The sequence below is a fragment of the Tachysurus vachellii genome, chromosome 20 (assembly GCF_030014155.1).
Source record: "Tachysurus vachellii isolate PV-2020 chromosome 20, HZAU_Pvac_v1, whole genome shotgun sequence".
NCBI lineage: Eukaryota > Metazoa > Chordata > Actinopteri > Siluriformes > Bagridae > Tachysurus > Tachysurus vachellii.
Window position 1 is genome coordinate 13872559 of NC_083479.1, and position 72089 is coordinate 13944647.

At 38.2% G+C, this 72089-nt stretch overlaps 2 protein-coding genes across 11 annotated transcripts; one reads left to right on the forward strand and one right to left on the reverse strand.

The window, feature by feature from the left end:
• The first annotated feature begins 1623 nt into the window (after window positions 1–1623).
• On the forward strand, window positions 1624–40827 carry nrg1 (neuregulin 1). 10 transcript variants are annotated; one of them, XM_060895845.1, is made up of 11 exons: window positions 1624–1801; window positions 6502–6667; window positions 7447–7568; window positions 30948–31086; window positions 33303–33361; window positions 35914–35937; window positions 37407–37509; window positions 37631–37763; window positions 37986–38116; window positions 38506–38685; window positions 38823–40827. In XM_060895845.1, the coding sequence occupies exons 1-11, from the start codon at window positions 1720–1722 to the stop codon at window positions 39484–39486; spliced, it is 1803 nt and encodes a 600-aa protein (XP_060751828.1). In that variant the 5' UTR covers window positions 1624–1719; the 3' UTR covers window positions 39487–40827. The 10 variants fall into 10 exon arrangements, with proteins under 10 accessions (XP_060751828.1, XP_060751830.1, XP_060751823.1 ...); XM_060895847.1 differs by lacking the exon at window positions 35914–35937; XM_060895840.1 differs by lacking the exons at window positions 1624–1801; window positions 6502–6667; window positions 7447–7568 and adding an exon at window positions 16386–17902 and having other exon boundaries at window positions 37989–38116.
• A 12309-nt stretch (window positions 40828–53136) lies between these two features.
• Window positions 53137–64452, reverse strand: fut10 (fucosyltransferase 10). The gene is made up of 4 exons (XM_060896440.1): window positions 64184–64452; window positions 61581–61857; window positions 56397–57232; window positions 53137–54781 (listed from the first exon to the last, which is right to left on the reverse strand). Exons 1-4 carry the CDS (start codon window positions 64262–64264, stop codon window positions 54542–54544), a joined length of 1434 nt encoding a protein of 477 aa, XP_060752423.1. The 5' UTR covers window positions 64265–64452; the 3' UTR covers window positions 53137–54541.
• Window positions 64453–72089: the final 7637 nt, after the last annotated feature.

Sequence of the window (72089 nt, forward strand, 5' to 3'; positions counted from 1 at the left end):
TTTTGAAAAGGATGACGTGATCTCTTGCATGTTGTAGTTATTTCCATGCAGGACATTAAATATAGTTTAATGATTTACAATAAAATTGATTGGTACAGTACAGTCATGGCCCCTAAAATATTAGATAATGTGATCATTTGTTATAATAAACTTGTGTACTCTTTGATAAGTAGTTTTTTTTTCTTTTAATAAAAAACACAACATCTTCCTTGCATATTTGCATCATTGGCTTAAACGATGACTGTTGTTTGTACAAAGAAAGTGAACCTCTTGAAAGAGAATAGTTGAAGTCAGGTAGTCTGGTCAATTCAGGTCTGGATTTCAAATAAGCAGCCACACATTTTTAGATCTGGAGCTGTAGAAACTATAAAAATGGGTTTCCAAAGAATTGGGTTTCTGTCAGTATACACTCTTGAATATTTATACAAAAGGATGAAAATCGCCACTGTTGCTCCGAATGTCCATTAGTGAGCATTGATGGGAACCAGTAATGTCCTTTAAAAAATGTCTTCAGAGCTGAAAATCAAGGTGAACCTGAAATTTGGTCCAAAAAGTCTGGACTTGCTTTAATGTTTTTACTTGTATCTATTTCATCTATTTATTTAAATTAAAAGTAACTTTATTTGGTATAGAATCAAACAAAATATGACCGAGTTCATTCACTCATATATCTTGTTTGTTGAATCCACAGCCTTTCCCAGAAACAATAAGAATGAGGCGGCTATATAAACCCTGGATGGGTTGCCAATCCGTTCCATGACACCACACCCATATGCACACAATCATTCTAAAGCTAATTTAGCATAGTCAGTCTACCTATGGCACGTTGTTTGGGAAGTGAGAGCAATCCAGATGAAAACTACGCAAACATGGGGAAGAAATGCAAATATATACAGTCAGATTTGACTCTAAGCTCTACAGCTACTGTTATAAATGTTATCGCTTCTGCCTTTTCAACCTCACATTGTACCCATGAACCAGCTCTCTGTGGATGTGGAATTACAAGCTCCAGAATATGGGATTGTTCAAGTTTGAATAAAATTAGTTATATGTTTGAAACCTAGCACAATATATCTAGTTTAGTGGAAAGAATCGGGAATAAAATGCTGTAGGTTCCAAACACCTTTTCCTACTGTCGTGGTTGGTGTCATGCTATGCTAACTTTAATATGTCTTTATATAAGTGGTCCTCAAGATCCAATTAAGTACCTTAAATGTATTTTTTTTTTATAAATGTACATGGGTATATAATAAAGTAAACAATGTAAATAAAACAGTGCGCTTTGGAAATTATTCAAGAAAAATCCCCAAAAGAATATATTTCATTTACAGCTTTTAGCAGACGCCCTTATCCAGAGCGACTTACATTTTTATACAACTGAGCAATCGAGGGTTAAGGGCCTTGCTCAGGGGCCCAGCATTGGCAGCTTAGTGTACGTAGGAATCGGTGTTGTTACTCTAATGAACAAATGTTTTCATTATGTCTAATATGTGATTGATTGCTTTTTAATTGATGAGAAATTTGAGCTGTAAGGTTTAGTCAAAGTTGAGGCCCCGCCCACTTTACAACCTCGCGAGCTGTAAAACACGTGCGCGCGGAGGAGGCGGCGGCCAGTCAACAGTAGGCTGTAGAGTAGCGCGCGCACAGACTGCGAGGAACAAAACACTTCTAACTCTGTTAAAGTCCTGAAGCACTGAAGCAACGAGTTCACGGTTCAGCATGTCTGGAAAAGGTGAAAAGGGCAAGAAAAGAGAAAAGGGAGACAAGCGCGGGCGAAAGGAGGAAAAGAGCGACCAAGCAGGTGCGTAAAATGACTGAACCCCGGTAAAGTGTATGGGATTAGTGCTGGTGACCCCAGTCACAACAGAGCGCGTGCGACATTTAATTACTTAAAGTCCTGATGTCTTATCTGAGATCTCTAAGTTCTTGTTCCTTTTTTTTTCTTTTTTATTGTTTTGCAGACTGTGTTTCTCAGCACAGGTTGCATTTGTGGAATGAACTGAGTTTCATTTTAGCCAGACATTAATGATAGATAAATCATATGCAGTTTGATTATCTGGAAATAACTACCTAAGAGGTTTTTTAAGGAACTGAGATGTCATGTCTCTTTAAAACCTTAAACAGGTCACATTTCAGTCTCAAACCTGCAGTCATAGAAGATCAGTCACTAAAATACCAGTCTGAGAAATGCAGCTATAACTGAATACACTTACTGTATACAACCTTCTGTTCTCTTAAACCACAATAATCTTTGCTATGACACAAGATGTTCACGGAGGATTTTTCTTTTTTTATATCTCTTGACACCGTCATGAACCTTTCTAAAATCCAATATCCTGTTTTACATCCCACTTCCACACTGCACCTAACTTTTTCTCTCTCGTAGACGGTCATGTCGAAACAGGCAGGTTTATGCTCTGAAAATCTCAGATGTTGAAATAACTCAGGTTATACTGTGATCATATTAATTCGTGAGACGGCATGCACTGGTGTAAGCGTACCTCTGTTTGGCATTTGTTTCCTAATGGACTTTGTGAAGCTCTGACAGGTGTCCGTTACTATCAGTTAGTCTGTTAGTCAGAAGAATGGCAGAGGGTTAAATGGACATTTCTAAAAGAAAGGGATCAAATCTGAGAGCTGTGTAAGATTTCAGATCTTAGTGTGTCGTTTAGTGCACGCTGTGTTTATGCTAAGCCAACTACACATGGTTTGTTTATGAAATTAATTTTTTAATCTAGGTTTATTACTAATTAACTTTTTTGTTGTTGTTGTTTTTTAGTATAAGGTCAAGCCACACTTGTATTTTTCCTTGTCACTTGGGGTGGTGCCACCAAATGAACATGTTTTGTACCCTTAGTATTAAAATGTTATTAGAATTGCTTGTAGAGATCGGTAAGGTTTATTATGTACTCTAAATTAGTTTTCCAGCAAAAATATACATACAAAACATGTCTTGTCATGTCAGCACGTTGATAACTAACCAAGCAAGAAAAGTACAGTTTGGTGACTGGTCAATCACAAATGTTCATTCATTCAAATGTAATTGATAAAAAAATCTCAGTATGGAGATTAATTTCATAAATAAGTCATTTACATAAATACTTAAATAAATAGTCAATTCAACGTTATTCGTCATTTCCTAATCCTAAACATGTGAAGTGTAAATAAATTGCTGACTACATTGGAGGATCGATGGCTCTCTGCTTTAGGAGAGGAATGTCTTTAAACTCCCACAGCCTCCAACCAATTACGGCATTAAGGCAAGTCTTTGAGCAGACGTTAAAAGAGTTATAGCTATGTACTATTTTCCAGACAAGTCCCTATAGTCCATAGACTAAAGTCAGAATATGGCTGGACCCTGATGTGTGTATCTGGACTAAGTATTAGATCATGGAATTCCTTGTCCAGCAGACCAATGATGGCTGGAATGCAAACCCTGGTCCGTGAAAATTTTGTGGCCTAAAGAACAGTGTAGGAGTTTCCCTGAAGGGGACTCCTCCATGACACACAGAAACAGCTGGAGAAGCAGCTTGTATCCACCAAAAAAAAACACCAAAAACATACAGAAAGACAAGCTGTAAATGGAGCTATCTGTCATATGTAGAACTGTTTTTATGGTTGTGACAAATGACTCGTTTTACAGTGATGTAGATGAAATGATTGGACCACCCACTCTGCAATACTCATCTTTGGCAGGAAGAAATCAGTCAATTCTGGCAGCATTGTTAAGTCTTAAGGCAGACATCTGTATACTGCCTGTGACACTGGCCAGTATTGAAGCATTATTGCTCAACAGTTCAGCTATAAACGTCAGACTGATTAAGTTGAGTGTTTCTATGGTATTGATTGCTTGTGTTGTTTAAGTATTACTCGGATGTTGTGCCTACTATCTTTTTTTGCGCTGTTACATATTGTATTTTTACTTCCTGGAGCATGTACTGTATATATGCTTCACTAAAGATTAGTACAGCAAAGAAATATATCTGCGTTCACTATATTGCCTATACACATACACACAAACACCAAGACACATGAAAATATGTGCACCATTTCACAGAATTCTCAGTGATGTCAGCTTAAATGAGTGAATAGCACTTCAGAAAGAATTTCAGGATAGTACAAGTTCATTGTTTTCAAATAGTTTTAACCTTACACCTTACTTAGATATGGAATTCACTCTTATCAGTAGGGCTTTTTTTTCTGAATGAGAGTGATTGTTTGGGTTGGGCTCCTTTGGGAGGTAATTGGGAATAAAAGTAACAACTGTCATGAACCTGTTTTTTTTTTTTGTAAATGTAAAACCGGTATGATGATATCTAGGGGGAAACCTGCAATATTCCCTTTCACTTTTGTCTATTCAGGTCTTGTGAGTTCTGCCTTGCACAATGCTTTGTGTAATTACAGACCTGCCCAAAGATGATGGACTAATTGATGACAGGCTGTAGGTCTGGGAGCATGCCTGGGATATATGACCAAAAAAATATATCAACATTTTTTTACATTACTGAAGGCAGCTGTGGCCTTTAGGGAGGCACAAGTTGCTGACTTATTCTTATTATTACCTTATTATCTTATTTGAAGTATTTGTTCACATTTCAGTTGTTTTTAATCACTACCAGAACAATGATATAAAAATAAGATCAATACTGGTTGATAACTGAAAATAAATGCTCAATGCTAGAGACGCATTGTTTTGTTAACATTCACGTGGTCGTCGAAAGAAAAATAATTTTTAAAAATAAGCCAACTTGGTCAATTTCAGCTTGTGTATAGTTCATGTTTGCTAATATCAACAAAAACACTTTAAGCTTCTTGATTCTCAAACTGTGAATACATGTGAGCCTGATGATAATATTAGTGGTCATCGTGCCACTACATCAAGTAGGAAATTGTTCATATCATATCAATGCTTTCGTATATTTTTTATATAAAGGATAAATATCAACGATGAAGGTATTACACAAATAGCATATAGCGTATTATATAATAAAATATTGGTACATCAAAAAATAAGGCATTATAATAATACAACACAATGTACAACTTCATGAGCAGTAAATAGCCACAATTAACAATATAGTAATTAGAGTTTAGAGTAGCATTACTGTCCAAACTCATGTTCAGTGCCTTAAAGTTATTTTGCATTGTATTTTCTTTTAGGAGCTTAAATTTCACCTACATTAATTGATATTGTTAGTGATATTGAGTGTTGCTAAGTAATTGTTGTTAGGTAAGATCCATAAATAAACATAAATATCTTCTACTCACTATAGTAACAAAATACAATAAGTTATCTGGAACAATGCTTTGTGTTGGATTCGGCATTAGAATTGACTAATTTTGTCATGAATCTAATGGGCTAAAGGATTCACAATAACCTTTATATATTTTTAGAAGTTTTTTGTTTTTCTCTTTTAAAGTAATTATTGGATTTATTGTAACAGAATGTTCTCGGTATCAATTCAACAAGGGGATGTTTATTTCACTTTCACCTTAAAGACTTAAGAAATGTTGTAATGGATATAAAAGTGTGCTGCATCTGTCCAGTTATTTACAGTGATTTTCCACTGGATGTCCAACAATGACTGGACATCCAGACAAGCTCAGAGGAGTAAACATCACCACAGCCCAGATTGTTGCGTGATCAGATTTTTCTCCTTGAGTTTGAAATTCTTATGACCGACAAACAGGTTATATATCAGCAGATGGTGTAAGCAGCTTGAAATACTTTGCATATTATTCATGGAATGTCAGAAGATTTTGTTGATTCCAAGCCTACAAAGATCCATTGGGGAAATCTGAAGCCTTTGAAGCTGAGTTTATTAGTGGATAATGCCTTCTATATCCTCCAACAACCTTTACAAAGGTGCTCTATAAGCTTCTTCTGCTTCAAGAGGTTGAAGAGTTGATGGCCTACTCTTAGTTAGCTGTTTGCTCATCATTTGCATAATGAACTTTCCCCCAAACACATCTCTTAAAGCCTGGACTTCACATTTAACTACAGTTTCATGGCAACCCTGTGGGTCGTTTAAGATGTGAAAGGAGGCTGATTATTCTTTTGTGTTTGTCTGTAACTGGAGGTGCGGGTGTCTCGAAAATGTGCAGACCCACCGTGGAGCTGTTTGGAAAGGAGCAAAAGCCTCTGTTGGTTCTCATGGGATTGTGGAATGGCTTGGATTTGCTGAAAAGATTGTCAGGCATAATGAATATTAACAGATGGAGTAATGCAAAAACACTCCAGGTCTGTTGGCACACAATGAACACATGTCCATGTCTCCCTCTATCTAAGATAATTGGTCATGGCTGGTTTTTCTTCAAAAAGGGGTTTGGCACTTAAAATGAGGTGGGTTTTTTTTCTGAGGTTTTTACGCTAAACACTCTTAAATGGGTTGAATAGTTCTGGATGGAGAAAAACAGTCATGAAAGGACATATTGTGCAGCCCCTACTTTTGTTCAGGTTATGTCACTGATTAACCAGCTGATTTTTTGTCTGTGTTTCAGCCACGCCCAAGTTAAAGAAGCTGACTAACATGCAAGTGAAGGAAGGTCAGAAGCTGACGCTGAGGTGCGAGCTTTTAGCCGGCGGCAGACAGACCAAGATCCAGTGGTATCAAAACGGCAACAAGATTGTCAAAAATGACACCAGAAAAATCAAGCTGAAGAAAAAGTGAGCACCTGTATTCCTGTTACATATTACTTTTCTTTCTGTTTTGTGGAGCAGGTGAGGCCTGCCTCAAGAAACGGTTAGGTCACGAGTTAATACATTACACAGCAGGCTGAAGTATTGGGAAAAAAATATTGTTCTGATGTTGCTCACTGCCTGTTACATATACCTGGGCATGCTTCACACACACTAACCGTTTGTCCAAGTTATAGGTTTTAGTATATGATTTTTCAACAACATTTGCAATCCAGGAATAATAATTTTTTTTTGGTTATTATATTTGTAATTAATGTGTAGTAATCTGAACAGATTTTTTTTGTGTGTGTATTTAGAGCTCAAATTATTTATTAGTTAAGTCATTTAAAACATTTAAAACTTTTACCCCTGTCTAATAATATCACCCAGGAGGTTTTGTAAACCAGAATTAATTAAGAACTAAATATGTATTTGGTTTCCTCCCTTCCTTTTAATATCAGAATTCCAGGAAGACATTCAACCAGAAATGTTTATGGTCTGACTAATAAACCTAAAATGTGTAGCCTTGAGCAATGAGCAGGTTAGTTATATATGAGAGTCTTATCAAAAAAATAAATGTCATACATTTTTAAATCCGTCTCATTTTCCCGATAAATTGGTACATGACCGATTTACACCCTTCAGCCAGCTCCCCATCACAGATGCCTCAAGGTCTATGATTTTTTTTCTGAAAAGCAGTGTGTGATATAATTGAGAAATAGAATTCATTTTCTAACAAATAATACGGTTTTATGTTTGTCAAACAGAGGAGCGTTATCAGAACTGCAGTTAACAAAAGTTACAGATTCTGATGTTGGAACATATACATGCACAGCTGTGAATGAACGTGGTGAAGATTCCCAGAATGCCATTGTGCAGGTCATCAAAGGTAAGAAGAGAGACCTGCTTGTAATCAACATTGCCTAATAACCACCGCATCGCATTATTGTTGTGTGTATTATTGTCTAGTCGAGGTTATAACAGTCGATCATTCGAAGCTTTTTAAAATAGACAGTTGACAATGTTTTCAGTATGAACCTATACAAAAAAATAAATTGTTTTATGCTTAGAAATACAGTAGGCTCGAAAAGCTGGCAGGTATGCTCTGTACATACTTCTGAATTATTGTGGGTTTTTCCACTTTGGTTTAATGACCATACATTTTTATTTTATTTCTGGAATTATTGTGCTATCAAATGACAATCCTTGTGGTAAGTTAAGCCTTCCTGAATATCTAATTTGATGAAGTCTGTCTTTTCTTACTTTAGTTACTTGTCCTCAGTCACCCCATTTAGCTTAGCATACTGATTAGCATACTGGTTAGAACTGATAAAAATTGGCTCTGAGATCTGAAAACGTTGTGTGGCATTGATATTACCATGTTTCCTATTGTCCAGTGTTTATCCTCTCAGCGCATCCTTGAGCAGGTAATCAGTATGCAGCACCATGTGCTTTAATCTGACACTTGATCACTTTTTTCAATTAGCCAGTAGTACTTCCTTGAATCCATGCCCAGGCAGAAAAAAACTGTTTCATCCACATGTCTGCCCAGATATTATTAGCCCAACAAGGACAAGCTGAATCTGTAACCTCCTCAACAGTGACACCTCACAGATGATAAAGAACCTCAAGAGCTTAACCTGTCATTTGTTCAGTTGAGATTTTCTCTTTGTGTTCACAGCCTAAAATGATGTTAAAGGATTATTGGTACTATATGTATTCCTGTCGGCTGATTCTGTGCCAGGATTGGCTTTGTTGTGTAGAAATCAATTATATTTGAAGAGAAGCATTTTTTTTCTAACATTCAGGAGTCTACTGGGCTGTATATGGTATTATAAGGGATAATGTTGAAACTATGTGAATAGTTTCATTTTTATTGTACATAACTGGTCATGTCAACAACATTTATTTCCTTATTTAAAGGCAGGGTGCACGATGTTTCAAAAATGCTTCAGAAAACTGAGTCGGGCCGACTAACAAAACAAACGTGTAGCCAATTAGCAGAAAGGGGTGTGTCTTCTCCATATGCGGCAGAGAGAGTGTTCAGTGCGCATGTCTGATATTAGCCGCTACCGTTACCTCTGCCTCGGGTTCTAGGTGTTGAACGTCGTCTTCCGCGTGAAACGGAGCTAAATCTTTAACGGTACAACACACAATACTACAAAAACACATTTGACCTGTATTACCATAGTATTACTCATTGAGTTCATTTATTATAATAATAATAGTTGCCTGGGTTGCGTATGTATGTGTGGGACGGAGCTATCAAAACGGGGTGACACCCATTTGGGTTAGGGGCGTGTTTATTTATGTGATTTCAAATGTCAACATTGGCTTTCAGAGATCGTGCACCCCGCCTTTAAATGTCTAATTGTCATAATGTTTATCGTCTATAAACTCAAGAAGCACACAACCATTAGATACTACGATATATTAATAAAATATATGAAGAAAGCAGTTATATATCCTAAAATATATGTAGGAAGTAAATATATATCCTAACTCTATATAGGAATGTTTATTACCCCACTGTGGCAACATAAACCGGTCCTCATGAAAACTAACCAAAACTAACCATTAACCTACAAAAGATCAGGAGATCAACAGTGCCACAGTTATCTAGAGCAAGGTGACTGAGAGGGCATATTTGGCCGTCCTCTAATGATTGATGATGTCATTCCTCTCTTTGCTCTCAATGCAGTGTTCACCTGAGTACAATACCTGTAATGAGTTAGCACTGTCAGCTAAGCATGTTGAGCTGTGCTGTGATGTTGCAATGATTAATAGAGGCTGTGAACTGGACATTGGCTAAATTGGGAGAGAATCAAATCAAATCAAATTTTATTTGTCACATACACATACATTCAAAGTATGACATGCAGTCTGGCCGGTATTGATGGAATTAAGGATAAAAATATTGGACGAAGAAACCTATTGGATTTGTTTTCTTTATTTCTCTATTCCTTTCCATTTATGTGATGAGGCTTTTACTTTATTATCGTTGTGTCGATCAGAATCCTTGTCGTACACGACACTCTAGTGACGCTGGTTTCTGGGGCTGCTGTGGGGAAGAAAACACATTTGTCACAGTCAGTAATGATCTCTGTGCTGTGTAGTGCTGTAATGGAAATGCCTTCTGCTGCGATGGTGGTCAGTAGCCAAATTTCCACAGATAGCGATCATGACTGGATAACCTTGATATGTTTTATAGGGATAGAGAGAGGGCTGGGATTTTAAAGGTTTTTTAAAAATTTTTTACACTACACAATGTAGTTGTTCTTCAATACTAGTCATGTGACCGGATGCATCTCCATTCCCGAGATTTCTAATGAACACATAAGTTAGAATTCAACACCCCATTGATTTGCGGTATTTTGTCTAAGTAGTTTCCCCTCAAGGTTTACCATATAAGTAGCATTTTCATGCAACTTGAGACCACAAGCCATCATTATCTCCGCTATAAGACTTCCCCCATATTCATCAGTGTCTTATTTGACTCATTTAAGGGAAGTCGTTTTTTCCCTATTACACCGCTGTAATGATCTGCACTATCCAGTCGTATCACATGGTCAGGTGTTCATTTACATTTTTTTCCATTGTATGCTCAATAGATAAAACAGCCTTAATTCAAATAACTTGTAATGCATTTTTGTAGACTGATATAATTTATTATGAATCAGTGGTCAATTATTATAGAGTTTTCTTTGATTTCTTTGGAATTGGTGAGAATAACAGTGGTAGCAATCAGCTACTGGTTGTTAACTCCATAACTCTAACAACCAAAGTATCTCGAAAATTGGTATGGATTCTATATGAGGATTCAGATAAATGAAGAGCTTTGTGATAATAAATTAAAGTAAAGGAGGTGTGCATTCATAAAAAGTGGAGAGCTGGTGAATAAATGGCCTATAGGTGAAGCTTTTTTAAGATTTATTACTGTCTGCTTAAATACCATGTGCAATGTTTTATTTATCATTTTATTTACCACGGGACATTTATTTTTGTAGACTGACTGTATAATATCAGACATATTAACCTCTGTATAGCACACAGATGGATTCCAACCTGTTTGAAAATAATATCTGAGACGAGGACTGATACTGTTTTCAATTAAAAAACTTTCAATTTTCCCACTTGGCTGTTACTGCCGACTCTACTTTGGTGTGTGATTTATGTAGAGCATAACCAAATTGGACAATTCTATTAGTTTGTAATGTCTCCTACAGAATACCAGCTGAAGTCATGAGCTCATTGAACAGATATGTCTCATGAGGTGATTAGTACAGGGGCCACTGGTCAGCACTCCAGACAGAAGGTAATGGCTCTGGACTCTCAAGTGTAGACTGCTCTTGTACAGTACCTTAAGTCAGTAAAATGTTCAGCTGTACACAGGGATAATATGTCAGTGTGATCACTGCTGTCTGCAAGGCAGAGGCAAGATGTAATATGTGTGGTATTTAAACCTAATGCCATTAATTAAATTGTGTGCAAATGTCAAAATGTTTTTGTGGCCTGTTATCTCAATAGGTCATATTTCAAATGGAGAACATGAATAAATGTCTAGACTAGTGTAAAGTCTCTCAGGGAATATGATGTGAAGGTGGTAGAAAAGGTTTCTTTAGATGAAGTTCATGAGAAACGTTGAATCAGGTCTGGTATCATCTCAAAGGGCAAAGTTCAGACTGTTTGGGAAAGAGATTAGAGACTAAATCTACTAAATATTTGCTCTCTGAGTTAATAATGACTGCAGGTTATTGCTACAGTTAAAGATATTTTGTCTCTGCTTTCTTAAAAAAACACAAAACTTCAGTAAGCAGACTAAATAAATATTATAAAAAAAAGCCATACCTTTCCAAATATTGCTTGTTTGTATATAAAGTGTTATAGTCATATTAGACTCATGCAGTATGGCAGTATATAAAGCTTTATAGTTAAAAGCTGCATTAAAAGCAAGTTTAGACTCAGTCTCAGAAAATCTGATCATGGGTGGATAACGGTGGATCTGTAGCCTCTCCCTGGCACACCAGATGCAAAGCAGGATAGACCCAGGATTAAGGACAATGGAAATTAAAAATGGAAAATTTTAAAAATTTCCCCCACCTGCCTATAGATAAGGAAAGAATTGCCTTCTTGAGTAAGGAAAGAAATGTCAGCTATTTTATTTATTAAAATACTCGAGACTGTGGTGAAAATATTCTTTCTTCAGAAACATTCATTATACACATTTTTCTCCTTCAGACTTTCACAGCTGCAGGTTATGATTAAATGTTTAGTGGATCAGTTGTGCGTGAGCTCAGTGTATTCTTAGTCACGCTACTCTGTTCTATATCTGAGCCTTTTGGGGAAAGACTCGAGCCGGAGAACACACTATACTCCTGCCAGAGTGTTAATAATTACCGCCCCTTTTTGTTTCGGTACTTTTCTGACATATTATATTTCAAGACTTTTTTTTTTTTGTATTGAACTTTTTTACTGCATCTTCTTCCAGGATTACTTAGCAGAGGATGTAATGCATCACATTAGGGGCAGAAAACGTCTTTTTTTGAGACATAAAATAGTGTAGGTAATTTCTATAGCCTGCCTTTGTACAGTTAAGTCCTCACATCTTATTTACAGTATTTAATAAATACTATGGATTATTAAGTGTTAAATTATTAATCTACAATAATAAAAGTGTAGTTTTAACTGATGTGATTTGTTTGGGTTTCACTTTATTACTTACAATGAACTAGCTGACATAATATAAATGGAAGACTCCACCTGACTCGGACTTTGGCCTTACGTACATGACCTTAATGTGCTAAATATTTCCTTCTTGAGTACTGAGTGCTTTGACATGGACAGTATGGCCTGCTGTGGATGAGGAGGGGACACTCACAGTATTGCACAAGGCTGGATCAATTACTGTAGTCAACTAGAGCAATTCCCACTAGTCACGTGATCTAACATTTAATTTGACTGCTGCACATGCACATTTGGCAAAGTAAGCTCGTTCTACTACATACAGATTTGCGTCCATTTTTCTAATTTAATGTTAAATACACAGTTCACTGGACATTTTGTTCATTTTATCAGTACATTATAGATAGATAGATAGATAGATAGATACATACATACATACATACATACATACATACATACATACATACATACATACATACATGCATACATACATACTGTACATACATACATACCTTTTTGATCCTGGAGGAAATTCAGAAAATTCAACAATGTTCCTGTTTGCATTTAAACATATGTTAAAATGCATTGTAATCAATATTAGATGATGGTTTTAGTTAACAATATAATTAGAATGTTTATTTTCTACTTTTTTTTTTTTTTTGCTTTACTTTGGACTGAGTCATGTAATTATGTAATTTATTAAATTTTTCTGTCTTAGTTTGCGATATTACCTTCTTCACTCCTGGAGTACCTGAGCTGTGCAGCTTACTATGTCCTACATATTATGTACATTGCTAACTGTTTACAGACTTAACAGTAATCAGCACCGATCAGTAAGTGAATATTTTATTGAATATAATCTGATCTAATCCAGCTGGAACAGCATTTCATTTGTAAACATGTATTTGAATCTGATGGGTGTTGCTTTGGTAAATATTGTACTATATACTAATACTATATCTCTGTGTAAAAACTTATTCAATGAGCCACTGAAAAATGGTATTACATTGTGTGACATGAATTCATTTGGGAATATTAGTGGTGAATGAGACAGGAGCTGTCCAGTAGAGCAGTGCTGAACACACACACACACACACACACAAACACACACACACACACACATACACACACACATACACACACACTCCTCCATTTCTTGTGCTTTAAAACAACCTTGAAGGGAGCATGTAAATAATGAGCTAGTGTGCATCCAGCCTTAATGTTAATGGGGTTGTCTTTATAAACCTCACTTGAGTCTCAGTCAAGTGACTTACTTCCTGCCTGGGCTCCATTACATACACATCTGGGCACTGGTCGCTATGTGTGTGTGTCTGTGCCAGACAGAGCAGAGAGGGTCACTGTGGGAGACGGATGAGCCTGTGGTGCAGGCACCAGCCAGGCGGGCAGGCAGAGGTGAGGGCCTTTATACACACATACACACAAGTCTGGCCTTTTAATTATTTCTTCTATGAGAAAAAGTCACAGTTTTTGTAAAGTCATAGTTATCAGGAGGAAAGACACCAAACACATCACCCCCTCCTTGTTGCTAGCAGTGGGAAAGTGGACTTTACTCACAAATGCTGTCTGGTCCTGACAGTGATCTTGTCCTTTAGATGGATGACAGGCACTCTTCTATTTGTCTAAAAGCCTCTCAGCAGAGAATGTGTATCAGCAGAGAATGGCAGGTTTAATGAATTCACGCTAGCCTCATCACTTGTTTGGTAAAACCTACCATTCTGTCTTTTGGCAAGAAAAGGCCCTTCATCTTTTAATACACCAATAGCCTTGTCTGCCAGTACATAGACTTCTCTCATCACTGAGCATGCAGATTTTTCTGGGTCAGGTTCTTCAGATTTACTTTTTCCCCATTACTCTCTCTCTCTCTCTCTCTCTCTCTCTCTCTCTCTCTCTCTCTCTCTCTCTCTCTCTCACTGCACTATAAATCATTCCCATGACTTCCTGTAAATGGCACAACAAGGAAATGAATTTCTTATTTTATTAGTCAAATAATTATTCCTGACATGTCTTTCTTCTATGTTTTTTTGATGTTCATCACACCTTCCTATTGTTACCATGTTTGGTCTTTCCTGTAGTAAGAGGTATTGAACCATTTCCTGAGTATGAGAACATGATATATAACACTGTTTGTCTCCAGAGAGCTGGAGGTAAAGAAGTGGGTTCAGCGTTTGCTTCAAAAAATGTATTTTTTCTCATGTTGCAGATGCTGTTTTGAAGTGAGATAGAAAAGAGCCAAAATAAAAATTCTCACGAGATTTTCTGAAATTCTTGGTACTGCTGATGTTTTATGTTGATAAATGCAAACATCTGTAAATGGTCAAGACCATTTACAACACAGCAGAATTACATTTAATGACTCAAAAAAATCCATAAAAAGCTAACAGAGAGTTAAAAACAAAAACTTACTTAAAAAAATAAACCTAAGATCAGTTTGCTCTAAATCATTTAATGATGCCAATTCAGCCATCATAGCGCATCAGCTACCAGACACAGCATCATTCTTACTCCTATTATGGGCACCATTTATTTTTTCCTAATTGAATGGCTAGTATTATTTGTCTAAATGAATTCATTGCAGTCATTTCTTAAATATGAAATAATTGAGATTCATACAATCTGAAGTTGTATTGTTGGTTATGTATTGTGTCTTAGCCTGTTACACCTAGGAACTAGCAGAGCTTAACACCTGTTTTCTGTCTCACTCGTCGCATGTGAGCAAGGGATTACGAGGCTGACAATCCCAGACAATATGTAGTAGCATATTGTCATACTGTGACAGGCTTGGAAAACGCAATGGGGATTTGTGTTTGTATATAACTGGAATTATGCTACAGAACTGTGTGCGTGTCTGTAGCCTTTAGGTAGCTTGTAGAGATTTATCAAGGAATCGAGAGAGATAATGTCTTCTAAAAGGATATGAATAAGAAACAGACTAATTGTTCGGTGTCTAGTAACTGCATGGTCATAGTACAAGGGTTTAATTTAGCCTGTTAGGTTGTATATAATTTGGAAAATATGACCAGCTATTTTTTTGTTTTTCTTTTTCTAGAAAATTAGCAACTTTGGCAAATTTGGCACTCCGTGAAATTAACATCAATGATTAAATGATGTATATTAATTAAACATCTTAATAGTTTCATGCTATGTAGTCATATAACATGATAAAACAGGAGGCATAAGAGACAGCACCAATGAAAAACATCTTTGTTTCTTTGTTGCCTGTGAACTAATTAATTATTATATTTAATTATAATAAATTACTTTGGTCTTTAATTAAAGTCTGCTGCTTGAACTGGCAGTTGTGGCTAAGAAAAAGCTATTGATTACACACTAACGAACTCAGGAGTGGCTGAAAGTCTGTTCTGTACCCTGTATTTTACCTACGTCACTGTACCCACCCCCAGTCCCCTGAGTCAACAATGTAGGTAAGATACACGTGATTACAGAGTGAAAAAGGAGAGAACTCCAGGTGAAGGGAAAGGAAATACAAGCAGATGTGGTAGTTCATTTGTACAAATCTACGGATTTCATGTTTAAGTAGGTTAATGAAATGTTTTCACTTGTTCTTCACATCTTTTCTCGTTCTCTTGAATATTTGCCAGTAAAAGGAAGTATTCAGAAAAACAATAGCTGCAGTCCCATGAGTAATATCACATGTCTCGGTCACTGGAAGAGCTTTTTCCGCTCATAAAAATGCTCCTTTCATATTAGCATAATCAATGGTCTACAAAGAGGAGGAGGAGGAGGAGGATGAGGAGAAGGAAGTGTGTGTGTGTGATAGAGAGAGAGAGAGAGAGAGAGAGAGAGAGCGCAGCAAAGAGAGAGCTAGAGGGAGCTGGGCTGGGACCATCTGACTTGCTTGTCTTTGATTCGTTGCATTCTCTGTAATTGGATCAAGTGCAGACTTGCCTAGCACGGCTGTACATGTTATATTCTGAGTGCAGTGTGGGAGCGGCTGGAGAGGGGATATACCATAGAGAGAGAGGGAGAGACGGCATGAGACAGACATAAAGGAGGTAAGAGGAAGAAAGAATGCCCATGTGTGCATGAGGGAGAGAAGAAGTAGAGAGAAAGAAGAGGAGGAGCAAGAGAGAAAAGAGGCGTGCGCAGTCCTCACTTGTCCATCCTTCTATATTGCGTAGTGAGGTGTGCGCTGCGCTAACAATCAGTTCCTGCTCTTATCCCCAGTGCCAGCACATGGAGAGGATGGGCATCTGCAGTTTCTGGATGATTCAACACCTCTCTGTACCTACTGCCAGAGCATGATAAGGAAGCTCCCCTGTTGGCTGAGCTCCAGCACAACCACTGCACTCCTTTTCTGCTCTCAGGTGCTTGCTGTCCTCCTATTCGCGCTTTCTAAGCCACGCTGCACTAGAGACCCGAGAGAGGGATCCACCCCAGGCTGCCTGGTGCATCTACCTCCTGAGACCACCATTATTTATAGACTTTGTTCTGTTTGCTTTTTACCACAAGTTGCCAAGTAGGAGGATGAAATGAGAGTGAAGCCAGGAAAGAAAGGAGTCCATTCTACAACGGAAGTCGGAGCCACTTCCCGGATGCTAACAAGGTTATTCTGTTGCCACTGAAGAGCATCTCTGCTCGCTAACTCCCTTCCCCCTCCTGCATGATCCGATAATGGACAACACACTTTATGAGCCACAATGTGCGATGCTGAAAGCACCACCACTAATCCTCAAGTGTAAGACTCTAAGCTAGGAGACAGGTTTTTGGGGAGTGACCTTTAAATGAGACGAGGAGAAGAACGGGGCAAGAACGAAAAAAGAGAATAACTAATAGCGATGGAGGCTGCAGGAATAGAGGATTCCTCTGACAGACTCGATGCACCTGAGAACTCCACGTCTGCTGTGGATCCCTCCACTGAAAACCTTTCTGAAGCATGTCCTGAAGAGGCTCTTGAAGAAGTGAAGCTGGAGGAGGAGAAGCTTGAAGAGGAGGAAGAGGTAGTTGTTGAGGAGAATGGCGAGGACCACAGGCTGCTGGGATGCCTAGGGCTGACTGCTGCTTCCTGCTGTGTATGTATGGAGCTGGAACAAGTGCGTAACTGTGTACGCTCAGAGAAGATCTGCATTCTGCCCATTTTGGCATGTTTGCTGAGCTTAGCACTTTGCACTGCTGGCCTAAAGTGGGTCTTTGTGGACAAAATCTTTGAGTATGAACCCCCAACTCATCTGGATCCCAAACCTATTGGTCAGGACCCTATCATTATTGATGCAGATCCCACAATGGGACTACCTGTGTCATTTTCACGCCCCACCTCATCTCAAGTCCCTATCCCAGCTGCTACTTCTAAAATCCCTGCACGCCCTGAGGTGTTTGTAGAAGGTGATTCCACAGCAGGTCCTTTTGCACCTGCCTCGCCCAAGGTGACCCGCTTTTTGCCCACCTCTAAAGTGTCCACCCGCTTAAACCCAGCCTCTCAGCCCACCCCCAGTACTACAGCAGAACCTGGCAGGAACAACACACCAAGCCGTCATGAATCTAACAACATAGTTACTAAAAAATGTAAGTACACATGGTGTTTGCTTAGTGCGTCACTGAAATTAAAAGTTTTCATCCTGTGAGTCATCAGTCTGCTGTTATGGAAAGGATGGAAATCGTTCGTGTTAATGTCTGTGTTTGTAGTGATTTTCTGCCTTGTTAATTATGCTACATACAGAACAGTGAGCTTTAACAGGCTAAAAAATTTCAACTGCTTAGTTTCATGCGAAAATTTCTGCTTCTTCCTTAAATAACTGGATTTCAGTATTTGACATGGACAGTAATTTTACAGCTCATTGGCTGAAAATGCCTAGTGTATTTTCTGCTGTCCTCTAGAACCAGCTCTCAGGTGATTTCATTCATTTGTATTTGTTTGCTTTTACAAAACCAGTTGTATAAGGGAAACCGAACTGAGAGGAAATGCCTGTTGCATGCATGAATCTACCTAAGAGTAGGCATGTTATGTCTTGTCAGGTATGATACAAACAGCTGTGACAAAGTCTCAAAAGAATGAGCAACTTTACGTAGGATCGGTTGTAATATACTGTACACTCCTCATTTTATCCACAGCTGACTGTTTCCATTCTTTATCCTAAACAAGATGACCTGCTGTTCTACCACATGAATTACTTTGTTTGTAACAGCAGCTATGAAACATGCAACTAACATCCTTTTAGTGAGAGTGAAAAGCTTACAGCTTGGCTGATTCATTTGCAGCTCTTTAACAGGCATAGGCAATGCTGTTTCCTCTAATTCATATGCTGTGGTGTGAGGAGACTTCCTCCTTTGGGTGCTCTGGTCCATTTGAAGGTCAGTCTGCAGAGGATCTAATCGATTCCCATCCATCGCTCAGCCACACAGAAAGACTATCCTCAGTAATGCTATCTTCCTGCCTAACTACTCTCCACTATGACTTTGAAAGCTGTAAGAATTATAACTGTTGGAGGGTAGCCAGCTTCTCACCTTCTTAACTATGTCCAGTAGTTTTTCCTTATCTATATGTGCAGTGTAGGGTGGTATTAGTTTTGACCCACTGTCCTGACATAGAAACAGAGGGAGAAGAAGATGAGAAATAAGGTATTGATGACATCCTGAAAAACAAAATGACCTTAGGGCAAGGTTTTGATATGAAGCGGACGTATTATTCATTCCAGACTAGGCACAGTGAGAAGATCAAATTTGTATATCCTAGCATTGTAACGCCACTGGGGGTCAAAAAATCACTTAATTTTCCATTATGTAAGTAACCCTAGTAGCATGTATGTTTCTACTGTATTGAACCGGGGCTCAGTCTATGACAGTGAATTTAAAACTGCATTCAATTACACTTATCTGTTGGTATTTGTCTCTGTGTTTAGCTGGATATAGCATAGATCATGACCAGTAGAACATTAAATGCCCTTCCCTTTTTGAGCAAGATGATCAATTGTACAGGACTAAAATGGAAATGCATTTTTGTTGGTAATCTCAGTCTAAATCAATAAACGCAGAGAGCAGGTCAGCTGCTCCAGCAGGAAGCTTAATGAAAGCGATAGGGATTGTGACCCTACCGGACACCCACAGACTATTCCACCGAGATGAAAGACCAGAACGGAAACATCATGCAAAAGAAAATATATCAATATACAATCAATACTATCAATAACTTCTCTGTATATTTATGTAAGCAACACATGAATAGATGAGCACTATTGAAATGTACGTATTAACATACTCTTCGTCATCCAAAATTATTATGCATTTTAAATTATTTCTATCCATAAAATCCTGTATTCGTCCATACGCAATGATGTATTAACAGCTTGTCTGTGCTACATTTGTCTGTTTCAAACATGAAATAATATTAACTTGTAGATTAGAATCAAGCCCAGTTTAACCTAATAAGTCAGATACTTTTTCAGCCTCCTGTACCTGTACTTTAGCTGTCTTCAGGCAACACCTGTCCTAACACTTATCTCAAAATATACATCTCTTACTGAGCATATTGCAGTCCTTCTCCAACCATGAGGCCGTATCACACTCATTTCACTGTGACATGGATACAAATTTGTAATACTGTTTTTTCTCTTCTCAATGGCCAATTTTTAGCAAGGGAATTACATCTGGCTTCCCCAGCAAACAAAGCATGAACACAACAGTTGCCTTTTCCTGTGCGTCATTACAGTAATTATAGCGTGAGGCCATAATTTGCAGTTGAAGGCGTGTAAGATTACTGTTATGTCATAAGTGTGGCTTTGCTCCTTTGTAGTTCAAGTGGCAGCATTGGTTAGTAATTTTCTGTCTGTTGTGTTATGATGTCAGAATAATGTACAGTTTTAGAAATCCAAAAAGGTTATGCCCAGAGAGATGTTAGTACTTTTGTGTGTGTGTGTGTGTGTGTGTGTGTGTGTGTGTGTGTGTGTGTATATATATATATATATATATATATATATATATATAGTGTTATCAGATTTTCTCTTTCAGTACTATATAATTTAAGTTTATCATCCACTCTCTGGAAATGGATGAAGGAGAATCACATTTAAAATATTTATTACAGAACTGAAAGTACTTCACTGCCTGTAACAGCAATCATATAGGTTCCTATCTCACAGCATAGATATTTATTTAACTGTAAGGGTCTATGCTCTTATTTAATAATGTATACATGACTGCTGTGCAAAAGAAATTATTGATTACTCGAGTCTGTCTCACCATCTACTCTCGTCAATTATTATTTTGTATCTTGCATGCTTATTGCATTTATTTATTTATTTATTTATTTATTTTTATTATTTTTTTTTTCTTCAAATGTTCCTTGTGATGTAAAAGATATATTTACTCGGGACCCACCTCCTCATATTCCCTTTTGTCAACCCCTTGTTCTGGGATAATAAGGTTCAGGAGGAGGTCATGTCTCACACTTAGCAAATGAGTATTGGTGGTTCACAGCCACCGTTTTTCAATTTTAGAAGAATAAGCACATTTCGTGGCTTTTTATGGTTTAAATTGTTTTTAAGGTTGTGTTATGAAACAGTGTTTAATTTGGTAAGTTGCTTTTCAATTTTATTTTATATTTATATTTAAAATTTATAAATACATTTTTATTTTATATTTATATTTTGCATTTTATATTCAGTTATTTGCCAAACGTGATCCAATTATGCTGGACTTTAGTCATACAGGAAGACTGGAATTGTTATATTGTTATATTTGTGAGAGGAGTATTAATTAATAAAGTATAAATGCAGAGTAGGAGAGCAAGTGCACAGTAGCATCTAATTTCAAGGCTAGTGAAATATTTGAGCAGCCAAGAAATCCAAAAAATGTTTGTGTGTGTATAGATGTTGGTGCACAAAGGACCAGCAGTCACATGTGTCGTTGATGTACATCATCTCTCTCTCTCTCTCTCTCTCTCTCTCTCTCTATCTCTCTCTCTCTCAACATGCACCACATGCGTTTAAACAGAGAAGCAGTTGCCGTAGTTTCTGTTTCTTTGACCAAACACAGTATATACATTGTCACTCTTTTATTACTTTCGACAAGGTTCCATTAAAAAAGTGTGGATGTCACTGGGTAAGGTATGTTGGCGAAGAAGCCCTAGACAAGGACCGGAGGCTTCAGTGGATTCATCACGCTTATGTGAAAAGGCTAAAAGTAGATGCCGTTAGATCTGTGCCATTCAGAAAGGATTACGCTAATGGCTCCTCGCATTTGATCTTCCGTTCTGCTCCAGTGACTCAGCATGCAGACGGTCACGTCTCTGAATCCTTCCCTAATGAAAACCCCACCACTTTGACCGTGAAGCTGAGGTGAGCAGGATACGTTTAAGTTGATGATGAACGAGCATCCTCGCTATCCGTCAGAGAAAGTCCATTACCTAATGATGTGCTGTGCTCCCATCTGTCTCACGTTAGACACAGAGCTCCACTTGCCTTTTTAGCTGCGAGATTTAGAATCCCTTTATCCTCCTGTGGCCACAGCAGAACGGGTATGAATCATTAAAAATGCAGTGTTATGCTCACTATAAATAATCGACAGAGAGATAGAGAGATAGAATCAGCAATATCCACTGAGAAAGCTTTGTTCAACCTCAGAATGGCAGCGATTGAAAGTTGTCACATTATTGTAGGATTATAAAGAAGATTATATAAATAATACGTCCTTTTAACCTTGCTTAAAGGGAAATCCAACTACTTTAACAGGACACTGGTATATGATTGATTATATGATACTATTCCAGAAAACCAGTTCCCCTCGGAGCCAATGCACCACAAGAATATTGTCTGAATGCACGTCGGGCTTATGTTACAGTGCAAGGTCATCAGAGACGAGCTTTACTGCCTCAGCACGTTTCCTCTGTGTTAGTCCTCTCTTAATATTGTAATGCAACTGCAGCAACCGCTTAAACCCAATCCAGCATTTTATTATTATTAGCTTCTTACAGTGTAGAGCTACAGAGAATGTCTACCATTTATTCATTCATTCATTCATTCATACAGTGTTGTACTCTGATTGGATCTAGCCTCCGTGTCTAGTAAATGGAACGAGTTAGTAAATGGAATGAATGAGGTGACGTGTACTAGCACTGTGCAAGTGTGATTGGGTGTGACGCTGTGTAGAGCATGTGGCTGTCTGCCATCTCCAGACTAGATCGTTAAATGTCTTGTAACAGGTTGTATTGAATGCTGCAGCATGTGGCACAACGGTTAAGACCCACCTTGAAACAGGTCCACGCCTTTTAACGCTTCCTTTTGTTCCCCTTCTCAGTTCAAGTTGCAACTATAAGGATTGTGGTTTGTTTCTTTTATTATGACACCTAACAACAATAGCTGCTATTTCTTTTTAATGATATGATATAAAAATATTTCAGACTCTAGCCAGCGCTGTAATATCAGTGATTTTGCTTCAATCTCTCACTAAGAAAAAAAGTGTGTTAGTTTTGGTCCCCACCTTATCGCCATGCCTTCTGGCACATCACGGAGCATCCAGCCTCTGCAGTGTGGAAAACCTCTGGAGGCTAGAAAAAAGTACATCCTGTGAAAGGAGATGATCAAATATCAATGAGAAGGGATGTGCTGCATCATTCACCATAAAGGAGGACGTTTAAATGGCAATAAGTATGCAGAGGCACAGTCAGCCTGCAGAGGAACACTAACAGGGATTGCAGTGCTGCAGTGGAAGATTACAGAAACTGCTTCAATGCAGTCTTTCTCACTCACCCTCTGAATTTCACTCTTCTCCCTTCTTTTCATTCTCTGGCCCTTTGCCTTTTGCAGTTTTGGTGCATTTTCTGGTTTGCTCATTCACTTCCCATTTAGTGTTTCTCCTTCTGTCGTTCTTGTTTAAACACCCCAGCTCTTGTCTTTTTCTCCCCACGCCTCTCCGTGTGCCACACCTTGCGGGGTCTGTCATTCTTTTGTGCACCACATCCCCCTCTTCTCCCGCAGCACACAGCAGTGTAGTAACATGCCACACTAACTGTCACCTCAGTGGTCCTCTGATATGTCCTACACATCCGACTCATTCATCCTGTCCATCAGGACGGGCACGTGGTTTCTACAGGATACTTTTCTCTGTAGTGGGTGACTGCAGCAGAGCAGCAATGAGTAGCATGTTTACTGTCATTGTGTTACAGGACATTAGGTGAAGGTTAATTCAGGATATGCAGCACAGTCCACCCACTCTCCCTGTCTGTCCATGATTCATGCACATGCTATCTTCCATAAGAAGACCAGTTCAATATGCAAAGCATTAGAAGATACATTAGAAGTGAATAAGCCCAAAATGTGGCTTATCTGATTCCTCCTTGTCTTATTCTATCCCTTATCTTTATGTCCTCATTTCCTCCTCTGTTTTACTTGAGAAGGTTAGAAGGTAAATCAAAGATTTTAATGGCTTCATACAGAGCTAGCTTTATCATATGTCAGCTCTATAGCTCTGTTCTCCATTTAACAACTGGATTTAATCATTGATATAGTTTAATTGCTCTCAATAATGAATTAATTATGATGGGGTGCGGTGCCACCTGACACAAAGAGCCAATTACTGTTACCGCCCTGAAGTTGAATTTTTTCCTAATAACAACGTCACAAAACATTTTATTTGTTTGTTAAAGCATCCGTTTACTACTGATTACATTTTTTATTAATCAAAGAATAGTTAGGTTTAATGTTCTGGTCGTTCCAATTGAGCAGTAATAACACCTCAGCTTGTCATGTTACAGAAAACCTGTAAAGCCATCCATCTTTAAGACTTTCCCATATCAAGAAAAGTTATAGCTCTTCCTCTTATTGCGCTGACACCTGAGGCTCTTTTCAACAATGCTGCTATTGTAAAAAAATTTCTGAGGTGTCATTTATTTAGGAATTACAAAAGATTTTAATATGATGGCTATGGACGTTGTAGAAAAATGAATGCATTCCGACCAATCAGAACTGAGCATTCAGGAACGCTGTGATATAAATGCTGCTGATTCACACGGCTCTAATGTTGCACATAATTTGATGTAAATAATAATCCCTATAAAACATAATTAATACTTGTTAATGAAATGACAATAACAATACTTGTTAACGAGAAATGGCCATGAAGTGTCTCTTCATATCTACTTTTATGGCCCATGAACTGATGGAGTGTATGTGGGCATTACATTCACATTTCCATTTTTTTTTTCATAACTCTCTGCCTCCTTTGTTAGTAGGCTCGGTTTTTGCTAGTTTCCAAAGGTTCATTATCCATCTGAACTGATCTCACCGTTAATTAATTAGAATCTAATGAGTAGCTGCAGTTGCCAAATATGGACCTCTTGGAGGCATTAAGTATAAGAGATGTTTGATTTGTATTTAAAGCGATCGGTTGTTTTAATTGTCTTATTTGTATTAATGTGATTTAAAAAACACTTTAAATATTTATTTGATATGTCTGTATGAGCGATTTTGCAAGAAAAAGTGCTAAAACTTTAATAATGTATCAGACGGAGGTGAGACAAATGATGGCAGTTATCAGTGGTTTCAAAAAGAAACTTGTGCTGTTCCTGGGACTGATGTTCAAGCAGTTATTACAGGAATGATGGTGTGGTAATATTTGCATCGAGTCCTTAAAAGAGCTTCTCTCTCTGTCTTTTGGATGGACACACACACACACAAACAGACAGGAAGAGCAGTTCATCTGCTCTGCAGCACTTCTATTGCTAGTTCCTTACCCGACAGCTCATTAATGAGGCGCTAAAAAATATTCCATAAATGACGTTCTGTTATATAACCTACACTATAGACATTCACAAACTCTATAATGCAGTCATACAGTATTTGCCCTGGTTATTTCTCGTTCAGACTACATTTCTGCATTATACTATAGGTAAACCTTTAAAATATTGCATTTCCTGCCTATAGCATTTGCACATGCAAATAGAAATAAATGTCATGAAGCCATGCCATATAATGCGCTGTAACATATCTACGGCTTTTATTTCCGACTAATAGGAATTGGTAAGTCAGTGTGGTTAACATATATGACTCAGCTTCAGGTCACTGCGTGTGTAATACACTGATTGTATCTCTGGTCATGAAGCTGAAAGCTCGGTGTCTGTTTCTATATTTATGTGCTGTGTCATCCTAAGTATAGCATGTGTTATTCATTAGTACTCTTCTGTATTTTCATGAGATGATACTGACCTTCTGTCTTTATTCCAGCTCTAAACTAATTTTGCTTTAACACCTTCCTAAATGGCATGACATGATATGCCAAGCATACCCATCAGTCTGTCTGTTATTGTCTGTGAGTACTATGTGCTATAAAGGAAGTTCTGGAGACCTCTTGGCGAATACTGGCTCCAACTAATGTGCCGCTTCTGTGCCGCTCAGCTCAATTCATGTCCTCTCACAGGAGCAGAACTATTCTTTTCCTCAATTTTATACCTTTTTGCGTTTTTGTGTCTATAAGTATTGAATGCTTGGTTAAAAATCTCTTTCTCACTTGCATTTTCAGTTAACACATAGGATATTACCTTACTGCAAGTTATATTAATATATATATATATGGGATGGGATTATTATGAGTGATAATAGGTATAAGAAATCTGAGCCTGTACTGCACACCTCCTGCATTGAGCTATCTCCATTTTGAATCCTATAGGTGAACAGGAATGTCTGCACAAGCTGACTCATGAGAATGTGAATCAGCAGAAGCTACTCGATGTACTGTATTTGGGTTTCTCCTTCACCTAATCCTTTCAGCCTCACCTCATGGAGACTATACAATTCCCTGCACCTCAAATTAGCTTCCTCACATTGATTTCTCCTAGTACTTAACCTGAGGTACAGGGGCTGCAGTGGAAGCTCGTGTAGCATGTAGAGAAAGAGAGATCGAGACAGAGATACTGGTGCGGTGGCAGCATGGATCACCCTGTACTAAAGCATTAGTGATTTTTTTCCTCCCTTAATGCATCTTCCTTTTTGTCTATGTAGACTACTTTGATCTTTGGTGTGGTGCATAGTTGTCTGCTTGCATCAGTTGCCAGGAAGCTAATCAATACACGTCAAATGCTAGATTCTTAGCTTTGCCCAATTTAATCGAAACCTTCAAAGGTTCCTTTTTAGCATCTTTGTAAAATGACAAAACAATTACTGCTCCACTGATGTGTAATTCACCACCAGGCTATAATTATACAGTTGACTGCATTGCAGGTCTGTCCTGTTCCTGTTACACAGCAAAATCCTCAGTGTGGAAAACACTTAGAAGGTTGGCACTCTTGCTGTACATCATACACAGTATTCAAGGACATAGATGTCACTGGACACAAACTTGTCATCTCCTCAGGCTTGCACACTCAGTTCCTCCTTATGATAGATGACTTTAAATCAGGAAGGAGAGCCAGTGGGTATCTCAGGACAGAGCCTGATTCTGTACTGACAGCAGATTGTCAGGAAAGAGCTATCCCTGTAGACTCTAGCGCCAGTCAACAGCTTTGCCAGCACATCAGTCACAATCAAAAGTGAATACATTTTAGATGTAGTTTATGCTGATTTGCTGGTTGTAGGCTTAGTAATGTAGGTGCAGTGTGTCTGTCTTTATATTGCTGTTCAAGTCTTTAAGTTTAAGATTAAGTGAGATGCAAAAATAGGTCAAAAAGTTTTTTTAAATAACCGCGTTGGTTAAGGTAATGCTCTGATTATTTTCTGCACATGTACACAATGTGTCATCATATATACAATATAGGTTTGCTTCCAAGCTGCAATTATCATTATTACAAATGTGACATTGATTATCACAATATTGATTATATTTTCATATCCTCACCTGTGTTGTGGCTCAGCATCTGGTTGAGTTCTGTGCTTTGTGTCCACTGTGTCCATGACAATAGAGAAAGAAATTAGCAGATATATGGCTGGAAAGATTAACGTTGGCGGTTCCTGTGCTTGCCCTCTTTCTGGTTTGAACCTATAGCCTGCAGTTTTCCTGGTCATGTTTCTGATCATACAAGCATGTAATTGGGGTCCTTCTCTTTCTACTATAAAAATAAATTAGAATTAAAAGAAATAAAATGTGCTATTTTTGTACTTCATGATACAGTCATAAAGAAGATAAAGATTAGAGTATGATGCTTGTTGTCCTCCCAAAGCTAACCAGACCCTGAACTTGGTATGTTGGAGGTTAGGTGTTTTATTCCAACAGATGAAAAGGTTGAACCTTGTTTAATTTAACTGGATTTAAATAACTTTTTTTTTTGTATTAGGGAATATTTTCAGAAAAACCTTTCTAACGAATTTAACAATTTCTGTCACTATATTATGGCCTGAGATCAGGAGAAACACATGCACAAATGAAGTGGTAGATTAAAAACCATCCAGAGGAAGTTTTTACAGGAACTTATTTCCTTATTAGGCTTTGAACACAAATCCACCTTTTGTCTCATCGGTGCCCACACGTACTACAGCTTGGAGCCGGTTTCTCTGTTGCTCAACAGGTGTGGGAAGCACACCTTCCCCATCTGGTGCTTTCATTGGATTATATACTGCGTGCATACAGAGTCACCATGGCTTCACATACAAACAGATGCTGTGGCCTCCTCCTGCAGGCACTGGCTGACTGTGTGTCACATTAATCATCCGGTGGTCCTGTCTGGCTCTAGCAGTGGCAGTGATGGCATGTCTGTAGTGTAGCACCTGAGGAACTGCTCCATCAGCCTTAACAACATTTAACCGCCTTTAGGGGACTTCTCGCATGACCTCAGCACCAGATGCAGGCTCGATATAGTGCAAAAATACGGAATGGATAATTTCTTGTATGTTGTCTTGATGTATTGGATGTTTTGAATCTCAGAGACCGATACAGGGGGCTGTAACTACTATTCATTTATCCTGACACTTGGAGAACAGTGTTGTATCACAGTCAGCAGCTTCTCTTAAAGGAGCAAAGTGATTTATAATGAATCACTATGAGCTTAGATTTCTAAGCAGATGAGCTGTGAATTGAATAACTGGTTATTTGTGATTATCACCCAAAGATTGACAATGTACATGTACAACATATTGCTGCATTTCTTATGGAGTAGCCAGTGAGGTTTAGGCTTCACCAGCATACCGCAGTGCTGCCTCTGCCCTTTAGAGCTCTCAGACTGGACTGTTCACATTAGCTGCAGTAAAACTGCTGTCCCAGTGAATGCAGCAGTGGAGGAGGAGGAGGAGGAGGAGGAGGAGGAAGCTAGTGTTGCACTATTGCACCCAGTCTGCATAGCTATCAGCTTGGATTTCTTTCCACCAGTGAAAAAAATCAAATGTACCCAAACTGATCAAGCCAGCAGTCTTTATCTATCTCTCAGCCCTACTGCACTGAAACCCAAAACCTGACTGCCTGCTTTTAGGCATGACTTCAACTTGCACCCTTGTGTTGCTGGGTACGCAAGCAAAAACGAAATCAGGTGGAATTATGTTCATCTGATACTTTATTGGCTGTAAGTTTTGGGTGCTTAAAAAGAAGCTATCAATACAAATGTGGACTTTTTCAGAACAGTGGAATTTATTTTCTTCTTCTTTTGAACCATCATTCATATTTAACTGTGGCATCTTAAATGTAGCAGTCCTGCTTTGAACACATTGAAGCACATTCAGATGTGAACTGAATGGTTTGGATGCTCTGTCCCTCACCTTGAAAAGACCCCATGTCCCCTGCTGGCATGGAGGCAGTTTTACTTTGTTTAACTGTCTATCAGTTGAGAGACAAGTTGCCAAAAGCATAACATTAACTGAATAGTCTTTGTTTCAGACTTTTTTACTTTAACTCCATTGCTTGTCACTCCACCCTTTACCTCTCTGGTGCTGGTAACCCATCTCATTGTTTTCTCTCTTTTTATGTGTTGTTTTTGAGATTTAGACATATGCTAATCTATAAGGAGTCCTTTTTTTCCCTTCTGGAGCCAAAGAAAGCTGTTGGTGCTTGACTGATGATCTGTGGCAGCCTCAGATTTCTGATCTTGTAGGTTTAATGGGGGAGAAACACAATAATCAGATTAGTGAGACAAAAGCGATCTGTTGCACTGTCAATTATTTAACCGGCATAGGTTGTCTAGAACAACAGGGGTATGGATCATAGAGGCTGAATTGCATTTAACTCAATGGTGATGTCCACCAACTCGATGGTTACCTGACAGGGTCCCTGACCTATGATTTCACTCTGGCATCTCCGTTATAATCTCTAAGCTAACTCGATTGTCTCTCAGGAAGGAGACATGATGTTGCAGTATCTGTTCTGGACATTTAGTCCGCTGACTTTTCTGATCACGAACACATTAGGATTATGGAATAATGGCTTTGTTTGAAGTAAATGTCAGTTAGAGATGATATTGATGTTCTCCTGCAAAATTCCTGCTGGAATAAATCCGGTCGTAAACCTTGCGCTTTATTGATCAATTACTATGTGAAGTCACACAGCCGATGATCGGGGTGCTGGCAGTGGACAGATCAAGATTAGTTACAGTGCAATGCCACAGCATTGATCAGATGCTGATCATTTAAGAAGGCACGTCTAGGTGAATAGGGTGACAGGAAGTGGGCTAGACATTCTGCTTCATTATTCTATGCATAAATATCTGTCCTTTTTTTGGCTGAGGTACAAACTCATTTATTTGAATATAGAGCCGTGACGTCTTTGCTTGCGCACAGCTGCATTGCAGCCACGTGAGCGTGCCTTTGCCAGGTGTGACGTGGGTGGGAGGTAAAGAGCAGGAGCAGGAAGGGCTTGTTTAAAAATGTTGATCGTTGAGCTTCCACACTGGAACGGGCCAGTATCGGGTAGACTTTGCTCAGGACTATTTATCCCTACTAAGTAGCAGTGTCCAGGGAAGAAGAAATGCGGCTCCATTTGTCCAGCTCCAACCAAAGCGTTACAGGTAACACCTGCTCTTTTAAAGTGTTGTACAGCTTTTTACAGAAGATTCCTTGGTTAATCGCTTGGTACGCTTCATTTTCATGTGTTGGCATGTCTGAGTCACTCTGGCAGTTTAGATGTCTTTAATATAGATTGTGCAACATTATTTTGCCTTTGGATTTTTATTAATTCTTTTGAGAATCAAGGTCAACTTTACTATTTTTATACCTTGTTTTTAGATTAGCATATGATTATTATGGCACCACCTATTCAAGCGTTTAAAAAAGTGCTTGCCTGTTCAAGAGTGTCTAGTTTCTCATTCTGGAACATATCGCTAATATAATATTCAAGGCAGGGATCTTTGGGATTCAAGGTAAGCAGCATGCATTGATTTGGACCGCATCAATAATCCAAAAAGCCTTGTCGGTGCAGTCCTTGTCCTCTCATATTTCTTTAATATTCAGCAATCTATTTGGCAACAATGAAGGACACTAGGACCAAACACAATGTGGGTGTCATTTTCTGCAACGTCCTTGTAGAGGAGCTAGCAGATCTGGTATCACAGTGAGTGCTGTGCTTAGTAGGATAGCCTGGCCTCCATTTCCAACGGCAGCACAGTTTGGACCAGCCATTCCTTACCCTAGCACTGAATTAAGCAAAAAACTTATTACTCAGTGTCTGTGTTCTCTGAGAATTAAGTTGTTCTGTCTTTTTCTGTCTGTAGCGCCAGCCAGCACCACAGCATCAGCCAAGACGTCTAGTCATATGATGCGTTGCAAAGAAGAAGAGAGGAGCTACTGCGTGAATGGGGGCGAGTGCTTAACTGTGAATGTCACACCTAACAGCACCAAACACCTCTGCAGGTAAGGTGGAAGGATGAAAAAACCAACACCCAACTAGTCTAAACTTTAGACTAGATTACATTTTGGTTGCATAATTTGGAATGTGGTTTTTCATATACAGTTATTATAGGGATGTCATTACTAATTTTACTTTAAAGTATTGACAAATAGGACTTTCCATGCTTTACATGCCATTTTTAGATCCCGCACAATGTAGAATCTGTTAGAAGTATCTGTTAGACACATGCAAATCACTGGGAAGTGCTGGCATTACCATGTTTTCCCCAAAAAAGCCCCACCAAGCAGCATTTTTTTTTTTTTTTTTTTTTTTTACTTTTTTTATCAGTTAAAGGTTATTGGCCATCTCAGCATTAGAGAGGATTTTAAACGGATCTATTGCACTTATAGTATATAAATGTACAATAGAGACACAATGCGCAGAGAATGTAGTCTCAGATTCTCAGACACTCTGCTAGTCCAGTGATCGAAGTGTGGATCCATCAGTATCATTAAGAAAAAGCTCTGATGGCATGGGAGGCTTAACAGTGCCAGAGAGACACTTTGGCTTGTGGCCTTCCAATACATAAGACTTTTAGTCCACTGAGAGACTGCATTTAATATTAAATACTTCAGTGACTAAGCAGAAAATCACTGCTGCTGTGTGTCTTTATTCTGCAAACACTGCAGGACAAAGCGGGCAAGAAGAACAGCAAGCCTGTCTTGGTCATTCATTTTCATCTCTCTCTCGCTCACCATGCCTTTATGTCTATACTGTACGGAAGCAGGGTGGCTTCCTGAGTCTCCTGGATTCAGACAGTGCTGAGATCTCAATAGTCTCATACACACGTCAGGAGGTGAACCCTGACACAGAGGATGTGTAATGAAAGGCACACGCAATGGTTGTGTCCCTGCAGCCAGCCATCTTGAAGTATTATCAGAAGCTTTTAAATCAAACATTTATTTCTCCTTCACTCTTAAATATTCATGTTGCAAATCCATGACTTATTATTCTAATATATTGTATATAATATTACAGACGTTATTTGTTCTCAGGCTTTCACAGCAGTCAATTACCATATTCTCTATCTTATTTCTTTCCTAGTTTCCCCAGTCTCTCTTTTCTACTCTCTGCCGAGAGACTCAGCTGTCCCAGCTGTTAAGACCCTGTAATAGGCACAGCTGGAAGAAGTCAGAGGCTGTGCCAGTCACGCTACTAGATTCCCTTTATCAGAGCTTTAGAAAGCCCGACTCTGTCATCAGAGAGCAGATGGCCTTCCAAAAAGCTCCGGTCTTGGCATCCAACTACACTTCTAATGCCCACCTAAACTTTAAACAAGACCACAGGCCAGGAAATGCAGTTATTCCCTTAAAAGCAGCCGTGTCCATTTTTGGACTATCAAATTATATCTCAAACGGAATTTTCTAAATGTTATAATGTAATTGCTATGTACTTTATCGTGCTTGCTGTTAGACATTATGTTCTTTGTTTAGTGTCGGTTTTTTTCGATATGCTCATCCCCTCTCACCCACCACCCCGCCCCCCTTTCTCAGGTGCCTTCCAGGATTCATAGGGATCCGCTGTGAAATCAAAGAACCTGTCAGAGTCTCAAACCAAGAACGTATGTGCAGCCACTGAACCTTCCCAAGCGCATGCTGCATAGCTGGTGTTTTATGCTTTTGTCTCTCCTCCTACCATTTCCCTAATCACAGTCTCCATAACTCATAACTGTCCATCTGTCCCCTCCATTAGATTTGGACAGGTGTGGAAATGTGTGTGGTACAGACCACTTTAAGCCACTAATCGCTGCTCTGGCTCATTTGAAGCCAGCATCAAAACAGGCTACTGCCATCTCCATTGGAGGACATTTGGACCAGTTGCTGATGCAGTTTTGTTCGCATGGTGATGATACTGCATTCTGATTTGTTGAATCCTCCTTCAGTTGTGTGATTTATTTATTTGGGTTATTTATTTATTTATTTGTTTATTTATTTATTTTTGGAAAGATTCAATCGCTTAGAAGTTAAAATCGCCCAATCAAGCCTTTACTTTGGGACTGTGATTTGGCCAATAGTTGGGAAGAGTGTGTTTCAACAAACATTGTCAATGTTTGTAACACATTTTGCAGAGAACACCAGAAATGCACATGGGCACGGGGAGAACTTTTGGGTATCCACTCACTTCCTCTCTCTCTTCTCTCTTCTCTCTTCTCTCTATGACTTTTTTGTTTCCCTCTCAGGTGCCCAAATGAGTTTACTGGTGATCGCTGCCAAAACTACGTAATGGCCAGCTTCTACAGTACGTCTATTTCCTTTTCCTGTCTGCGCTTGGATTGAAGCATGCTCAATCAACGCTATTTCCTATTGCTTTTTTTGTTTTTCCTAGTAGACAGTTCAGAGTGTTTTCTGTGCTGTTTTGGGGTTCTGTTGTACGTCCTGTACCATACCTACTCCTCGCATGTTTAACATTTTTTAACCTAGTTTTGTTATGCTGGAATATTAACCTGAATATGGAGGCAGTGGATAGATACATTTATTCAATTTGCAAAGAGGTGAACTAAAGATTTTGTTATATTTCATCAGAGATGTCCACAGCCTTCCCAGAGATGTAAAAGGAGTAAAGCCTGCTCTACTCTTCAATAGAAATCAGTTGGAATTTCTATAAAAGAATCAGACAGGAGTGTTTTGTGGCAATTTATACAATATAGGTTTAGACAAAAAAGTTAAATCACAAATCATCAGTTCTGAAGAGCCAACTTATGGCCAGGTGAACAGCAGCTAAGCCCTTGCACCAAAACTATACAGGATTTTATTAATATAATCTAAGGATTAGATGATTTTGTCTTTTTTCATTTGAGATTGAGTATTAAACTTGCCTGAACTTGAACCACAAATAAGAAGATAATCTTTAAAAGTCACCTTATTTTCTGATGAGAAGAAAAAACTGCTTTAAAGGCTTTTTTTTAGATATACCAACATATACCAGAACATATCCCTCAAAGCTGACTCTTTAAAAGTCTGAAGCAGCATACTACTGGCCTCACACTTTTTTTTTTACATCTTTTGAGCTTGAGCTAAAATATAAATTTTCTGGATAGAAACAGACTGTAATGATTTTCCAGATAACCAGAACCAGCAGTGCAGTAGGACTAGTGGGTGCTAAAGAAGCTTAAATCAATATTAATTGCCACACTGTTCTTGTTGACCATAGCACCTGCAGCAGTTTATATTTTGGGTTGGCAATTATTATATGGCCGCCCTTTATGTATTGCCAAAGCATTGCTTCCCTGCTTCAAGTCATTCTGAATGTGTTATTGAGGTCATGAAGGAGGCGCATCTGCTGCACTAGCAGTGATTTACGACTGTTTGCGCAGCAAATAGCTAGTTTAGCTTAGCACCTTGAATTACAATCCTTGGCACAGAAGTAGATCTTCATCATTAAGCAACCATTGAGCTATCGCTCTCATTGGAAAAAAAAACGAGTTCAGTTCTCACATAACTTTAGGCAGATTTTGATTAAAATTGTGATCCATGTCTCCTGCTGGAGATAAATTAAAAAAAGATTCAGGCAACGAACAGATTATTGTTTTGTTTTTAGATGTCACTCAGCCTGGGACTCAAATATGAAGTTTTAATAACAATAAACACATTTTACCTCTTTCCATAACGAAAACTGAAACCAAATCCTCCCAGCAAGTACTTTATGTAACCTTGTACACATGCTCATTTGGTAATTATCTAAGCAGACAATCATTTGACAGAAGAGCTGTGCATAAAATCGTGAGGATTCAAATCAAGGGCTTTAGATAATGTTCACACCTATCATCAGTGAAGAAACATGTATACTCATCGACTTTGACCGTGACAACATTTTTGGTGCCGGACACGCTAGTTTAAACATTTCAGAAACTTTTCACACACAACTTTTCAGCAGCAGCTCTAAAGGTAAAAACACCATCTTGGTGTGAAAGGTCTGAGGACATGGTAAGACTGGTTCGAGCTGGCAGGAAGTTCATATTAACTCAAATAGCAGAAAAGCTTTCCAGAATGCACAGGACATCAAAACTTGAGGTGGATGAACTACAACAGCAGAAGACCATATCAGGTGTTACTTCCACTAAGAGAAATCTGAGGCTAAATCAGGCACATACTCACCGAAACAGGGACAGAGACAGCTGAGAAAGAGGAAAAGATCAGGCGAATGGTTTCGGGTTTTCAAATGTACAGTTTCATTGAGTCTGTGCTTCTGCGTGATTGTCTGATTTGATAATTGCATGACTGAACAGCTGTACAGATCTTCTACTAAGGTGTATTTCTTCATACATGACGAGGATGCATACGTGTTGTAGGGTCTGTATGTTTATCTTAACATGTATGAATAGCATGGCTGTGAAAACAGTGAAAGCTTTTGGTTTTAATTTTAATGTGCCTTATGGTTTCATCTCACTCAATGGTATAAATACTGTACTTGAGTGAAAGATGCATGTCCCTAACAGCATGAAAGACATGTGGTGGTGTTACCAATGGAATAACACAGGATTTGCTCCTGTTTCAAAGACTAGGGCCAATCTGTGTCACGATGCAAGCACAGTGATGTTTGCATGTGCATGCTATTTTAACCAACTTATGACAGTCAGCCATGAAATGTATTGGAAACAGTCATTAATACAATTGAATTGCTGGACAATGTATTGTTTCAGATGAAAGATGCTCAGGCGCGTGGGTTCTAGTAACTTAGTACTTTGCAGTTGTCTAAATATTTGCTTAGCCAGGTGATCATTACAACATTATCACTCAAATCTCCAACCAACTGTACTTTCTTTCTTTTTGTCATCTTTTCTGCCTCGGCAGAACATCATGGGATTGAATTTATGGGTATGAACTGTTCCTTCCTTCTAGTTTGCAGACTTGTAGGACTAGTAGCTTGAGCCTTTTTCCTTCAACTCTAGCCAGTTTGCTTTTGCTATTGAAGGGATCATACAGCCATAACAGATGTGATTTTGCTCCACATTGCATTATTGTGATAATTCTTTGCACAACAGTACAGTTGCTCAAAGAATGAGGATTTTTAAATCCCAATCTCTTAGAACAGTCAATATTAAAGCTTAAATTCTGCATCACTGCCTCAGTGCTTGAGAGTGTTTGATTCGCAGGGTGCATCAGCACACGCAGCCTGAATGGCAGTAAAGGATCCTCAATTATTCATGTAAAGCTCTGACATGTTCTGTTCAAGACACACACACACACACACACACACACACAGCCCTCTAGTATTAGATGAATTGCTCTGTGGTTATGCTGTATGTGCAGATCCCTTCAGTCTTTGCTTTGCTCTCTTCCTCTGCATCCCTCCAGTCTTTGCATGTTGGAAAATATGCTGAACATCTTCCTCCCGTCTTTCTTTTTTCTCCTCTTCATTCTTTCCTCAGCCCATCTCATCCTGCAACTTTTTTCTTTTTCTCTTTTTTTGTTCCTGTAATTAGTCTTCTACGCTTTCAACAAAATACCTGCATTTTTTTTTCTAGACGTAGTAATGGCAGTTGTGTAATGTGCCCGTTTGAGAGGATGTTTACTACCAATAAACTGAACTAATAAATTGTTAACCAGAAGTCTTTGAGTTTAGACAACAGCAATTGCTCACAGGGCATCAAACATTGAATATTTCAAACCCTCTGTTGATTTTATTGATATGAAGACAGAATTTATGGCTCTTTCACACACTGTAGGATTTGAATCATGTAGCATAAGACAATATCATTTTACAAGCCTGCCACAGACCCTGTGACCAAGTGCTGCTGCTCTTTTAGTCCTGTTTCCTAAAGCCTTGTGTTTGTGAAAAACTGGAGCATTTGCAAGCCAAAGCAGTGTATGACCAAGAAAAAGTCACATTTACTAATCACTGCTGCTTCGGTTCTGCAGAAGCTACAGTACAAAGTATTTCACATACTCGAGTTCTTATTGAAAACAACCCTCAAGTTCTTAATCTATAAACAGCATAATTAACCCAAATATACACATGTAAGTAATGTGTTAACTATGCCCGAACTACTGGGAATTCTTCGGAATGCATTTCACAGGATGTATTTGACACAGTGACTTTCAAACCCACTTTTAATGAACACCATTGTATTTGGCAAAACTGCATCCTGAGATAAATTTGCATTCCCAACTCTACTAATCAAAAAAAAAAAAAAAAAATCTATCTGTTTATTCGTGAGATTTCTGCAAATAGAATTTTATAACATTAATTCATTTGCACAAATCCGCAATGTTAAATACAACCTTTTTTTAAAATGATGTTATTGTGGGGTTGTAAAAAAAAAAATCTTTGTCCTCTTTTCCAGAAGCTGAGGAGCTGTATCAGAAACGCATATTAACAATAACAGGCATCTGCATTGCTCTCCTAGTTGTTGGCATCATGTGTGTGGTGGCCTACTGCAAAACAAAGTAATTCAGTTTGCCATCGATATTTAAATGTTGGCTTCGTGTGTATTTTATCAATGATTCATATATTGAAATGTGACACACTGAGATGTTTTAATCAGATATGTGTTTGTTCGTTGAGCAGGAAACAGAGGCAAAAGCTGCATGATCGCTTGAGGCAGAGTTTACGAAAGCGAAATGCCATGGCTGACATAGGCAATGGCTCACAGTACCCCCAAAACCTCCAGCAACCACCGCAAAGCCTGCAGCTTGTTAATGTAAGTGCTTTCACCATTTAAAACGAGATAAAGCCTTAATTACATCTAGTCAGTATGACCACCAAAATGACCACAGTGTAGCAAGAAAGTGAACATTATGGTCCATTACTTTAAGTAAAACACAAATACAAGATGGATACAAACAGTCCTGTATCTGAAATCTGTACTAACATTAAAGCATACAGTATGTGCTCACGTTCTGTTGATTTCTTCTGATTTCAGCAGTACTCATCGAAAAATGCCGTCCCTGCTCAGCACGTGATCGAGAAGGAAACAGAAACTTCATTTACCCTGAACCAGTGCACATCGCCGACTCAGCCTTCCACTGCCGTTACCGCTAGCCTCAGTCAGGGGTACAGTGTCCACTTCCTTTCTGAGAGTGTAAACAGACCAGAGACTGAATAACAGAGCTTTATACTAAACTGTAGAATGGGAAAAATATTGGGCTCTTGGATGTTAATTAGTATGAACAATGCTGATTGCTTTCCATCAGAAGTAAGGCAATAAGGCAGGTTGTGTAATAGAATCGTATCGTAAGAGCTAATCAGCATCAGTTTTTGTCTTTGAAATGAAAAATAATTGCACGAGTGTAGATTTTATTTTTTTCCTTCTCTGTTGTACCATTAGTTTAACAAAAGCTTAATATTATATATTAAACTTACTGTCTTTTGTACAAGCTCGGTTAGATAAGCTTGCTTGTCAGTGGTAGTCCTTTTGATTGTTTTTCTCTGTGTCAATATAGTTGGAGTAATAAAAAGCCAGAGAATGTGGTGTGTGACACTCGTGCGATCTCTGGGGTACAAAACAGCCGAAATGGCACTCCGAGCCACCGCGGACGTCTAAATGCCACCGGAGGAGCCCGAGATGTCAAAAACTCCAGAGAAACAACGGATTCCTACAAAGACTCTCCATATAGTGAGAGGTAAAGTCAGCTCTACACTCCTTACCCAAATGTGGCTCCTTACTGTATGTTAATGATAATGTTAATGTAACTTCACAGTATTTTTTCAGCCAGCAATATGTTATTCATACAATTGAAATTCATCCTCTTTATGTAAGGTTTGTTTCGACCGTGACAACACCGACACGCCTCTCGCCTGTGAAGTTGCTTTCCCCAGCAACACCCTCCTCCCCTCCCTCTGAAATGTCAGCACCTCTCCCCAGCCTGGCAACCTCTATCCCTTCCATGGCGACAAGTCCATTGGGTGAGGAGGAACGCCCTTTGCTGTTCCTTACGCCCCCACGGCTAAGAGAGAAATCAGAGGCCACCCGAGCCCAGCAGCTCCGCAACTCGGCCCACTACAACCATGGCCTGGATGAGATGAGCCCTCCAGCCAGCCCGCTGCACATCCAGGAGGACGAGCAGCATGAGAGCATGCAGGAGGACCTCTCTGTTCCCTGTGAACAACCCACAACTGCTGCTGATAGCCCCACAGCCATGCACAACTCTAAAAGAACAAAAGCCGGATCTCAGAACAGTCAGGATGAGCAGAGTGGAAGCAGCTCTGAAAGCAGCAGCTCAGAAAGTGAGGCAGAGGAAGAGCGCATGGCCGAGAACACACCGTTCCTTATACAGAACGCTGCGGTTGCGGGCATGACTGTGCTTGGGCTGGAGCTGGTAGAGAGCAGCAGGACTAACGCCGCACTGCGCCTCTCCCCACAAGATGATCTACAGAGCAGACTAGCCAGCGTAATGGCTAACCAAGATCCAATTGCTGTGTAAAAGTGAACATACCATAGAAAAAAGTAAAAGGATACTTGTAAGATACTAAGAGTAAACACTAAACATTTATTTTCTATAAATTAAGTATTTGAGGGAAATAAAAAATAACTTTTATTTTAGTTATGTAGTGCAAAAATCTTTTATAAATTAAATGTGTATATAATGTGTTTGCTTCTTGAAAAAAGTGCCATTTGTTATATATATATATATATGTATGTATATATGGTCTCAGTATTTCAAAGGCAGAAACAATATCAATGGTGCCTTTAATTTCAGCATGGAGAACTAAAGGAAACTGTGTAATGACACTGAGCTACATATTCATGACCTTGAGCCAGCATCCAGCACTGCTGCAATCCACAATCGGCTGAAGAAGTTTAAAAATCCATAAGAATAATATAAAATAAAGAAATAAAAAAATGAAAAACAGTAAAAATGAATCTCAAAGTATAAAATTGAGTTACTGTTCATTACTGTTCCTTCTTTCTCAGCTGGTAAGAAGGTTATTAAAGCTTAGCACTAGAAATCTGAGTTATCATTGGGCATGTGAAAGCTATGAGTCCAGCCAGTTGAATTTGTCTAGTTTGCCTGTTACTGAATGAATATATGGCTCACTACGTCAATAATTCAACACATCCGTTGGCTTCACAGTAATGCATTGTGGGGAAGGTACAGCACCAATATAAGACCTGGTCTACACAGTGTACAGTAAACACCAGGAAATGTAAGCATTCGCCCATCAATATTCTTGTACAATGTTATATTATTTCCAAAGTGTCTGTTGTGTTATTTCATTTGACAGAGGTGATCACTTGTGTAACAGGTTCACTCGCTTAACTGTATTTTGCAGCGTAAAAAAAATGATGCCAGACAAAAAAAAAAACACATCTGAGTGGCAAACACAGACACTAACTTATTATGAAGCTGAATGGTGAACAAAAAATGCCTCTGAATACTACTTCACTTTATAAATCTCTGTATTGTACCTGTAGTGTGTCAGAAGCCAGAAAGTCTTAAATAATACCGGTTCAAATTACAGCTTAATTTTTTTCACTTTAACAAAAATGCCCTAAATCAAGTCTTTGTGTTTGCGTAAGAATTTGTTTGAGAACTGGGGAAAAGAATGCTTAATACTTTCTGCAGAATTTCATACCAATACCTTTTTTTTTTTGTTCCTGAGATGATCAGAAACAGCCATCACAGAATCTGGCCCATTTACATTCTTCATTTTATAGTATTTATTTTGTCTGTTATTTATTTATTTATTTATTTATTACTTTGGCCTTCTATAGTCAGTCAAATATAGTCTATATTTTAATAGTACTGAAAATATACGCTTAAATATACAGTATGTATGTATATATATATATATATATATATATATATATATATATATATATATATATATATATATATATATATATATATAAATAGATATAAATAATCAGTATATGTAAGACTGGATTCACTTTTTCACCATTCCATTATATTCCCACATGTTTTTGTTTTTTGTTTTTTTTTTTCATGTTGGAGGCCTAGTGTAAAAATGCAATATGAATAAATTTGCAGCTGATTATATTCTCAGTGTACGGTTATATTATCTTAAAACTTTAAACCAGAGAGAGCCTCTTGAAAATACCCCATGATGCATTGCTTTCAAACCAAGGAGTGTCTGTCAGATGCACCTGTCTGTAAATAAGCCTCCAACAGCTTGGTTTCTTTAGTTTACGCAAGATGAGTAATTACGACAAGGTTTGTGTTTTTTGGTCCACTTCCTTAACAACATGTATCTATCTCACCACTGATATTTTGTGACATGACCGTAACTAATTATACACAAAATCTTTATTGTTTAATTTAATTTATATTATAACTTTTTTTTCCTTTCAGAGGACAGACTGTCTGTTCATTTATTTCTTTTTCGTATACATGACATGTAAACTGATATGTTAAATCTTACTGGGTCTCTGTGTCAGCGTGGCCGATTTTGACCGCACTGTGCAAACTACATTACAAATGCAAGAGAAACACAAAATAAACCATAGTCAAGATAACTGCATGAACACACAAAATGACAATTGCTGGCATGTAATTGCACTAAATGTGCATGATCACAGATGTCAATCAAAGCCATTGCAGTAGTCACAGACTTGCAGGTCTCGCTACTCTTCTACGTTTCATTAAAGAACTCTCCATGTTCATCTAATATTGTGTGAAATACTAAACATACTGTGTGGTTTGAAATGTTTGCAGCTGCTTCTTTTAATTAGATCCTTCATTCAAAATTCGATGAAATTAGGATTGGCTTGTTGAATATTTCTTAAATCATATATAAAGTTTACAGCATGCATAGTATAAACAATCCTGTATGACACGTATGGTGTCAAAATGCCTAATTAAGGAAACCCACCGGTTTCATTTTTACTTTAAGGTATTCAGACCCTCCATATCCACAGTGTTCTCATTGTTCTCTGTACAGAGAAATCTTTAGTGTATTGACGTCTGAAGTTGCCTGAAAGAGTTTCACTGGTGTCATCAACATGTCCAGACATGTACTTTGCTGCAGTTCTAGTGCTGTTGGTATTTCAACATTCCTGCTGTTCTCTCCACCTTAAGTAATCACTGAATACCTTGACCCACTTGGTTATCATCTGTCGGATGCATTATTCAGCTACACTTTGAATTACTTTCATGACAAAGCACACACAAGTCCAATTACACTGTGATTCTGTTCAAGCTCCAGGTTGGAAAGGTTGAAAAGTACCATACTGTATAGGGCAAAATGTTGGACAGTCGTTGGCTTTAAGCAAAGCCACATGTTGCCCACAAACAAAGGGTGAGTATCAAGCTGAATCAGTGATCGGCAAAACCCATGTTGCGCAGAATTTCCAGTTTGGCCAAGCCACATTTTGGGCTGAACTGTCAGTTGAACAAACCATATAGTAGGTTTAATTATATGTCTGGGACTTCACATTGTTGGTCTGAACACTTGTAGCTAGATACTATTGTGTGCTGAGTCTTCCATTTATTTAACAGCTAGTGCACTTTTCACATGCACTGGTTTCACTTGGATTAATGTGTTCATGTAGTATATGAGAAATTAAATTTAGTAAAGCAGATCATCAGACCATCAGGTGAACTGAACCAGAGTTGCACGTGCCTACTCAATCTGCCCCTGGCGGTGCTGTTACTGGCTTCACTGACTTTTATGGCGTGTAGTATGTTGTTAAGTTTTTTAATTGTCCTGGAATTGAAAGATCCAAAAAAAAAATACTGTGTCCAAACAGGGACACTTGACATTGTACAAGATGTGGGTGAGTGTAAATAGTCGACCTGAAATCATTGAAGACTACCTGCTCAGTGGACTTGTTCGTTAACACACTGTGCACATCCAGCCATTCAGTTTATCAGCCTCATGTCAACGTGCTGTATGAGATCAAACATTGGCCTTTGTTTATTCCACCTGCATTGCTCACAAGTGTAGAGATAAGCCTGATATACAGTTTTTCCACCAATACAAAAAAGCGCTTGAGCACAATAGACCACAATAAATAATTTAAACTCTAGACTGAAACTAGACTTGAAAATAACATCCTAGGTATAGTATCCGCAGTAGCATATAATACTATTTAATACTAACAGCAGACTTAATAATAATAATAATAATAATAATAATAATAATAATAATAATAATAATAATAATAATAATAATGATCATTATTATTATATTTCAGTACAACATGAAAGACAGATCTGCTAATGTGAGAATTGTAGTGATAATAAGTCAGTCACTAAGTGTGACTTGGCAGTTACTATCACTCAGAAAAAAAGATCAGGATAGGGATGAAATTCCATGCTGTCCAGAAACAAATATAATCAAGACACCTATAAATCTCCACTCCTGTTTTCAGTTTTAAGTTTACTGAAGCAAATCTTGCCTTTAGGTTGTGCTGCATGTTAAGGATTGTCTCTGTAAGAACAAACAGTATATTTTTTTGGTTACAGAGCCACATGTTAATGTGTGATTTATAAATTTCTCCATAGATACAGTATATGGACCTGGTGTGTCCACCTTGAAAGATTTCTTCACAATCCTATTAATGCACATTGTAGGAAATTATGTGCGTTGTATTACATAACAACACAACAGTTTATATAGCAACCATGTTAAAGGTCTTGCACAATAGTTAACTCATGGTATGAATAAAATTACGCTTGTTCACATAATCCAGTGCAGGTAATGATAAAATCACACTGACAATATGATTACTAAAAATTATGAAGCAATTGCATGAAAATACAAACCTCAAGTCTACATTTATTTTCACTAATTTTTTATTTTTTATTTTTACCAACAGATATTTGAGGTTTACAGACTCAAAAAGCTGCATATATTATGTATTATACCATTACTGACTCTCGGGTGCTGAAAGGTTTTCACTGCAAGTTTGTTGAAAAGATTCATCCATTAAGATGTCTTCACTTTGACGGTGGTCCAGATATGTCAGCACTGGTACGTTTCGGGATCTGATTAAAAGTTGACAAGCTGCTGGAGGAAATAGAGGAACTGATAGAGGAACATTAAACCTAAATACAGAGCCGAAATATAGATAGGACATTAAGTGCCAGATTGGTCTGTTCTTGAATACTGTTCAGAGCCTGAGAAACTGTTTGATACTTTCTCCAGGGTAAAATCATTTTTCATACTCCACAGTGAAAGAAGCAGAACATGAAATTGTACAATGCCAGGGAAAGGAAATATAAATGACTGTTTTGTTCACTCCGCTCCAGTTCAAAGCTCAAGTTGGCACAAGCTTCTGTGGTACAACATTTTCCTTTCCTCTGCTCTGTAATTGACCTTTCCTGATCCTGTGATACACTGTATTAGACATGGACCAACAGTGAACTAAGAACGAAGAACTAAACCGAGATCTGAGGACCAGCAGCTGTTTGCCTGCCATTTGACAGAGATCATGTATTTTAGGCAATGTGCAACGATAAAAGACTGTGACAAGTGTTCGTATGCTATGTGTTGAAAAGGTTTATTAGAAATTATACCATTTTTTTATATAGCGAGAATAGGAAAACACAGAAATCCAGCCAAACCTTGTTTAAAGCCAATGGTTCCATAAAGCTCATAAGTGCTGAAAACCTGGAGAGAGCTGAAGCCCAAATTACTGAATAGCCCATAAATCATAGTAACAAAGAAATAAAATAACAACCTGAAACTGACAAATTACAATTGTCATATAGAAATGTTGAGTTGGTCGATCCAGAGATTCTAACTAAAAGACCTGGCAAGATTATATTTTTTCTTACAATGAGATTATATTTTTTGCTACACTTAAATATAGACATAAATATAGACTTAATATAATACAAACAGATATTTAAAACATTTAGTCACCGAGACTTTAGCTCTAATCCTTTTGTAAAATGCTGCTTGCAGTTACAATAGCATGCAATCAAAGAGTGTGGTGGAAAAGTCTATGAGAGTTTGTGTAGTTCTACTTTCTCACAAAGCCATCTCATTTTCTGCCCAGATTCTAATTCATTTACAAAACATCCATACATGAGCATATACTATACATCTGACCCAAAAGATCTGAGCGAAACAAGAAAACAGATGCCTTAAAAACAAGAGAGTTTTATTCACTAATTAATTACAGTGCTAGAGGAAACTTAAAACAATACAGGGATGTTTTATCAATTAATCTACTGTTAATTACAGTATAGAGTGTTAATTACAATAGAGTGTATAATTATAGAGTGTTAATTACAAAATAACCATTGCCATTTAGTCTAAATTGGAGTCAAGACATCATACATAAACACTGAAAACACAACTATCTACAGGGTGTGAATCAGAAGGGAATCGGTTTTACTAGTATAATTATCACAAAATAATATATTAGCTTTTATTTATTTTTTAGCTCAACAAATCTGTCTAGTACGAATAAAACAATCTTCTAGTGTTTTTGTTTTTTTTTTTGCTGGTAGAATCTGAACAAGTATGTCTTGGCTTCCATCCCTTAAGTAAAAGAAAGATATCCATAAAGAACGTCTTCACTTAATCAAGCACAAATAGCTGTACTCAGTAAACAGTACCACATCTCTCAAGCATTGTTGTATAAAGGTTTTCTTACACCCTGGTCTACATGTACTTGTATTTTTCAGTGGAAACTATGAAGCACTTTTATACTCTTCAATAGAGACTATTAAGCACTAGAAAACCGTGTTTATTAAATTGTATGAATGTAAAAAGGAAGCGAACATAGATAAAGCTATCATCAGCACGGATCACTGATGTGTTTTTCATCAGAGTGCACATGGTCTTACTACTTTCTAGACATTTGTTTCAGCTGAAATACAGCATTTAATTTACTTGGTAGAACCCAGAACACTCCTAAATGTGGCGTGTATAACATTTCTATCGATATTTAATCATTTATGTTGAAACAGTTAACAAGAAACTGCTTGTTTCTACATGTCTTTTCTGACCTAATATTTCCAGCTAACCACTGTGGCAATCACAAAAGGAGTGAGTAACCCTCTTGGTTTCTACAGAAACAATTCCCAACTGAAAACTCCTCTATTAAAACTACCAAGCTTGGACACTCGGATGGTGGCCAAGGCTTTGCTGGTGTTCTGACCTCTTAATTGGAGTGAGCCAGCAGTCCTCAGGAGCCCAATGAAACTGCTCATCACTCTTATTGCTCCAGCTGTTGTAGCGTTGCAGGGGAAACTCCACCGGAAGCCTGGGTAGCACCAAAAGATATATGATCTGACATCAAGCATGGCCTCTTGAAGCCTTAAGCATGCAGAGGGAGTAGCACACTACACTACATTTGACCATATGGTGTCATGGAATGCTTCATATGTTTGAATAAGGTGGTGCAAAAATACATCACCATTGGAAAGGCTGAGGTGTCACAGACACTGATTCTATTAGTGTTACACTCTCATCGACTCTTGAATTTAATGTTTGTAAATTGATCATGTTTTGACCATTTGCTTTATTGGCACATGGAAATTCAAACTTGTCCTGAATGATGTGTGTCACTAATTGTCCAAAAGCCTTTTTGTTGTTATTGTTGTTGTTTTGTTTTCTTTTTTGTTTGTTTTTTTTTTTTGAAAAGGTCAGCTCTTGATTTCTAAAAGCATGTTATGGTCTAACGAATGGAACCGCATTAATGCCAGATTCATGAACATTATATCATGCGATACAGAGATGCATATTGTACTTTGATTAATAATAACTCAAAACTGCAGGGTGTCTCAAAACTTTGTGATTACAAAGAAAGGGTAATTATGTACATGATATTTCAAAAATCAGCTTGTATTTGGTATAAAAGTGTAAAATATGTAAAAAAAAAAAAAAAACAACAAAGACTTTTGGAACACCTCATGGACGCAAAGATTGTGTGTGGTGTTTATTCAAATAAATGTTCTATAAAGGCATTGGGGTGTAAAAACATAACTAAAATGATGATCCACTAAAATATCTTTTTGAAACAGATTTAATACCAAAACCAATTATACCAATGTTATTGCATGTCATGTGAAAAATCCATGGTCTTATCCGAACTAACGATCCAGTCAAGGTACTTGTTCACCCTTCCTAACTGTCTGCTACTGTATGTGAGTGAAATACCATAATGAGCAAAAAAGCATGAGATTACCGGCATCACAATATACTGAAACATTTTACTATTAATTTCTGTCTCATTTTGTTGTTCAGTGTATATGAATGAAGATTAAGCTCGTACAGTAGAAGCTTTACAGTCTTTCTTTATCTTACTGAAATAACATTGTTGCACGACGGACATACAAAAAGTCCGTTAATAAAAGAAACGGACAATTTGAGTTTATTACAGAACGCAATTTATTTGGATTTTGTTAAGCTGACTCTAGAGACACGTCTCTCTTCAAATAAACATTACAGTGATGGGAAAACAAACTACTACCACGTCTCAGAAAGTCTTGCGCTGCTTTTATACTCATGTCTCACAATGAATAGATCAGGACTGACTATACACCCTTACTTAGAGCCGAACTTAAGTTGTATTTGTGTAGAACTGGCTGCAGTATTTTGTTCCTGTTTTGTACATTTTATTTTACAATTTTTTAATTACCTTCAAAAAAGGACATATATTTATTGAATCTGTGACTCATCCATTCACGCTTGAAACACGGTTTACTGGGCCCTCCATGAGTCGTCCATTATATGAAAAACTGCATTCTATTTGTGTTTCACAACATTCTCCCAATCCTGACATTTAGAGCACATTCACCTCAGTGACACCTCTATGACATTTGATATATCCCACATATTCATTCACATGTTTTCAGGATGTTGCCTCATACAGTACAGATTTCCTGAAGAACACAGAAAGAAGAAACATAATTCCCCTTGTGATAAAATAATGATTACCACATTGATTTTCACTTTAGATTTTCAGTCCTGTTTCACAAATTCTAGATTATTTTACAAATTATTAATAATGATTTAATAATGCAATAATAATGACTTGAAGCATGGATGCTAGTTCTGGAACTGTACGTTTAAACCTGTTAACCCTGTTAAGAAAACTTTCTGTTTAAAAAGGAATTTTTAGATGCATTATTTTTTAGATTCACTGTTAACATTTTATTATAAATAATTATGTGGATGAAATGTATAAGAATAATGTAAATAATACAACAGTATTTTCATTAATGATGTTACGCTGTTCAGTTTTGGCCCTTATACATCTTATTCACAATCACTAGAATTGCATTACTTTATTTGTAGTAAATAAACTGTCAAAATATTACTGAGAGTTACACATATTAGTATTGTTAATGTAATATCTGTGTAAAAACTGTGTTACAGTGAATTTTAGCACCTTGATTTTACACTGTGGGTCAATGAGTACAAAATATATACATCCAATGTGCACCGTATATCTCAGTGGGATTGTGTGCTACCAGATTAAATAAACAACAAAAACATCTGTTTAGTTTTCTCATGCCGTACAAGGTTGCATTTTATGTTTAAGCAATTACAGCTGCAGGAACCCTTTTATATTGATTTAAAGGTCATTGTCATGAAATTTGTTTAAATTAATCCACTAAAAGATTTTCACTTTTGTAAAACTGAATTGAAATGCCTCATTTATTATTGTATAGAAGTACTACGTTTGATGTTTAAAGCAATGTAATTAGCCTTCCCCCCAAACCCCCACTCCCCCCCCCCCCAACACACACACACACACACACACACACACACACACACTCAGGGTGTCAAAGGAAGTTTCCCTATCATAGAGCACAGCATTAGTCCTGGGGATTTATGCTGAACATATCATAATGTATTACTGCTCTTAGGATAGACGACAGTTTTGTGAGGCATGTTTTCCACACACACTTATTGTTGTACTTATCACAAGCATAGCAATTTCCGTTACAGCTGCTAATTGTGGTAATTGCACTATTTCACACACTCTTCCACTGAACATCACCTTCTTTGGAGCATCGCAAATGAAACCTTAACAAGGTGTTAATTATGAATAAAAGAACTAAGCTGTAATTTTAAAAAAACTGATATACACATTTTAGGAGTATATTTACCATTTATAACAATTTATAATTTATCATTTATAGGAGTATATTACATTTTATTATTTCAAATGATTTTTATACAGTCCTGCTCACCATTATTGGCACCCATGAAGTTTATGTACATATTGTGGAATATCTACTGAAGGAAATTTATCAAGTGAAACAACATATTACTAAAGATAGCTTGTGTTTGATACAAAACAGCAAATGATAAAGAACATTTAAAAAGATAAACATTATGAGGAAAACATAGAAAAACATAATGCTTGCCGTGTCAATGTATTGGCACCCTTTGCTGCAAATCAGTATGGAAACCCAAGTTGGCTCACCTGTTGCAAATCACAAATAAGGATCACCTGTGATCAATTGCCTCCACCCATGTGACATGAATTAGCCAATGAATGATCATTTTGGTGTTTTAAAAAGCCACCTGTTATTCCCTCTTCATGTGTGACAATGGTAAAGACAAAGGAGCTGTCTGAGGACAGCAGAAATGTTATTATTTGCAAGCACAAGACCGCCAAAGGGTATAAGGCCAACTCCAAAGACCTTGGTATCCCTGTTTCAATGGTGCATAATGTTATTAAGAAGTTTTCCAGGCATGGAACTGTCAAGAACCTCCCTGGACATGGGGGGAAGAGAGAAATTGATGACAGAAGTCTTCGAATGTTGGTGTGAATGGTGGAAAAACACCACGTCAAACATCTAAAGACCTGAAGACCAACCTGGAGCAGTCTGGTGTAATTGTTTCAACAAGTACCATATGCCGCACATTAAACAAAGTGGGGCTTTATGGGCGGAGGCCAAGGAAGACCCCATTGCTTTTCTCTTTGCGAAAGAGACCCTGGAAAAACCTCAAGCCTTCTGGGACAATGTTTTATGTACAGATAAAACAAAAGTGGAGTTTTTGGTAATGCACACAAACAGTATGTTTACAGACGACGCAATGAAGCCTTTAAGGAAAAGAACACCATACCAACAGTCAAGCATGGTGGAGGATCCATAATGCTGTGGGGCTGCTTTGCTGCATCTGGTACTGGAGGCCTTGACCGTATCACAGGCATCATGAAATCAGAAGATTATCAAGCAATTCTAGAGCAAAATGTCTTGCCCAATGTAAGGAAACTTGGTTTGAGGCGAATAAATAAATAAAAAAGCGAGGGAAGCTAGTTAGCATACAGTATGTATTACCTAGATCTTAGATTCTACGAGCATTACCTAGATCTTAGATTCTTAATCTGTTTCGTCAATATAAAACAAATAAAATAACAAAACAAGAAGCGGTTTCTTTTTTAAATAGCAAGTTTCTGTTCCTTCTTTAAGAAAATGTTTTTGGTGCCTCTTTCATGAGAGTAACTTTAACGATCATGCGGATTGTGCTGTATTGTTATATCAGTCTGTGTTACTGTAGATATACTGAAAGCTGCTATGACACAGTACTAATCACCACTTCTAACAATATCACAGCAACAAACTGTAAAACATGTTTATCTGGTGTTTAATTGTACAGATTACAGATTTTTTTTTTAGTCTTTCAGAGCACATTGTGTAGGCGTAACTAGCACTCGACTGTCCAGAGCTATTACTGCCTGCCTATTACTACTCCCTGTCATTCTAATCAGAGAGCGAGGAAAAAGTACTCATGCTGTAGGCTACATTACATCAGATATTAAGTTGTTTACCAGATACTTACCTGTCATAATCATTTCTGACATCAGCCTGAAACTGTGTGATGACTCACTTTGTTGATAGTGACATAGTGTTGTGTCAGACATGGCTTTCTAAAAGGGGTGAAACCATCAGTAATTGCTTAGATTTTGTGTGTTTGGGGATGGGCTGTCAGCATTTCAGTCTTTTAGTGGTTTCGGGGGAATTATAATTATTATGAACAATCGTTGAGTCCCGGAGCGGAAAAAAAGTTCTGTGCTGGTGGTGTCCTTAAAAAAAGTTCTTCCTCTATGCAAACGTGGACGCACAAACATATTTATTCATTACAGAAATATATTCACCACTTCAAGATCGGATTTCCTGGAAACGTACAAGCTAAATTACTGTAAATATTAACTTTAAAGCAAGCTAGTTTGCAAGGTAAATGTATGCAAATTCCCTGGAAGCAGGAGATTAGTCATAGTAAAACCAGCTTGTTAAAGTCAGCTATGACCAGACTGCAGATCTGTAGTGTGCTAGTGGTGTGTCACTTAAAAATCATAGAAATTATTTTAACATTTAAACTTGTATATAAAGTAAACCTTGCTTACTATCTAATATAATTAATAAACTGCTATTGACAGTACTATGTTTCTGTCACTATATATTATCACTTTCCACATCACAGAGTGAATGTAATAAAACAAGAAACACAATGAACCCTTTAATCAGCAGTTTTTCCAGTGATACTGTGATGAAAACCAAACCAACACTTACACTTTTGGTCTCACAGGAAAGTGAAACTTGTACCTGAACAAACTGTCCCCAGTAAAACCAAACAAGTGACTTTATTACAGTCATCATGTAGTAAAACTGTTTAGAGTTGATAGCTTGGTGTCAAAGTGATACAATTATGTTGTTAGGATCATCATTTATGATGATCTTAATAACATAAGATCATCATTTATGCGTGCAGGGTCATTACCTCAAAGGATGACCGCGTGTGCTGTTTTATCGTTTTATTTTCCATGTTGGATTTAATTGCAACAACAACAAAATACAGAAACAGGCTGCTTAATGACCACCCATACCTCAGAGATCACGGAGGCTCAAAAGCACTGCAGTGTGTGTGTGTGTGTGTGTGTGTGTGTGTGTGTGTGTGTGTGTGAGCACTGCTGCAGCGGGTGACTGCTGGGTTAAACCTGCTTACCTCAACTGAATTCATGAAAAACTGCAAGGTGATAGAAACTGTAAATTACTGGTGCAAACTCCAACACAGATCACACTCCAACCCCTGAGAAAGCTGCATGATTGGCAAAAGGTAAAATATAAAAGAAAATATTTCCTGATTCTATCAAAGCTAATGACTAGAATATCTAGATAAATTGGAACAAGAATTTTAAAAACAGGAAGAAAAATAAGATTAACACTCGTCTACTGTAGCCAGTTTATCCTCGCCAGGGTCACAGAAACACTGGGAGTGAGGAGAGAATACATCCTGGATGGGATGCTGGTTCATCGCAGTGCACCGTACTGTACACACACATTACTTTCTAACATGTGTATTAACAGTAGGAGAAAACCAACAAACCTGGGATGAATATATACTGTTTTCATTTGTTTCTCTACTAATCCAAACAATTTCCCGTTTCCCTGTATTTAACTTTCTTTATACCTTTATTTAAGTTGTCTAATTAAATCCATACAGATTAGAATGAAACCACATCCCGTCATTGAGCAAGACTGACTCCTTATTACTCTCACATGCTCTTCACATGCTTTAAAAAACCTCTATATATTATTGAGTACTTTGTACAACCTCAGTAAGTGTATCTAGACCAAAATGTGACTTGTATGTCTTCCACAATCGATTATAAATCCTGATGAGTTCAATACAGCTGTGTTTGTACGTTATAGATATTAACTGCCAGTAAATGAGCCAAAATATTGGTTTATCGTAAGTAAATAATGAGCCAAAACTAAAGCGAATGCTCACTTCTGGTGAATGTACCTTGTTTAATGGAAGATCTGACACCAGATTATGGAGTTGTGCATCTCATAAAAAATATAATAAAATAAAAAAAAATCAGTGTCTCCATCTAGTGGCTACATCACTAATACACATAATAAAATAAGAATTTGTGCAATAGTTGTTCTTTCAGCTGCTCCTTGTTCGGGGTCAGAACAGTGGATCATCTGGGCCGTATTAATTTGCCACAGGTTTATACTGGAGGCCCAGCGTCCCATTTTATCCGGACATGGGACCAGCACTGAGCTCATCAGTGACTGGGTTTGCATTGAGAGCAGATTTGTGCAAGAGAATCTTTCAGAAAATAAATAATAAATAATTATTTTTCTTACAGAAAATAAATAATAAAATAATGAATTAGATTTATCGTATTAAAAAAGAAACACCAGTCAATGCCATTTAATATATACAACGAGATAAAAAAAAAGAGACATGAACTTTTAATTTGACGAGCAGATTCACATAGACTTAATCCATGTGTTTTTTAGTAGTGATACAGAAAGGCACTTTGTGTAAATACATTTTTAGTTACAGATATATTTATGAATCTCAGATTCAGAACTTTCCACAAACAAACAAAGAAAAAGTAATACTGCTTGGCATCAAGTATATGGTTTTTTAAATAATTTTTTTTTCTATCTATACGGTGAGTATTTAATACTAACGTGCTGGAGGTTCAGTTCCAGGTTGAACTCTAGATCATATAAACACATGAAGTTCAGGGCAGTGCAGTTGGTTACGCTCAGCTTTTCTGTAGGGGTCAAAACAGGCACTATATTTAAATGTTCACCTTTTGACATACAAAGTATATACAGTGTGTATATATATATATATATATATACATATGTATATATAAATACATTGGTACAAGATTTTATTGAGCATTAAACGGATAAATTCCCCTCCCTTAAGGGCTAAAATTACTAGAGCTGATAAAACCTTTGAGGCACAAATATAGCACACTAACTATAGACACTGGGCAAAGCTCTATTTGTGGAGATGTGAGCTTTCTCCAGCACACTGATGCTATTGATTTCCATCGGTTTCACCTCAGGTGGCCTTTTAGCCCGTGCTAAATTTGAAAATTTATTTTGCGCACTGCGCATCTTTCCTGAAGCAGCGTAATTGTTTCTGATAATAATCAAATCTGCAGGTACATCTAAGACTGACTTGCATCTAAAACTACAGCAACTTGAGACCTTGACTCTTGTATCTCAGTTTAGTTTAGAAGCTGGTTCAGGTGAATGGTATATTTAAAACCACGTTCTGTGTGTGTGTGTAGTGTTTATGGTTGTTTCAGCCTCTTTGAAATGTAACTGTTAATAAAAAAAAAGACGGTTATCTCAGTAGGAAGCATTACAAATGTGCATAAAATCATTTTAATATGAATAACTAGATCAGCCTAATATTATACGTTCCCATGTTGTCTGAACAGGGTTTAGAAAATACCAGCCTGTAACCTACCTGCATATTAATGTCTTACTGCTCATCGGATCAGAGGAAACAGGTCTAACTTTAGTAAGAGAACTCTGTCTGTCTCTCTCACACACACACTCACTACCACAGTCACTTTCTCTCACACACACTCACTACCACAGTCACTATCTCTCTCTCTTACTCACTCACACTCTCACACTACCTCTCTCTCTCACACTACCTCTCTCTCTCACACTATCTCTCTCTCTCACTCATTCACTCTCTTAACTGCTATAATATTCAATGATGTAATAAATGCTCTTTTAAGCATTAAATGATCATCATACTTCATGTAAAGTCTCAGTCTTTGTTTACCCAGTTCTGAAACACCTCCCTCCAGAACTGTGCAGCTGTGAAGTTCCTGTTAGTCAGTGTTAGCCGTCTAAGTGCTTGGGCTTCTCTCACTGACTGCTCATAACTGGCTCTCCAGATGTGGCGCAGAGAAGAGCTGTTAGAATAATCTACAGCAAAATCAAACAGCTTTGGAGGTGGACATGTGAGATGATGTTCTTCAGCCTGCCACACTCTGGGGACCAAACCCTGTTACAGACAGGACAAGAGAGGATGGAGGCGTTGACATGGTAACTGTATACATGCAATAGTACAGTAGAAGTATCAAAGAAAAACAATACAGCATTCTTTCTTCATTTTAAAAATGACTATTGTTGCTTCTTCGATTCATTTGGTTTAAAAAGGAGCAGTGCAAAACTTTTCTCCAACCAAAGGTGCAGCAGCCACATGGTAAAATATTAAAAGTACAAAATGTCCTGAACTATACCTATGCATATTATGAATTAAATCAAAACTTTTCCATGTTGTTTTGGAGAAAAAGATTTATGGCTTCTTAATGTTTAAGTGTCAACGGACATTACTGGCCAGAATTCTTCTATAGGAACATGTTTTCCTGGACCATCATTCAAATGACCAGAGTAAAGACTGCCTATTGTAGCTTTTTTGCTATATCAGTATTTCCAGGCAGTGTTGTGATAACAGCTAAGCAGTTCTACACAGATCACACCTTTATAAACCCTCACTGACAATAACATCACTATCATGAAATTTTTGACTAAATCCAGAAAGACTGTTCTGTCTCTTCATGAAACTGTTAACTATTACCCCACAGTGCCTCCTCTCCTACTAGCTCCAGGTCACCGCTAGTTAAATTAAACCACAGCTGAATTAAACAATTCATTGGAATGACTAATGACTCATGAACTACTCTCAGCATCCCACAGCAGCGAGACAGCATTTGGTCTGTAAGGGGCTGGTATAAATGGATTAGCACTTCCCCAAACCCCAATAAAGCAATTTTATTTTGGACTTTGTGGAAACAAACACAGCAGAACTGTGTGAATGAATTGATTTGTTTTTAGAACAGACTGGAGATTCATGCAGTTTAACAGTGACAGTTGTGCCCAGGGATTAGAGTGAAACGCCAGTCAGACTTTCAGTTATCATGGATATAATGAGGCAGATTGTTGTGCCTATCTCAGTCATTGGGCATCAAGGCAGGATACACCCTGGACGGAGTGCCAACCCATCGCAGGGCGCACACACACACACTCATTCACTCACGCAATCACACACTACGGACAATTTTTCCACAGATGCCAGTCAACCTACCATGCATGTCTTTGGACCGGGGGAGGAAACCGGAGTACCCGGAGGAAACCTGGGGAGAACATGCAAACTCCACACACACTAGGCGGAGTGTGTGAGGCGAACCCTGGAGGTGTGAGGCGAACGTGCTAACCACTAAGCCACCGTGCCCCGCACTGTAGAGCTATTAATAAATTTTACATTTTAGCTCTCTGCTTTTATCATTATCAGTATATAATATTAGATATATAGTATATTTTAAATATATTAATACACACAAAACTGAACACTAAGAACTTCTCTACATTCTGTATCTTTAAAATGCCTCATGTAAGTCATGTATATGAAACTGGACTTAATTACTCTCCAGCTCGTTAACCCACATTTAGTTTTTTTCAGTTTCTAACAGTGTTTACTCAAAACACAACACAACCATCCAAGCTAATGTTCAGACATAAACTGAGCTCATTTGCATCACTTGTAACTGACGGAGATGAAACATGTGGCAGATTTCACAAGGTGTTTTATGGTCAAGGCTACTTCAACACCTGCTTACCTTGTTTTGTCTGTTGTTGTTCTCCCACACCCTGTTACACACCATGCACTCAAAGACATCAATAAAGTTATCCTGAGTGATGTCCTGCACACCCCACTGACGCTCCATCACCTCTTTAAAAAGTCTCTGATTTGTGACCTCCTGTTTCAGCTTCCAGTCCAGGTATGTTAAATACTCCTGGTCATTTTTGTCCAGACTGGTTATATACTGGGCCAGTTTCTCTGGAGGCTGTTTTGGGTCCACCACTATTGCACTTCTGTTACTCGGAAGCCACATGTTAACATTAGGGGCTCCGTAGTACACAGGAACCACGCCGAGCTTGAGCGGCCGCCACAGTTTCTCCGTGATGTAGTCATCGCAGATGGCATTTTCAAACGCTAGGATAAATTTGTACTGTGCTAGGATCTGAAAGAAGCTCTCTTCATCCATGGCAGAGGAGTCTCGCAAGTGGAAGGGAAGATCCTTGTTGTGCAGGCACTGGCCGTAGGAGTCGACTGGGATGTGCTTCATGAGCTCCTGCACATAGACATCGCGATCTGATGGTGGGTCGCAGTCCGACTGGACGTACACCACAGGAGCCAGAGTGTGTCTTAGCTGGTTCTTCCTAGCCAGAGGGAGCAGGAACGTGTGGGAGGTGAGCGCATGGAGGCTCTCCAGGTGTTGTGTGGTGAGAGGCAGGTGGGAGTGGTGGCTAAAGGTGGCTGTGTGGTTGAACAGGGTGATGAGAGGCTTGTGGAAGAGCTTGTAGTTGTTCTTAGGCGACTCCTCGTGGAAAAGAGCCCAGTGGTGCTGTTGCTTCCTTGGTAAAGGGAGACTTTCTATGCTGAAGTCTGTACCTTGAAAGAAAATGTGCTACAATGCTGTAAATGTAAATCGCTTTTAGATTAAAAGAGATAAGACATTTTTATATCTATATAATATAGTCATTAAGGTCTAACAGATTTGAATCATTACAGAGGAAATGAATCATTTTTAACAAAATGGAACTTTATTTACAAAACTTTCTCTACATGATTGGCATTTCTTTGTAAACACACACAAAGTCGTCTCCACTCACTTTGGCAGCAGTGTTGTGAGTGATGTGCTTGCCATGATTCCTGAAAAAGTCTATCACAACCTTGCAACAGCTTCCCTGTCATCCAGCCATGAGAATGATATTAATACTTCCTTCTTTTATTAGAGGGGTTTTTAAAGGCTATCTGATAAAATATATACATAACAAACTATGAACATTATTGAAAGACTTTTTGCTAAAATGTGTTCATTTCCACTGTGTATGGAGACTTTTGGGACACCTTGTAATAACAGACTAAAGATAAAATACAATGATGATAAATAATAATTTAATAAATAAACCTGTAATCATAGGGGGCACGGTGGCTTAGTGGTTAGCACGTTCGCCTCACACCTCCAGGGTCGGGGTTCGATTCCCGCCTCCACCTTGTGTGTGTGGAGTTTGCATGTTCTCCCCGTGCCTTGGGGGTTTCCTCCGGGTACTCCGGTTTCCTCCCCCGGTCCAAAGACAAGCATGGTAGGTTGATTGGCATCTCTGGAAAATTGTCCCTAGTGTGTGAATGAGTGAGTGTGTGTGCCCTGCGATGGGTTGGCACTCCGTCCAGGGTGTATCCTGCCTTGATGCCCGATGACGCCTGAGATAGGCACAGGCTCCCCGTGACCCGAGGTAGTTCGGATAAGCGGTAGAAGATGAATGAATGAATGAACCTGTAATCAATGGCAATCTGCTGTGGTATAAGAGGAATAAAACCCTCCAGTCTCCGAGTGTAAAAGGTTATGTAGCTAGATCGTCATGGGACACTGGATCACAGTTCCCACTGCTTCATCAGTAGCATTCAGTACAATTTGTGCCAGATTTGTTTCCTCTTGTCAGCGTAAACTATTACAATTTTTTGGAAAACAGATTTGTATGAGAATAAAGCTGCATAGGGTTTAAGCTAGGTAAATACAAGCTTTTCCATTTGAAGGTCATTCGGAGGACAAGGCATTTAAATAAGAAAAGGTGCATTAGTGCCAGTGGACTATTTCTGGACTTGAACAGAGGGCACAGCTTTCAGCTAGTTGGCTTGAGGCAGCTATCCACAGAGGACTGACAAGTGCTGCTTATCATGTTAATTGAGACTGAACTCCCCCTGGAGATCAGAATCACTTGACTGATGTTCAGTGCACATCAAGGTCAACACACATTTAGGAGTAATGCTAGACTGTGAACAGGATAAACTGTTTGAAATATAGAGAAAACTATAATGGGCTGAATTATGCATGGCATCAGTGATGCATATAAAAACGTATCGATTTTTCAAGCGTGCACTGCTACCAAGCGTGCACTACTTTTGTTTGGTTCTGTGTCTGCCTTTCTTCTGCATTACAAATCATGTGGTCCCATCTCAAAGCATTTTAATCTCAATGTTTTCCAGGTACATAATTAGGAGGGAGTTTTTACTAGTATTCAGAGTAGAAAATCTTAATTTCTGTGTTTCCTTTTCCAGGACTGTCACTTTAACTAGTGTCTAAATGTTCAAAATCAAAATGTATGAAATTCAATTAGCTTGAATAGCTTGAATGTGTGTGGTACAGTTAATAATTCTCTCTCTCACTCATTCATTTTCTACCACTTATCCGAACTACCTCGGGTCACGGGGAGCCTGTGCCTGTCTCAGGCGTCATCGGGCATCAAGGCAGGATACACCCTGGACGGAGTGCCAACCCATCGCAGGGCACACACACACACACTCTCATTCACTCACGCAATCACACACTACGGACAATTTTCCAGAGATGCCAATCAACCTACCATGCATGTCTTTGGACCGGGGGAGGAAACCGGAGTACCCGGAGGAAACCCTCGAGGCACGGGGAGAACATGCAAACTCCACACACACAAGGCGGAGGCGGGAATCGAACCGCCAACCCTGGAGGTGTGAGGCGAACGTGCTAACCACTAAGCCACCGTGCCAACCCCCCACCCCCGTTAATAATTAGAAAATTAAAAAATAATTTATTTAAAAATCACTGTAATTAGCTTTAGTCTCTACAGTCTCTCTTTATTAGCGCTTTTAATGTTCCTTGTTTTATAGACTTGACTAGGTTTCAAAAACTAAGGTGATGTTAATGTTGCATTCAGATCAACTCAGAACTGTTTTTTGACCTCGATAAATTAAATCTACAAACTGGGAAAAACACTGATGTGTCCATTAAAGAGTGTGGGTTGTTAGCAACAACCTAGCTATCTAGCATTAGTCATCATAAATTTATTGATGCGTAAGGTCAGTGTTATAGCTGGTGTATGTCGGTCCGTCAAGAGTAAACGCTGCTATTCAAATAAATTCATTTAAGATACTGAAGAGATATTTCATGTCAGCTGTTTTGTTGATGTAGTGTCATATGTTCATACCGAACACAGGAACTACGAGTTTGGGGGACATTTTCTTAAATTTGTTCAGATCTTGTGAGTAACAAGCTTTAGTCGAATGCAGTAATTTGTCTTAGAAGCAGTTGGTGCCAGACCAGGACATGACACCTGTTTAAATACTTTAGCTCTTCTGTGATATATTACTGTTACCAGCTTCTGCTAGGAGATTAATTCATCTATATTACTACAGCTGTGACACAGTGCAATGTCAGGACAGCGATTTCGGGTGAGCTGGTTTAACATCAGTCTCTGCTCTGAGAGGCGTGATTCATGGAGTCAGAGGATTCATGGAGTCTCAGTGCTCAGATCAAGGCAGAAGATCCAGTAGTAAAAGCTGAGCTGAGGATTAACTCACTCACCAGGACCAAAAACTGTGAGCCACACACTGAGTTAGTAGTCAGACTGTTAATGGGAGAGAATTCAAATCTCTCAAATACTCATTTTCATATAGAAGACAAAATGGCATAAAAGAAATACAAAGTCTAATAACTTCATAACTTCTACGTTGTCTGAGATTCCTGTTCATTTTGACCTGCCAGTTTCGTATAGACTCACATCGCTAGATACAGCCATACTGCTGATAGGACGCTGGTTTAGTATAAAATTATTTATCTTCATTATTGACAGAGAAAGAGTCTTAACTTTAAAGCTTTATAGCTACAGCATGAATTTTGTCAGTATTTTTTACACAGACCCATGAGGTAATGCTTGCATTTTACCAAGAGTAATATTTCTACCAAAAGCTTTTTCTTTAACAAATAGTTAAAGCAGAGCAACGACACACAAATCAAGAGATTTAAATTTATATTCACACATTAATATTTCTACCTTTAAGCTAACTGTTCTTAAATTATATTGTTGTTATTATTATTATTATTATTATTATTATTATTATTATTATTATTATTATTATTATATACTAGATACTAGTATTTTACTTTGTATTTCTGTTGCATGTTTGCACATTAGTTTTAGACTCCCAGTTTTTTTTTTAAAAGTTATTTCTTGCTCATGGAATAAAAACAGAATCTTTAGTAAATGTAGACTACAACCTTACTGACATGTTCTGACACTACTGAAATAGAAACATGCTGGATTTTGTTGGCAGGCTTACTTTTTCCAGCATGCTTTCTTAATGTTTTTACAAAATACTACATTTATATTCATGCTCCACGTTCACAGTCCACAGAGTATCTGATGAATATTGTACACTTTTCACGAGCTTCAGAATCGTGCACGCTACACTCTTCTATGCACTTTTGCCTATGCTCACTCTCCTCAACTGATTTGGAACACTGTATCACAGCGAGCTTTTTCAGATCAAATTACAGTTACAGGACTGAAAAACTTTCGCTGTGTCAACATCCGTTAATCTGATTTACGCACAGAACTGTCATGCTGGAACACGTTTAAACCCCTTAGATCCAGTGAAGGGAAACTGCAATGCTACAGCATACAAACTATAGCAACAGTCATGTGGCAACAATGTGGGGGAAAAAAACACATGTGGGTGTGATATTCAAGTGTCCACTAAATTTTGCCTATATAGTGTAACTACTTTATCAGTTACTTTTTCTGCATTTTTATTTGGGATTCCTCATGACATCACATTTCCGGGTCTGGTTAGTCAACCTCATGATTTTATGTTACATGTATACATTGAAAATTTTATACAAATCTATACAAAAGGAATTAAAGCGCAGAATTCAAGCATGTGTGATGATTCAGACATGCCGGCAATCCCGAGTCTCACTTACCATAAAACAGGAAAGCCTGTGTAGAAGGATGGGAATAGTAGGACTTGTTAACTGTAAAAAAACATCTGTTATGTCCACACTCCCCGAGCCGTCCCAGCTCTCCGGTTAGTGGAGACCACCATACAATAACGGGATAATGGCCCTCAGAGCCTGGAGGTGCTCCATCATCAGTGGTTGCAGCTCTGGCAGGGAAAGCTTGGATCTGTGTTATGTCCTCTCTGTCCTTTAGGGGGAGTTTGTGCACCGCCTGCTCAAACTGGCCCAGCATCTCCACCACCTAAACACAAATACAGCCGAGTGCAAGAACAGACAACAGAGAACTGTAATTGACTGATGTGTCACAGATACACCTTCGATAATTCATTAATACGTGATCAAAAATCAAAGGTTAAATGGTTTTGATTTTAATAGTAATAAATTTAATGATCAGTTCAAAAGTTTTGCCAAGTCTACTAAGCCTTTTCCTCTTTTAACAATCACTTCTTCAACCTCGTCTGTGCCTACTTGGACACCGACATTTTATTACTAACTTATTGGAAACTGTTTTGTGGATAAAATGTATAAAAGCATTATATTTTCTTTATTCCCCAATCAGAAATTATGACGGATGCAAACCTTTGAACGCATGTATAAGACCTTGTATAAGGATCCTAATAAAATGAATTTTATTTTATATAAAATAAAATGTATGCATGCAAATTAAAGAACAAAACGCAAATCAAGACAGCAACAGCCTCGCCTCTCCAACACTACCCTCATACGCTCCATTAAACAGAACAGATCACACCACTGGCGTGGGCTCCGGCTGAATCTAGGACAGCACTGTTCCAGTCCAGACATGTACTAAGATATAAGGTAACACACTGGGAAACGTCCTGTACTTCCATTTAAAACAACAGTGTGTTTACGTCCATCAATAACTATATCAAATCTATAAAATATATATATACGTATATATACATATACATATACATATATATATATATATATATATATATATATATACATATATAGTTGCTTCAGCCTAAAAGTCAAAAGATGACAAACTTGTTTTGCAGACCTACAGAAATGTGTTGGTAACACGTCTCTGGACTTGGTAAGTGACACATTTAAAAGGATCCCCTCTCATATTTACAGCTTACATTACAAATCTCTACACTGAATTCATGAGTTTTAGCTTTTTTTGTTATCTTAGCTCTTTTCTCAAAATATGGAAAAGGGCTGAAATTATTGTTTGTGGTCCAAGCTATAAAAGTGTCAGAGAGAGATTAGGTTGAAAAACCGTGCACTAATGGATGGATGGATTGATGGATGGAGGTTTGGAGCAGAGTGGTTGCAGAAAGGTAGAAATGTAATACTTGTGGTTAAAGGGAAAGATAAGAAATACCAGAAATAAGAAAAGACAAGCTTTTATCCAAGAGTTTGTAGGTTTCAGATATGGTCCATACTCATTATATCATATATCTGTGCTATTGGCCTGAATCCATGTTTGTGTTTACATGCTATCCTGACAGTCATTCTGTGTGTTTCTAAGTGTGACACAGTCCTTGCTGTTTAACTTTACACTAGAACCACTGCATCGTGTTCATGGGTGTGGGGAAAAGGGACAGAGATCAAAGAGTAAAGCAAAATAAAAAGTTCTAAAGGTTTTAAGTGTCTGAATCTTTGGAAAGTCTTCATCATACATGTTTTGTTATGCAAATAATGGTTAAGATTTGTTGAATATGCAAATGAGTGTATAACGCCATTTGGCAACATTTTGAGATTGCATTATTTACTTTTCCTGAAGAGAGAGAGAGAGAGAGAGAGAGAGAGAGAGAGAGAGAGAGAGAGAGAGAGGGAGAGAGGGAGAGAGAGAGAGAGAGACAGAGGGAAAGACAGAGAGAGAGACAGACAGACAGACAGAGGGAAAGAGAGAGAGAGAGAGAGAGAGAGAGAGAGAGAGAGAGAGAGAGCCAGAGCGACAGAGAGAGAGAGAGAGAGAGAGAGAGAGAGAGAGAGAGAGAGAGACAGACAGAGGGAAAGAGACAGAGAGAGAGAGAGAGAGAGAGAGAGAGAGAGAGACAGACAGACAGAGGGAAAGAGAGAGAGAGAGAGAGAGAGAGACAGACAGACAGAGGGAAAGAGAGAGAGAGAGAGAGAGAGAGAGAGAGAGAGAGAGAGAGAGAGAGAGAGAGACACAGACAGACAGAGGGAAAGAGAGAGAGAGTGAGAGAGAGAGACAGACAGACAGAGGGAAAGAGAGAGAGAGAGAGAGAGAGAGAGAGAGAGAGACAGAGGGAAGAGAAAGAAAGAGAGAGACAGACAGACAGACAGACAGAGGGAAGAGAAAGAAAGAGAGAGAGAGAGAGAGAGAGAGAGAGAGAGAGAGAGAGAGAGAGAGAGAGAGAGAGAGAGAGAGAGAGAGACAGACAGACAGAGGGAAATAGAGAGAGAGAGAGAGAGAGAGAGAGAGAGAGAGAGAGAGAGAGAGAGAGAGAGAGAGAGAGAGAGAGAGAGAGAGAGAGAGACTTTACTGGTCATGAATATCAGACATTGACTGCATACACACGTTTAGGAGAAAGTGTCCTGCTGCTGGTGTGTGAGGTTTGTGTGTTTGTTACCTGCAGTGTAATGAAGATAAAAACACAACCTGAAGCACAAACACAACACGCCAAAAGTTTCTTGGCACTGAGTCGCGTCATGTCCTGTGTGTAGAAACACCAACAACAGCATGTTTCCGCTACTTAAAACATGACTTTAGACTGTCGGCACTGGACAGATTGGAAATACTTTAATAATGTTTACATTGTTAAAAATTAAAGTGCAATAAGTTGGTGTTGTTCAGCCATAGTGTTGCTGTCCCAAACAGCCGGAGGTCCGCGTCCTCACTTCCGGTACTAATCTCCAAGTCATACTCCCAGTCGTTCCTTATTAAGCAATGTGCACATATGAATGAAGATCGGCGCACAAAATAAAAAAAACTTAGTCTCAAAATATTGTAGTTTAACAAAATTGTACTTGTTTAAGTAATTAAAATTATTATGTAAATATTGACAACAATGTTAAATACACATTTTCTTAAATTTAATGCTGAAAAATATTTTTAAGTTAATAAACTTAAAATATTGTTGTAGCTGAATGGAATGGATGAGTGAAGTGAATGAAGATAATTTTTTAAAAATCGTTTAAAAAATGTTTTTTTAAATCCATAAGAAAAATCAAAATGTAAAAAAAGGAATGTAAAAAATTTAAATGTAAAACTTTGTGTTCCAGTTTTGTAAATGGAAATAATAAGAATAAAATGATCAAATCAAAATAATTTTTCCAAAAAGATTCACACTGAAATGAGGGATGTGGTCACTTTTATGCTTCTGTTATCAATTTAATTTGCTTTAATTTAATTTAAAGTGGGAGGGGCTATACACAGTGACCACGCCCACCCAATTAACGCCTTGCAAATTGCTCTGAGTGCACATTAGAAGTGAACTTTAAAAGTTGCTTTAAAAAGCTGACAATTATTAGAGACAATTATAACGAGTACCAAGTATGAATTGCTTGTAGAATTGTTTGCATTTGCAGTTGTTTCTTTATCATGCAAGTGCCATCATTTTATCCAGGTGAGTGTCGGTTGCTAGGTGACCAGACTGACGCTCTTTCTAATCCGGATTTTCTATTCCACTCTATAAGGTCTTTACTAGCTCTCGCCTGTAGATGGCGCCATGCAGATCACTAATAATATCACAATCACATTCCTTTGATTTGATCTCCTCATTCTTAAAACAACTGACATCAACAAAACTTAATATGAAGAAATGTAATTATTTCATTATTATAAAAAACATGGCATACTTTTAAAATGCTACATTACATTTCTTGATAATGAGTATTTTGAAACTACACTGATTGATCACTTTATTAGTAACACTGTTCTAATACTGGATATGGACTCCCTCTGCTCTTAGAATTAAAATTCTTTGTTGAAGCACGTCGTTGAAATCCTGGTGCCTGTTGACGTGATTCTGATTCCACCATCTGTGAGCCTCAGGAGAAATCGAGATTGATCAAGTCAATTCAAGTCAAGTCCTTTATTGTAATTTCAACCATATATAGCTGTAGCAGTACACAGTAAAATGAGACAACGTTTCTCCAGGATTGTGGTGCTACATAAAACAAAGACAGAGCTAAGGACTTACAGGTAGTAAGTAGTCCTAGATACATAAAGTGCAACTGTGCAACCTGGTGCAAACAGTGCAGGACAAGACAACAAGACAGTGCAGAACAAAAGACAGTGCAGACGAAAAGTTACAAGACAATACAAAAAAATACAAAAAAGACAATACACAAAAGACAATAAACAGAAATAGCGCTGACCAGTGTAAATACTGTATGTTCAGACAATATTGCATGCAGTAACACTAGAATGAACTTAGTACAGTAGCAGGTCCCTGAGATAATGTATAGGATTTGTGCAAAAACAGCAAACGACTGAAATATTGTACAGCATGTGCAAAACGACTAAAACCCAGCAATGTTTATCAAGTCTTCAATAGCCTAGTTTTGGTGAGTCTGTGGCCACTGCAGTCTCAGCTTTTGGTCCTTGTCTGATAGAAGTGTAATCCAGTATGGTCTTCAGCTTTTGTATTTGAGCCACCTAAGGGAGTGATATTTTGTGCATTTTGAGATGATTTTCTGCTCATCACAGTTGTACAGAGTGTTTATCAGAGTTCATGTAGCCTTTCTGTATCTGCATAGATGTTTCTAATTAACAAAACCTTTCCATCGCCAGAACTCCATAGCTCTGCACATGACCAGGAGATGTGTAGTTAAACAAATACACAAAGCAGCCCATGTTTTGCCAAAAACCCAGCAAACACAAAAAACATTTCCTTAACCTTATCATTTGATATTGTTTTTTCAGGCCATTTCATTAATTTCTCAATTAATAAGACAGACTGACCTTCTGGGAAGTTCTTGGAAGATGTTGGCCAAGTTAGAATTAAAGGTATTGTTTTTAAGGTCAAATGTAGATATACTGGGCTAAGACAGACATAAAAAAGATCTCTAGACAAATTTGTTTACATATTTGTAAACATTATATTAATAGGAGGGGGGCACGGTGGCTTAGTGGTTAGCACGTTCGCCTCACACCTCCAGGGTCGGGGTTCGATTCCTGCCTCCACCTTGTGTGTGTGGAGTTTGCATGTTCTCCCCGTGCCTCGGGGGTGCCTCGGGGGTTGCCTCCGGGGGTACTCCGGTTTCCTCCCCCGGTCCAAAGACATGCATGGTAGGTTGATTGGCATCTCTGGAAAATTGTCCGTAGTGTGTGATTGTGTGAGTGAATGAGAGTGTGTGTGTCCTGTGATGGGTTGGCACTCTGTCCAGGGTGTATCCTGCCTTGATGCCCGATGACGCCTGAGATAGGCACAGGCTCCCCGTGACCCGAGGTAGTTCGGATAAGCGGTAGAAGATGAATGAATGAATGAATATTAACAGGACACAAACCACATCCCAGTGGAGGGAGTGATTAAACATTGAGATAAAAATAATTTCAACTAAAACCTTTTTGTAAATATTATGTAGGAATTATTTAATTTAGTACATCTAATCTGGTCACGGTTGAAGTACAAAAGATTTAAATTTACACATGGCCAAAGTGACCTGAATCTACAGGGATATAAAGTCCTCTTGTCTTTTGCTGGATTTTTTCCCATTTCCTAATCAAACCAGTACATTTTAAGTAGTAAACTTAAATTGAACTTAAACTGGAATTCTACCACATACCATATTTCCTTTAGGTGATGATAATTTTTAAGGTTGAAACGTCAATCTGTATTTTCTCATTAATATGAAATCTAAATATGAATTTTTTCCTTTTACTCAAACTACAGCCAATTCTTTGGCACCATTTTGTCGTGGAAGCTCGTCCTCCTTCAAATGACAATCGGTAAGTAATTTATTTTTAAACTCCTCATGAGAAAATCTTGTGTACTGGTTTGTGCCATGTAATAGGATTCAAAACTTTTGGTATTGAAGTTGAAAGGACAAACGGTCATGACCGATCCCAGTGCCAATTGCTCTTCCAGCTGGCTCATCATGCCAACCATTAAAATCACAAATTATAGCAATCTGACAGGACAACAAGAATGAAGTACATTCAAACTGCATGCTATTAATGCTGATGGAAAATCTCTGGCAGCAGAGCGATCATCATAATATCCTCAGCAGATCTTTGAAGATCACAGAGAGGATGAGAAATCTGTGGCCTGCAGAATGGCTCACCGTTCACCAATCGCGGGGTTGGTGTGTGATCGTCTACTACCCTTTTCACCCTCTCTTTTCAAAAGATGTTGGAAAATCAACCTTCAAAATAGGATACTTGTCAAGTAGTTTTTTTTTTCTGCTTCTTTCTGCTTACTTGAATGCTAAAGGCTCAGGGTCATAGCCACACTGCTAACACAAGCCTTACAAGAAGACCTGCCACTTCTAAGCAGTAAAGGACACCTGTAAGACATCTGGTACTAAAAAGTAAAGCAAAATTCTTCACACTCTTATGTCGCTTTATTCTGTAGGATTGTGTTTTTAATAATTAAATGCTGGCTTTGCTTTAGAAGTGAATGTAGTGAATCAAGTGAAGTGAGTACATTGGGAGGAGAATGTTGGACATGAAGCTGCCAGGCAGGAGGCAAAGAGGAAGGCCAAAGAGGAGGTATATGGATGTAATTAATGAGGATATGAAGCTAGTGGGTGCAAGTGTTGAGGATGCAGAAGATAGGGATAGGTGGAGAGAGATGATTCGCTGTGGCGACCTGTGAAGGGAAAAGCCAAAAGAAGAAGAAAAAGAATTTAAGGGCATTGAAGCATGCCACACTAAAGCGCAGTCACTGTTTAAACCCAGCCCTTCGTCGTACGTGGGTTTTATCAGAGACGTCCTTCCTGGAACAAGACGTCTCTGATAAAACCCACGTACGACGAAGGGCTGGGTTTAAACAGTGACTGCGCTTCAGTGTGGCATGACTTCAATGCCCTTAAGAATGATTACATTAAGCATTAATTTGTTCATATAGTGCTTTAATATAATACACAGAAACTGCTGCAACACAGTAATGAAAGTATAATGAAATGGAACGAGGAAAAACTGCTAATTGTTCGTCGCTGAAAGAATGAAACGATATAAGACCAATGCAATGACGGTTTTGCTTTTCAGTCTGGCACCTGAAATGTCTATCTAAGTCTTACAGCATCTAGCTAATCGTCATAGGAGTACTGTAGCTTGTTTTGAACTAGATTCAATTTTGAACTATATACACAAGAATCTCTTGTGTATTAGGAAATATTTAGCCTTTCTTCTGCACCCTGGAACAAATATTATATTCTGCACATGCATTATGTCACGAATATAATGAAGTTGTCTCACTTCGTCTCATTACCTGGACACACTGCTGTACAATTTGTGTGTGTGTGTGTGTGTGTGTGTGTGTGTGAGCAGTCAGAGTGTCAGAGAGAAGACATCTCAATTGTCTGCATGATTTAATCTCATCCGTTCACTGCTGTAACGAGGTGATTTCTCTTACTGGATGGATAACGTGTGTCTGCTTGCATTCATCACTGCAGAACAGATCAACTCTATGACTCTATGACGACTTCTTGCACAATCCTGAGCCAGGTTAAGCCTGTTCTGTTTTCTGCTCTTTAGTTGCTTATTGAATGAGAGATTTAAAAACTGCTCTATTCATTCATAGCCATGAAGAAGTCTTCTGTCTCTACGGCACTGTCTCTCTCTCTCTCTCTTTGCTTCTGTAAACTCTACAGGTGGATTATTCCAAGCTGATGCATCCTACGTCTTGTTTTTGTGAATGTGACCTTTAAAGAGAAAAAGCAGAAGAGACATTTAGCCAAAGGGCCCAACAAAGGACAAGTGAATCAGTTTGGCAGTAATTATAGCCATTAGCTGAGGTACAAATGGAGAATTTTGGCTTTCCAAAGCTCTTTATGAAAACTGCTGGTTTCTCTACATCATTTTCTCAGGACATCACAGAATAAATGAGCAGGATTTAAATAGGTGCAGCTTGAAGAATATGCAGGAAATCAACTGCAATCGTAATTCGAGTTACTGACTGACGTTTACAGATTTTTACCCAATAACGCTTCCACAAATGTGATAGATAAGTTTCTTCAGGCATGTTAATGACATTCTTTTTTGAAGCTTGTGAGGAATTGAGGTTACGTTATCTAGAATATATTGGACAGAATTCAATTCCATTCTATTTGTGTAGTGCTTTGGACATTGCCACAAAACATCTTTACAGGAATGTAAAAAATCAGAATAGAAATGAGGTTTAAAATTGATCACGTATAAGCAAGCCAGGGTCAACGGTTGTGAGGAAAAACTCCCTGAGACGATATGAGGAAGAAACCTTGGGAGGAACCAGACTCAGAAGGGTGATTGTAATCAGGTCCTTTCTCTGTCTGTACACTATAATTAAAGATTATTGTTACCCTTTAAAATTAAGGAGCTAAACTTATCTGGATTTGAAATAGATTTGGTTGGTTATAGGAGGCTTTATTTTATTCAGTTATTACTCACATCATAGTGCTGCTGAATTCTTGATTCTGATTGGTCAAGTTTTCTGACATTGGAAAGTCTTGAAGACAGAAGAGTTTGCACTTCCAGGGTTCTTAGTAACATGACAAGATGATTTTCTCTCATTTCAGCTTGAAGGGAAAAACTGTTTATACTGTAGCTGCTGTAATGAAAGTGATAACAGAAACTACGTCTTACCATTAAAAGTCGCATATCACCCCACTGCTGCGTTCCCTCCACTGGCTTCCAGTAGCTGAACGCATCAGATTCAAAACACTGATGCTTACCTACAAAGCCATAAATGGACCAGCTCCTTCTTACCTCAAAGCTCTTATCACTCCTCACACTGCAGCTCGGTCCCTCAGAGCTACCAGCACTGCTCGACTGGTCCCACCATCTCTCAGGGTAAGAGGGAAGTATACATCAAGACTCTTTTCTGTTCTTGCTATAATTTGTGGAATGAACTTCCCCTAGATATCCGAACATCTGAATCACTGGCTGATTTATATGACGACTGAAGTCCTTCCTCTTCCTAAAACACTTAAACTAGCTCTTATTTTGCCAGTTTGTTTTGTGTGTAGATTAAAAAACAGAATCTTAGTAAAATGAATAAAATTAGTTTAAACAGTTTTAAACTGATGGTACTCTGTAACCTGTCTGTAACCTTGTGAACCAGTGTTAATGTGTTCATTGATAAAGACACAAAAGCACTCTGGATAAGGACGTGTGCCAAATGCCACGAATGTAAAGATAATTGTAAGTAAAAAATCTTGAAAAAATGTGTTTTTTTAAATAATAATAAAAAAAAATCATTTGCAGAGGAGATGCTGTGATATAAGAAAAAATAAACACTGTTATAAAACCTACATTAATTTATTGTGTTATACCATATTTTTGTAAAGTAACATTTTCAAAATGATTCCTTTTTTATTTTTGCACCGTTATCATTCACAGAAAGCAAATGTGTTCGAATGTTTGCAGTTAAAGCTGATTTACAGACAACAGTGCAGACAACAGTGTGTTTGTGTGTAAAACAGCAGTGGAGACGATGTTTTCCCATCTCACGTCTCCCCCCTCAGGCACATTCATTACAGCTGTACAGAACAGTGCATGCACTTCTACAATGAGTGACTTTCCAGTATAACGGTATCTGAGTGCTTGCTGAAGTAAACCCATACTTAGTGACATCAGCTCCTCGCTCCCTCCTCAACTCTCCATCATGTGAAGTGCATCACAACCACCGGTTTCCAAGCAACCGTTTCCAATCAGAACAGTCTACTTATGTAACTTTTATATACTGTACATATACATGTGTTTATATATCTACTGCAAGCTTATGTTTAAAATCAGCTGACAATTAAGAAGAAAAAAGATGGACAAAAGAGGACATGGGACAGATTTTGAACATAACATGATATGAATCATAATGATTGCTGTGAAATTGGTTTAATTATGGATGCTCAGAGGCCGCCGCTGTGGAACACTTCCTGACTTTTTGACTATGTGTTTGGTTGTGTGTGTGTGTGTGTGTGTGTGTGTAAATGCTGATTTCCCAACAGTCAGAGTTATTGTTGATGGTCTTGATGGTCTCCTGCTCTTTGGTATGCATGAGATTCATTAGACACATTAGAGAGCTGTAGGTTTGATTACAGACACACGGCCCTCATGCGCTTCTCTTCCTGTCGGATGAGGTGCCTCTAGTGTAACGTTTTTCTTCTACCAGCCACCTGCAACGCATCACAACTTAAAAGCTTAAAAGACTCTCTCATCTTCCTAAAAAGTCCATCTCCTCTCATGTTCCTGCTGTGAATCAGTGCTGCTTTTATCAGCGTCTACGTGAACGCAACCCAACAGCTCCGCTTTTATGAGGTTTTTTTTTTTTTTAAAGATTTTTTCCTCTAGCGCAGATATACCCCAGTATGAAAAAACACACTCGTACGAATCGT

What these genes read in the sequence shown, in the direction of transcription:
- fut10 (XM_060896440.1), bottom strand. Translation starts at nt 64,264, where the DNA reads ATGACGCGACTCAGTGCCAAGAAACTTTTGGCGTGTTGTGTTTGTGCT. An exon ending in ACAGGCTTTCCTGTTTTATG is followed by an intron (nt 57,233 to 61,580) that starts GTAAGTGAGACT and finishes TTTTCTTTCAAG; the next exon opens with GTACAGACTTCAGCATAGAA. An exon ending in ACAACAACAGACAAAACAAG is followed by an intron (nt 54,782 to 56,396) that starts GTAAGCAGGTGT and finishes TGTCTGTAACAG; the next exon opens with GGTTTGGTCCCCAGAGTGTG.
- nrg1 (XM_060895838.1), top strand. Translation starts at nt 17,179, where the DNA reads ATGGAGGCTGCAGGAATAGAGGATTCCTCTGACAGACTCGATGCACCT. An exon ending in CAACATAGTTACTAAAAAAT is followed by an intron (nt 17,903 to 30,947) that starts GTAAGTACACAT and finishes TTCTGTCTGTAG; the next exon opens with CGCCAGCCAGCACCACAGCA. An exon ending in AAAGCCTGCAGCTTGTTAAT is followed by an intron (nt 37,764 to 37,985) that starts GTAAGTGCTTTC and finishes TTCTGATTTCAG; the next exon opens with CAGTACTCATCGAAAAATGC.